The sequence below is a fragment of the Anarhichas minor genome, unplaced genomic scaffold, assembly GCF_050575085.1.
Source record: "Anarhichas minor isolate MPS153535 unplaced genomic scaffold, ASM5057508v1 ptg000003l, whole genome shotgun sequence".
NCBI classification, from domain to species: domain Eukaryota; kingdom Metazoa; phylum Chordata; class Actinopteri; order Perciformes; family Anarhichadidae; genus Anarhichas; species Anarhichas minor.
This window is the reverse complement of record NW_027466449.1, coordinates 2792288-2853235: the sequence shown is the minus strand read 5'-3', so window position 1 is coordinate 2853235 and position 60948 is coordinate 2792288. Positions and strand designations below refer to the sequence as shown.

At 42.6% G+C, this 60948-nt stretch overlaps 5 protein-coding genes and 1 long non-coding RNA gene across 7 annotated transcripts in view; 2 read left to right on the top strand and 4 right to left on the bottom strand.

Annotated features, from left to right (window-relative positions):
* Positions 1-1033: 1033 nt before the first annotated feature.
* slc26a6.2 (solute carrier family 26 member 6, tandem duplicate 2) lies at positions 1034-19534 on the bottom strand. Its single transcript, XM_076093485.1, has 22 exons — positions 19347-19534; positions 18496-18908; positions 17645-18206; positions 17192-17331; positions 16535-16674; positions 15750-15860; positions 14298-14473; positions 13840-14004; positions 13284-13436; positions 13085-13167; positions 12829-12976; positions 12620-12733; positions 11633-11710; positions 11089-11184; positions 9892-9998; positions 9645-9714; positions 9244-9336; positions 5963-6076; positions 5553-5699; positions 4927-4981; positions 4140-4262; positions 1034-1526 (listed from the first exon to the last, which is right to left on the bottom strand). The coding sequence occupies exons 4-22, from the start codon at positions 17317-17319 to the stop codon at positions 1429-1431; spliced, it is 2199 nt and encodes a 732-aa protein (XP_075949600.1). The 5' UTR covers positions 17320-17331; positions 17645-18206; positions 18496-18908; positions 19347-19534; the 3' UTR covers positions 1034-1428.
* A 1198-nt stretch (positions 19535-20732) lies between these two features.
* Positions 20733-35076, bottom strand: slc26a6.1 (solute carrier family 26 member 6, tandem duplicate 1). Its single transcript, XM_076093497.1, has 19 exons — positions 34637-35076; positions 32530-32675; positions 32206-32345; positions 31702-31812; positions 31450-31598; positions 30686-30850; positions 29596-29748; positions 28364-28446; positions 27591-27738; positions 27078-27191; positions 26801-26878; positions 26451-26546; positions 26236-26342; positions 25681-25750; positions 23721-23810; positions 23338-23535; positions 22285-22339; positions 21796-21920; positions 20733-21437 (listed from the first exon to the last, which is right to left on the bottom strand). Exons 2-19 carry the CDS (start codon positions 32673-32675, stop codon positions 21408-21410), a joined length of 2058 nt encoding a protein of 685 aa, XP_075949612.1. The 5' UTR covers positions 34637-35076; the 3' UTR covers positions 20733-21407.
* Positions 26844-27744, top strand: LOC142951746 (uncharacterized). Its single transcript, XR_012954603.1, has 3 exons — positions 26844-26961; positions 27095-27329; positions 27483-27744. It is a non-coding gene; the product is annotated as an uncharacterized LOC142951746 (long non-coding RNA).
* A 7270-nt stretch (positions 35077-42346) lies between the features above and the next one.
* wdr6 (WD repeat domain 6) lies at positions 42347-48476 on the bottom strand. 2 transcript variants are annotated; one of them, XM_076093471.1, is made up of 7 exons: positions 48339-48476; positions 48038-48154; positions 47596-47760; positions 44565-47361; positions 44240-44317; positions 43845-43961; positions 42347-43534 (listed from the first exon to the last, which is right to left on the bottom strand). In XM_076093471.1, the coding sequence occupies exons 2-7, from the start codon at positions 48105-48107 to the stop codon at positions 42520-42522; spliced, it is 4242 nt and encodes a 1413-aa protein (XP_075949586.1). In that variant the 5' UTR covers positions 48108-48154; positions 48339-48476; the 3' UTR covers positions 42347-42519. The 2 variants fall into 2 exon arrangements, with proteins under 2 accessions (XP_075949586.1, XP_075949577.1); XM_076093462.1 differs by having other exon boundaries at positions 48416-48448.
* Positions 48477-48932: 456 nt separating this feature from the next.
* On the top strand, positions 48933-53402 carry fsbp (fibrinogen silencer binding protein). Its single transcript, XM_076093511.1, has 4 exons — positions 48933-49210; positions 51345-51400; positions 51808-51976; positions 52484-53402. Exons 1-4 carry the CDS (start codon positions 49006-49008, stop codon positions 52846-52848), a joined length of 795 nt encoding a protein of 264 aa, XP_075949626.1. The 5' UTR covers positions 48933-49005; the 3' UTR covers positions 52849-53402.
* Positions 53403-57616: 4214 nt separating this feature from the next.
* celsr3 (cadherin, EGF LAG seven-pass G-type receptor 3) overlaps positions 57617-60948 on the bottom strand; it is a 94208-nt gene continuing 90876 nt past the window's right edge. The window contains exons 35-37 of the mRNA XM_076093448.1: positions 60575-60769; positions 58107-59157; positions 57617-57644 (exon numbers count right to left, since the gene is read on the bottom strand). Coding sequence (XP_075949563.1) covers positions 57617-57644; positions 58107-59157; positions 60575-60769 — 1274 coding nt within the window. The remainder of the gene's footprint in view (positions 57645-58106; positions 59158-60574; positions 60770-60948) is intronic.

The window sequence follows — 60948 nt, the reverse complement described above, 5'->3', positions numbered from 1 at the left end:
TTCACTCTCTTAACTCCGTTGAGCTCTGGTCCATCAGAGCTTCTACAGTCGATCACAGCTGTGAATGAGGCTGATCAGAGCAATGAACTGAAACAGTAAAGTAGGCTAACGATCCAAAGACTCTAAAATGCACCTTAGAGCCGAGGGGAACTGCAGAGCTGGTTATAATTCTCTGTGGGTTTGTCATTTGATATGCAATATGTTATGATTATAAACATATTAGTGCAGCTTTAAGTTTAATCATTTTTTTCTTTTTGTCTCACTTTTTGGACTAAGTAAGTCAATCCCTGGCATTTAAAATAATAGCCATTACTGTGAAATGGATGTTTTATTACGACTATATATGATTCACAGTGTTCCTGTTCCAATAAGCAATGAGTCATCGAACCTGTGTTTAGTTGACAGAGGACTGATGTGGTGGAAATAATCTCTTCACTGCTTACAGAAAAAAATGAAGCAAACAGTGAACATGAAAGTTAGATTTTAGTTCCCTTTTTCATGCATGACTTTAAACTTCCTGATCAAAACATGGTGAGTTGTATCTGTAAATGTGCAGTTTCATGAGTGACTCAGGGTCTAGACAGCTGATAAAAATGATTGTATATACGCTACAATATGACAACATCTGGGGTGGTAATGGTTAGGGTTGGTTTCCATTGCCCTTACTGCTATTCTCTGTGCTTGAGCTACTTTACTGAGCATCTGCAACATCTGGCAGAAGAACTTGAAAATGTCTCAGAACAACTCCTTGTACAATATAAACAAACTCCCTGAACAAGTCCGTAGATAAACAAGGTGTAGACTGGAGTCTGAGTGTGAAGGAAGCAGCCGGTCCCAGCGAGACAGGAAAGGAGAACACCCTGCATCTATTTTTGAGGCATCAGTGTCATCAGTCCAGATCTTTTCAGAGGTATTTTGAGATTTCCTGTCGTTGCGTCACCAAATCAAAATGTCTTCATTTGGAATATTCAAATCAACACTGTCTGTGTTTGGAGAGGAAATGAACATTCCCATTCAATGAGACACTTTTGACTCAGTAAAATAATATTTATTTTCCTTTCTTAGTACATTCACATTGGCAGATTTTTAGATTTTCATAAATAAACCAACCATAGTATTGATTATGTGTTTTTTACTGATTAAAGGCAATCTAATAACTTCAATTTTTTTGAAAATACATTGCAGAAAAATACAAGTCTGTATTAATGTGCTTTAACTGCACGTGCGTTTGTGTCATTTTTCCATGGCTTTGATCTGTGCACTCCTCCAGCGAGGCATATCATTGTATGACTCCGGGTGTGTACTCTGTTCTCATTTACATGCATCCTATTTATTTTGTCTTCTTGTATTGTATGTGCTACAAAGAGCGTGTGTCTGGAGGTTTGAGTGTCTGCGATCGTGACACAGGCAGTCCCAGAAATCCGAAGCTCACAGGATACACTCCTCATACAGAAAAGTGTCTGGCACTTCTTCATAATATCCTCCGTCACTGTTCTCGGAACTCACAAATGTGTCGCTGTGATCACCTGTGAAACAGAAGTACAAAAAATGAGATCAAAACAGAGAACAGTGAGAAGAAGGGAGACACCAAGTGGAGGGAAGATTTTCAAAACATGTTCCAGATTTTTCCTTTCTCTCTCCAGCGGCGTGAAAGTCTCAGCGGCGGTTAATGAGGAGGAACAGAACGGGAATGTAAACACGCCGCCTCAAACTTTGGCTCAGCACGCCGTAATCTCAGAAACTATTTTCAATCGGACGTCTTCACTTTGCACCGTGTGGATTCTTGCATTCACTCAATTATGTTAAATGTTATATATTGTAGTTCTGAATGGGCATCGGGGGCGAATGTAAGGCTCTACTTGCTTGCTGATATGCTGAAATGATTCTGTGAAATTCAGTGAGCTGGAGATAAACTATGGGCCAGATGGATTTCCAAACTAACCGCTTGCTTACCTCATGTACAAACCATGTCCTTGTGAAATACATTCATACATTCGGGCTGCATATGCATGTGCACGTATGCAAGTCTTCATTAATTTGCATGCATGTTACTGTGTGTTCTTGTTTTTTGCACAGCTCTCTTAAACCAACATCATGCTCATCTTACCATCCACTCGCTTACATCCTCAGTATTTTTGTATCCCTTTGTGTGTGTGCCAGTGACTGTGTGTGTGTGTGTGTGTGTGTGTGCTCCCTAACTCTTCCATGAAGAGCGGTAGCTCCTGTAAACTGTATTTCATGGATCAGTGCCACGTCTTTGTTCTCTGTTAGATTTGTCTTATGGAGGCAGAAACATAAAGTCACGCACCCAACTAAACACTAAAACAGAACAGGTAGAAGCAAAACCACACGCGCAAAACAATATGCAGACATCCATGCAAGCACAGGTGTATAAATGAGATTAAGACAGACACACATACACACACATCGCCCACCCATGTGTTAAGGAGATTGAGGGTGTGTGCTGGAATCTGCAGTATTTCTGATGCATATAAGAAAAAAAAAACGCTGTTTAGGTATTTGTGTCTAACTGTTTAGGAAAAAAATCACGAGGGATTTGTATCAAAACGCATTAAAACACATCAAAATATAATATCATTTTGTACTTTACTGTAATTCCATTTCCACCCGACCCCCAAACATCTCACTGTGCAATCAATTTGCAGTCCAGGTCACGCTGCAGAGTAAGGATCAATGAACCAATCCAGAATGAACATTTTAATCATTGCCCATTAAGATATTAAGAGCTGAACACATTCCCACACTCCAGGCTGCTGAGTGAAGTTGACCTTTTTACCAGGTTCTTATCAGTGATGAGGCGGAATAATTAGAAATGTGATGTTTATGAACGTGATGAATTGAAGCCTGGCTGAATCATTGTTACATTAAGCACCTCAAACAATCGAATGATCACGACTGTGAACATAAATACTCTAAGCTGCTCTGATCAATATTTGTATATTACTGTAATAGTAGATCAAATGACAATAAAATAAATAAATGCATTAACAGCATATTAAATAGCCTAATATTGTGTGACCCTTAAGATACTGTATGTTGCAGAGACAACTTCAATTTAAACCTATTCTATACAAATTTTTGTCGTCATATTTTATGACATTTTTTTTGACAACTGTGCAAATGTTGTTTTTGAAAGGCTCAGCGCCAACAAATAGATTGAAGCAGAATATTTTGTTTCGTAAATGATGACATTTATCTTCTTTCAATAAATTACTTTTGGACTGAAGACTGAGCCACTTACAGAGACCAGGAGCACCGCGGCACTGGTGTGTGTGTGTGTGTGTGTGTGTGTGTGTGTGTGTATAAGAGAGACAGAGAGAGGGGAAGAGGAGGACTATTGCACCCAAGTGTGTGAATAAAGACACCAGATTATAACTACTATTGGGTCCCTGAATGCAGCGCAAATTCCAGTTACATTTTTTTAATCTCTAATTTTCTTAAATTAGTCATTGATTATGTTCTGGCATAACATCTAATGGCTGAGGAAAGAATTGTCCACAGGCCAAACTTACTTGCCGACCCCTGCTTTACTGTTTTGCATCAGTTTTACTGCTCTCCTTTCTTCAGCAGGCAGCGGTTTTCATTGAAAAAGCTCTAAAAAAAAACAACTGGACGCTTCCTGTCAGCACCAAACAGCATTCATTCCACCTCTATATGAACAACAGACCCAATATGTATAAAGGCAACTGTTTGCTAACACATTCGTCATATCAACTGAGTAAGATGATGTCACGTCAGCGTTGTGTGTCCATCTTGTTACGCTGCCCACAGAGGAAAACATTTAATGAATGCAGTTTTAAGAGTGGTTTTAACAATTAAAGTCAACTATGAGTTTCAAGGAGCACAGCAGTAAGAAAAACAAAAATAACTGAGTTCAAGGGTCCTTTCACACCTACCTTGTTTGGTCTGGACTCTCTAACTTTTCAGTTTGTTCCAAACCAAAAATGACAAGTAAAAATATCCCTGGTGTGACGCTATGCAATGTGAAACCCAAACTAACCGCATCAAATGTACAAATGTACAAATGTACAAATGCACACTTCAGTACTCTGTGTCGTGGTGTGTGATGACGTGTCTGTTTGAGGGCATGTGTGTATGCTCACAGTACATCACCTTACGTTGGCTGTGTGTTCTGGCAGACTGACAGTGCAGAACAGCGTCATGGACGGTGGAGAAGAGACAGGACTTTGTCACTTTTTCGCTAAAGAAACCTCCAGTCTGCAGGTTGTCCACCACACCAGCTAGAAAGAGAGAGAGAGAAGGGCGAGTGGTAGTCCTGGTGTTAATTAAACCGTGTTATAATTCCCGGCTGTGTACATATTCTTTGCAGTTTCCTTTGCTTATCGACTTAGTACAGCCTAATAAGAGCTGCTGATCCTCTGAAATAAACTTGACGCCTCTTAGCACGGTGGATGTGAGATGAATGTGTGGGCTTCTATGTAATAATAACCAAAAAGAGAAGGAGCTTTATTACAGTAAAAACAAGACCCTCCCTGCCAGATATCAGTATTTTCTCTGTTAGCTTTCCTTAGGACTCACTATATTCTTCTCATGACCCAATATTGCATATCATACCACACATAGCAAACCTGGAATAGTGTTTTCTGGAAAACATTTTGTTATTTTTCTGACAAACTGTCAGTCTACCACAGAAGATCTCAACGTTTCCTACTGCTTAAGGCAAGTTATATTTAAAATTGTTTTAATGCCACTCAGAAACAACCAAAATTGAATGTTTTAAGCACTTCCTGTACAAACTACACCTCGCCAGTCATACAGACAGCTGTAAACAGTAGCATAGCCGCTCTGGCGTTGGTCTCCAAGAGATTTTCAACTTTTCTTATTAATTTCATTAAAAAAAGAAAAATCTATTGAATTATTTTCTAGTGATGTAGAGGGACTTACTCAAGCAGCCAGCGAGAACCACCTCTATACAAATTTCCCCATAGTCCCTCTGGATCTGAAACAGAACACAGAAGCACCGAGCAAAGGTCAGACGGGGATCATTTCATTAGTCCGACAATTCAATTTACAGAAATTGAATGTCAGAGGAGCTAAATGACAACAAAAGTGATAGATGTATGGAGGAAAGCTCTAGTTGTTGCACCAAGAGATGAGAAAGGCAAAGTTAAACAAGAAGAAATGTAGACAACAAAAATAAAAGGATCAGAATCAATAATCTTGTATTTAATCTTATTCTCCTAAAGCCATCTATTTAAATCTAATTCTGGGGATTGGTTTCATTAATAGCTAATCAACTGTCTGCCAGCTTTTTCCTCTAAAAGAACAATTTATATCAAATTTAGATGACAAAAATGTAGAAATTCTTTATCGTAACCTGTTAATGTTGTCGAAATATTGAGATACACAACATTTAGATTTGTAGAACAACAAACTTGCATGTACTAATGCACATATACAAGAGGTAGAATTCCTAATGTGTGCAAGTTACTTTGACTTTGATTGAATGTGTCCCCTCCTCTCTTTGTACATGTGTATGTACAGGTGTAAATGTGATGTCATATACGTACGCTGCGTAGCGCCTTCACTCCCACAGTATCCAGGAAGTTGACTGGGCTGAGGTCGAGGATGATGGCTCTGGGGAGTGAGGGGTCGGGCTCAGCGTCCATCTCAATGATGGCAATCTCCCTCTGCTCTTCCTTCTCTGGCCCCCCCTCCTGTACAGGAGGAGACATGACATTAAAATGTTACGCGTTTAGATGATAAACTGCAATCAAAGGTAATCGCACTACCAGGAATGAACGTCACGGTTTAGGGTCAGAAATGTTTGAATATTTATTTTCTTATATTTCTGTTTGACTAACAAAAATACTTTTGAATAAAAAGACGATTCAAATCAAGCTCTGCTGGTGGTCTGTACGTTTTCAAAGAAAACTCCTTTTGCATCATTTACAGTGACTATGTCTCTGGTCGTCCTCACCATGTCCACTGCGTTCCTCTTGGCAGCTTCCTTGGCATTTTTCTTCTCGTGGCTCTTCCTTTTGGCCTCTAGTTTCTTCTTTGCTGACAGGAGTTTGGTAATGTCAATGCCAGACTGAAAGAAACAAAAAGACAATCACAGATGGTAATAGTGAAGCTCACGTCAAATCTTTCTTCCTCCTGAGGAATCCACTTTGACTGCAATGCACTTGACATTACTTCTTCTATTCTTTTATGACTCTATTTTATCTTAAGCAGAAAACACTATTCCAAATTTATACTTCACAAGTTCTTTAGAACACATGAGTAGAATATATGTATCGAAGTGTATTAAAAACAATGTGAACCGACCTACCGCAAGAGGATTACATGTCAAATGTTATCATGCTATGAGTAATATTGGGAGGTAAAGCTCATTACAGGAACACAAATGTTTATCTTTAATAGTTAAGCCAGTTCAGTCAGTCCAAGTGATCTAATTCCTCAAAACAAAAACAAAAAACATAAACCAGCGTAGAAGGTCTTGCTTGTCTGTATGAGACACAAAGTCTTACTTGCTCAGGAAGCTTGGTTCTTTCGCTTGAGGGTGTTTTTATAAAGTTAACATGAAATGAACTATTAAAGTTTGTGTTCCTGCGTTCCACAACTAAAGAACACGAGTGAATCAAACCTTTTCAGACTCTAAGTTTTCCTAAAGCATGAAACAAAATTGTCGGCCCCAAATCTGTTTGTTTTTTAACTTAAATGCTGATAATTAATATTTCTAATAGTTTGAAATCCTAATTTAGACCAAATAATACAAATTGGCATTTTTACAATGCTGTTAGGCATGGAAACTTGGTCAGGCTTATTCTGTATATTTTGGGTTAAATTGGCATGTAATCCACACTGTGACCCATCCACAAAAATGCAATCACAACGATGTATAGCTCTAACAAAAATACTGCACTGTATGCACAACAGGCCAAGAACAATTCAGTCAATAGCACAGCTGCATATCGTGTTAGCTGCCAGAGTAAAATCAGTCAATGTGAATTTAAGTTCACAATTTTTCAAGTCTGTCTTTAAATAATCTTGATGTGACTTAAGATACACACTTCCACTAGATTTGTCTTACTCCCACAGCTGAAGCCTCATATCAACTGTAATCTTAATGAAGAGAGGGCTGTGGAGTTTGTCCCCAATCGCCTGCATTGAACACTCTTCACAAGGGTTCTATTAATGTGTGAACTGGAGTACAGTAAGTAAAACCTGTTTCAGTGTACATTTGGGAAGCTGGGTATTGTTTTAAGACAGACTTGAACAATTGTGGACCTACATTACATTACATTACAGTCATTTAGCAGACGCTTTTATCCAAAGCGACTTACAATTCAGATGCTATTACACCGTAGGCACAGCTACGGGAGCAATTTGAGCTGTTTACCTATATCCTGTACGACAAGAGAAAACCTGTTTCCACATTGGGAAATACCAAGGGCATCACTCAGCATCAGCATCACTGTGTTACAGGGTTGCGCTTGCTAATATAGTTAACAGATGGGCATACCTGTGAGTAAATAAATTTAAAAAATACCAAGTGAAATACAATAGAATAAATAAAATAAGAGGGGTGCGTTAAAGATACAGTTAATGCACATGTACACACCGTTCCATTGTTTACATGCAAATCATTCAAGAATTGAAATGTAGAAGGACCTCTGGAGCTTTCCAGTCGTTGAATTAAGTCACTTAGATCATTGGGTAAGTGATTTATCACTGGCTTCCATACATTTATGAAGCAGTTTTCATTTCCTTTTATTTTGGCGCTAAGTCTTTCCATGTGTAGTACTCTGAATATGTCTTTATACCATTGTGTTACCGATGGGAGTTTTTCTTGAATCCAATTAGATATTATGCATTTTCTTGCTAGAAAAAGAAGTTTATCAAGAAATTTAAATCTTTGAGAGTCTAAGTCTTCTGCTCTGGACGGCAGTGTTTTTGTGATTTTCATGCCATGAATACAATGTCTCCCTGGCAATCGCAAAGTGGATCAGAATTCGATAACAGCCATTCGTGCCTTCCTACTTCTCCAAAACAAAATTGATAGCTATTAGCATCTCTAAAACACAGCCTAGGAGTTTGTAGGACATTTGAACTCATCAAGACAATATAATAGGATGATAGGAACGATAACTCATGCAAAAACAATATATACGAGTTACTTCTAAAAACCTTTCTTGCTGCGTGACATTACTGGTTCGTGCAATTACAGCATTAGTCTCCCCTTACACAAGTGCAACCCATCAGCTTAATCGCTACCGGTGAGGACAGCCAGTAAGTGATCCCATATTTCCCCAGCAACTTGCACTATTTCTTGGAAAGTGATCCCCAAATTTGAGTTGTCTGCACGCCACAGCGACTGGTCGAGTAAAAGCTCTTATCATCCAGATGGAAAATTACCATAATTCATCTGGTGGCAATTTCTCACCTTGTAAACAGACACGCAGCCTCTGCCAGTCAACAACAGCTCTATGAAAGATCACTTGTGCGTCAAAGATAAGCAAGAAAAGAGCGACCCATGGCTTTGACATGCTGACATTTCAATGAATGAGCCGCTCCATTATCTCCCTCCCTTATTCAAGCTCTGCCTCTCACCCTCCCTCCATCTTTTGTCATCTTTTTTCATACCTTCCCTCAATCCGTCTTCCCATTTCCCCCAAAGAGACGTGACAGAGGAGGAGGAGGAGGGACTGGGGGGGGGGGGGGGGGGGGGGGGGGGGTGTTCAAACAAAAGTTTAGCGGAAGAAAGGAGAGGAGAAAATGGAGGGATGACATTTCGAACAATGACTGTCACGGTCGTGATGTGTGAATTGGTGAAATGGCGGGTCAGTTATTAGTGTGTCAGAAATAATGTTTGCAAGAGAGGAGTTAATTGCACGTAAATTGTGACAAAAAGGATTGTTGCTGGAGGTGGTTGTTTCTTTTTCTCTTTATGTGTGTGTGTGTGTGTGTAGCTGTGGTGTGTTTATCTGTATGTTCATATAAATTGGGGCTTGTGTTTCCATTATGGTGTTTGTATGTCTGATACTGTTTCTTGGGGGTCCACATTAATATATCAATGTGCATTAATATTCTTGTGTTTGTTTTCTGATCTTTGTGAGGACTCATTTTACTTTTAGACCTTTAGTGTGAGGACATTTCATCAGTCTGCACTTCTTTAAAGAGCTGTTAAGGATTAAGACCTGGTTTTAGGGGCCGGATAAGGTTAAAGGTAGGTTAAGGGTGTGTGTTTGTCCTCACCTTCTCTCCGAGTGCTTCTTGGTACATCTCAGCATTGGCGAAGTAGAGGGTGGCAGAGGAACGGAAGATCAGAATCCCTGGCACCTGCTTCAGCTGAAACCAATCGCTCAGTTTGTGAGTTCATCAATTAAACAGGCTTTGAGCTAAATGCTAACATCAGCATGCTGGCATGGTCACGATGTCAGTGCTAACATACTGATGTTTAGCAGGTATTATGTTTAATGCGCTCACCATCTTAGTGTAGCGTGTTACGTTCACAAAGTTATTACAGTTCATCTTGAGAGGGACATGAATGGGTGTACCAAATGTAGAGCAAACCATCCAATAGTTTATATTTATTATTCCATTCATCTCTAGATCAGTACCCGATTTAAAAGTTATTTAAATTGAATGTGCCATACCTGTTCGTAGTCCTCCAGTGGCCTGTAAATGTCAGTGTCTGGGACCTGCCCTAATATGGAGTATTTAGGTCTGGAATACACACAAAACAAAGAACGGTATGAACAATTTGTCATACTTTGTGTTTGGATATGGTCTGCAAGAGAAGGACTGAATTCATTGTTTGGTGTGGTGATTGATGGTTTAATTTTCACACTGTGTGTGTATATTAGTGTATAATTGAGGGGGTGTGTGGCACTGTATTCCTACAGCTGTGTCCTGAAGATGACGGTGAGCATGGAGAAACCGATGGCAGCAGCCAGTCCCAGGTCAGGGTTTAATAGCAAGGTGAGGATGAAGGTGACCACCCAGATCACCTGGAGATAGAGAAAGAGAGTGATGGTGATTGACAACGGGTGGTAAAGCAAGACAATAAGTCTAGGGACCATTAAATGAAGCAGGGGAAAAAGTGTTGCAACTCTGCTATTGTTAGATGCTGGAAATGTGAAGTTTGACTTGATGGTGGCACCGCAGGGAAGGCAGTCACTTAAATCCTCGAAGTGGCCTAATTAGTTTAAGCATACGAGTCAGCCTCAGGTTTATTTCATCAGCTATATGGATTTATACTGCATTCACACGGTCGGCAGAATGGGAAAACATCCCATTTTGTGTTCACGCATTTTTTCCGTGGGTTTGAAGGTCTATCCCTGTTGCTAGCTTTGTTCTCACGCTAGCCTAAATTTGCTATTTTTATCGTGTTACATATTTCTGCACAAGTGAAACATGACAAACCAAACAAACAGTGTATAGCGCCTTTTTAATTAGTTTGTGTTAACATTCAACATGTAAAGTTTAAGCATGTTAGCAGTAGCATGTTAACATAGCAATAGCCTGTTGACTTGTTCAGAATGATATTTTACCTTAATGACAAAGATAGTAATTTGGTCATTTTAATCTGTCGTGCTTATTTATTTTCTTTCATTTATTGTGTCACTTTTGGGCACCCTTAAGAGGTAGCTGTGTTGCTTTTCAGTCATTAAATGAAAATTTCAGTTCAAAATTGAACCAGCAGCTTTAGTATAGTGAGTTATGTAAGTGTTAACATGCTAATGCTAAACATGCAAAGTTTAGCTTTTTAGCAGTTTACATGCACACAGTTAGGCTAGAGTAGAGTCACATCACATGCTAGTGTAACATGCTAATATTTAGCTATCATGCTAACATTATTGAATCCCAAATAGGCTGACAGGAAATGATCATCAGTTTTAGGAGTTTCTTGTGCTGGAGAAGTTTTCATGAAGAATTCACTGTTTATCTGTTTATCTTTAGGTCACAAATAGCTTGTGAAGATCTGGGATTTAAAATAATATTTAATCTGTATCGAAAAATGTATGGATATGTCAGTGTAGTACATCCTGTTTCCAAAACATTAACCATTTCCTTACCTATAGTTGTTAGTACACTCACCATGTCTATTTTGTTGCTCCTCCACAGTACAGGGATATCCATGAATTGCTTCATCATGCCATTGAGGTTGACAAAGATGATGGCGGCCAGCACTGCCTGCAAAGTGAGTCAAGTATAATATAGTTTATATGGAGAGCTCCAGTTTTGAGGCCTAAAACATGAAGATGAGTTAGTTTGCTTGAGATAAACCTCTCATGCAGGATGTGGAAGTGTTATGTGCTCTAGTTAAATAGGCTGCAAACAAATGACTAAGAGTGGGCAGACCTGAATTCATATCATTACTTTGCTTTACAGCCTCTGATTTAATCATTGCTTTCAATGTTTTAATCATTTGTTTAAAAAAAAAAGTAGCCAGATGCTTTAGTACGAAGCTGAAGTAGTATCTGGTGTTGGCCTTACAGCAACACAATCTCAGCTGTTGTCTATATTTTGGGAAGGGTGGTTCACAATTTAGCAAAAACATTCACTCTGAGACTTGGACACATGTGTATGCTCGTGCTTGTGCACAGATGTGAAGGCATTCAAACACCCACACACACAATACCTTCGGCGAATCTTCAAAGAGAGTTCCAATCCAGAGCGTGATGAAAAGGATAACTATTGCTGATAGAGCGCCAGCAACCTGCAGTGAAGAGAGAGAGAGAGAGAAGATAGAGGCATGATGAATGGAAATCAGGAGAGAGAGAGAGAGAGAGAGAGATCAGAGCAAGAGAGTGAAAGAAAAAGAAGAGGAAAAGATGAATGATGAAGTGATTATTAAAGAGAATTGGTACATGATTATGAGAGGAGTCAAGGCACCGTCAGTTAAAGCCTCCCCTCCCCTCTCCTCTCCTCTGTAATGGGCCTTAGCTGACTGATGGTGTTGTCAGACTAAATCAGTTTAGCCTCTCAGCCAATCTGTGTTTGTGTAGGTGGACTTCAACGATGTGAGCGAAAATCGATTGCCTAAGTGTTTTTTAATGACGCCACTTCAGAGTGACGTTAATTATGACCGTTTTTTCCACATCGTTTAACCTTTGAGATGGCCCAAGTTTAGTCGCTATGGGCTGAGTGAAGCGTTGGGATGAAAATACTGATCTGAATAACTATCTCATGAAACGGCCTGGTTAAGTTAAAACAAGGCATGAAAACCAATAAGCATTTTTCTAAATATTGCTGAAATGGTGTTCAGCTATTTGGAATAATCTCAGGAGAAGCAACAAATATCATGTAAACTAAATAAGAAAAACAGTTAAGTACAGAAGTATAAAGTATAAATAAGTGGTTTAGCCATGTAGATCATTTTGATTTGGGTTTTTTCTGTATCGATACTAGGAAGGGTAAGTGTGAAAATATAGGACTTACTTTGTGAAATGACCCTTTAAAATCCAACTACCCCGTTCATTTTGTAAAATGTAGTAGTCTCAAACTAAACCTTCTTTGCTCACTGATTTCTAAAATCATACTAAATGCTCTCTGCACAGAGATAAAGGCACCCTAACGATGTATCACTCAAGGCCAGTTCAGCAGGATAATGTCCACTCATACCAACCTGAGTCTTCCCGCCTGTGCTCTCCTGAACCATGGTGCGAGACATGGAGCAGCTGATGGCGAAACACTGGAAGATTCCTCCGACGGAGTTACTCAGACCCAGCGCGATCAGCTCCTGAAACAAGGAAACTCAGACTATTGTATATATATTTATTTATATCAACTTTAAAAGAGAAGTTCATCCTGGATTCCCTCCATCACCCCCCCCACCTGGTTGCTGTCCACCTTGTATCCATATTTTAAGGCAAAGATTCGTCCCAGTGAGATGGTGATGCCGTAGCCAACCACCGCTATAGCGAAGGCATCCCCGATCACCTGACCAAACAGAGAGGCAGTTGGGAGAACGGGCGGCTGGAGGCTGGTAGACATGGACAAAGTGGAATACATCGGCCATTACAAACACTTTCACTTTTCACATGTGTAAACGCAGATTCCTGTATGATTGGTGTGTGTGTGTGTTTCTCACCCCGAGGGAATCAGTCCCACCACATCCACTCCATATCTCCCCGCCAAGTTAACTTGCCAGGAGATGACTGTAGCAATTACAATCTGGAGACACAGATAATAAGAGATGTATTAGTGGGTTTAAGTGTTATGGTGTGTGTGTCTTAGGAACTAACCTTCCATAGAGTATATTACAAGCCCATATACCACTGTATACTCACACCAAGCAGCTCCACGGGTATAGGAACAGGTAGTTTTTTACTCAAGTATGAGTTGAGCTCCTTAACGAGGATGAGGCCGATTATAGCGACGATACTGACCACAAGAGTACCAATGTTTGTCTTTGGAAGGAGATAGCATATCTCCAACACAGTCTGCAATGAAAGAAATAATATCATTGTTGCTTAAATGCTTGTAGGAGGAAGCATGAGTGAGAGAAGTAGCACAACATTTTATTCAAGAATAGACAATGCTCATGTCAGATTCTTGTCCATCACGGAGAAGACTGTCAGTGGGCCGAAGCAAACGTCTCAGTCATGGCTGTTATGTTGTGCGGAGATAAAGACATGCTTAGAAGAAGGATACAGATCTATATTATACATTTTGTAGCAAACTATGCTGGATGAGGTTTAATTCTCTGACTTGTAGAAATCACTCAAGACTGTCCAAAATTATCATATGCTTTGGAAATAATTATGACTTTCAGCATTACTCTTTAAAATAATAAAACAAAACATGTAGAAGCCAGCAGGTGTTGACGACTGGGTTTGTCCTCACGTATATCAATGACAAGGGTCCACTGTGTCTCACAGGGCTGATGCCAAAGGTGTATTTGAGCTGGGACACGATGACGTGGATGGCAGCGCCTGTGGTGTAACCTCGGACCAGCGGCTCAGACAGGTAGGTCACAATGAAACCAAACTGGACTAGACCGAGCAGAATCTGCATACATGTGGAAAAACACATGAAGCTTCACATTAACAAGAGGGGGGAACAAACAGGGACACAGCAGCCATGCTGTCATAGCTAATAATATCCAGGTTATCCAGTGTGTAGCTTTACAGATACACAAAGAAATACACCTGCCTAAGCCATCATAACGAATAAATTACAATTTTACAGGGGATTATTTCTTGCTAGCAGCATGTGCCTACTGACAGTGATGACAGCATTCTGTCCCATACCCAATGGGAGGATTACTCCCAAATATTTGACTTCCAGTAACTCTAATTCACCTGAAATAATCCAGACAAGAAGGTGACGGCTGCAGCCACTCTGACCCTCTCTGCATCCCGGAGGATGATGTCGACTACACTGGCGTTGGTCACATTGTCCCATGTTATAAAGTCGGAGTCTGGAGCTAATCGCTCTGTCACCCCTCCGACCATCACACTCAACACGGCAAATGTTCCTAAAGAAGGGAGACGGAGACATCAACACATATTTGTGTTGGACATTAAACATCATATTGGATATTTTGAGAGACATCTTTCTCAACGCCACCTTAGTACTAAAGCCCAAAGTGGTAACATTTGTAACCATTTGGGTTATTTTGCTCTTCACTATTTCACTGGTTTGACATCTGTTGGCAGGTAATGTATTTACACCTACCAAGCAAAAATGAGCAATAAAAAAAGGCAGTAGTAAAGTTGGATGAGCTTTTTCGGGAGGTTTCTGGTTCCAGAAGTAAACATCGCTTTCATTTTCCTTTAGAAAATGTTGCATTACTCACAGTTGGAGCACTTCTATGGCTTGGATCGGCATCTTCCAGATTAACCATCAGTACAAAAGATTGACAACCGTGTTGGAAAATATTTGCTTCTTTCATAAAAACCGAAAGGTAAAAGCCTGTGTTCATAAAAACTTTGGGGAGGAAGTTAATTATTCTCAAGGTACATTTCAACAAAGACACCTCCAATAAGGAAGTTTAAAAATGCTGTTACATGCGGCGGTAACAGTGTGTGGAAGCTAAAGATTGAGATGTTGAAATGTTAAATCTGTTTACTTTTGTGAAAATTGATGAATTTGAAGAAGATGAATATAAGTTTGGCGCTGTTTTGTTCACAAATTCAACTTCAAATTGTTTTGAATTTGCTGCCGCTCTGATCCCTTTAACTGGCTTCTTCTCAATGGCATTGGTGGCAGAGGCTCAGGAATATTGTCGTATTCAGACAGGTTTTCCACGCAAAACAACAAAACATGATGTCTCAGGATAAAATGTTGAAATAATTAAAACTGGTGGCCATGGCATGAACGTATATGAACGTTTTTGGGACTGCAGAATGGGTAAAGCACTTCCAGAACCAGTTCACATCGCTGTTAGATTCAGAATCTGATTGAAGTCGTCAGGTTTTTAGCTCTGATTTACTCATGCACATTAACAATTATAGCTAAATACTTAAAGTTATGAGAACTGTTTTTCAAGTGCTTTAAAAACAAACATGTCAAAAGTTTTCTCATGACTTATAGTCAATCAATCAATTGAAGGGCTTCAGCTAAAAAGATTATTGACTGAATGTCTTAAAACCTAAACCTGGTCGATTAGAGGCAATGAAAGAAAAATCTCTCAGTATGTTAGTAATCCTGCTATATCACGTTTTCATACTATCCACACAACTTTATGGTGGATTAATCCCCCCTTCTCAAAATGACTCGTGTGCAGACACAGCAAGTGTTGAAGTACAAACCGATTGAGATGTGCTTGGAAGTGCCAAAGATGAAGTAGAGGAGGACGGGATAGAAGGAGGAGTAAAGTCCAAAAACTGCAGGAACAGAGGCTAGCAGGGCATAGGCCATACCTGTAGTGATAGCAGAGGATATGATTTCCAACAATACAGTAACAATTAGAAAACAGCTAAAAGCAGGGAAGATATTGAGTAATGCAAAACCTGCAGATTACCATTTAAAATAAACATATTATAACAACATCTCTTACTTTATATAACTTCTACAATTAAAGTTACATGAATAAACATTGTGAACATTATATTTCAAATATTTTAACATTAAAAAGAAATATCTATTTAATAGCAATGTCTCCTCTATTTAAACAGCGGCTCCCTTTTTAAAGTCTGTGTGTTGATGTTACTACCTTATCTTTAAAATCACAATCATATCCATAACATGAACTCCTCTCATGGAGCGCAGAACAAAGTTTTGTTGAGCTGACACGTGGAGAACAGAGATGAAGGGTGTCAGTTCAACAGAAAAGAGACGGCAAACTGGTTTGTAATTAAGGATTTAGAAAGTCACTCGTGCTGATTAACGGGGCTCAGCGGGCGAACATACCGCTCCACCAGAAACATCTCTATATGCACTCATAACAACATTCTGATGACATCTTAGCTCTGATGGTGGTCGGTTAAAATCGTTTTTGATATTGCCGTGGGTAAAAAACAACCGTCAATCATCCATTCAGTTGTCGATACACGATCTGATGGCCTGAACTGATCTTCTGAACCTCCATCCTCACCCTGCGGAAGGTGCATGATCCCCACACTGATTCCAGAAATCAGGTCACCCAGGGCGTTTTCTCTGATGGAGTAACGAGGCAGCCATGACACGACAGGAACACTACCCAGCAGGCAGCTCTTCAACCTGGGACCAGAGCACCTGAGTTTGTGTGTCAGAGAGACAGACAAGAGAAAGAGAAGGTCCTGTCATGTGATCATTAGGGGACTCACTAAACAGTATTCTTACATTTGGATCGACGTGACTTGCTGATTTTTTTCTCAGGCGTTTGTGTAGCTCTGTTTTATCTCTCTATATATTACATACATTTGTTGACTTTATGTACTTTGGCCAAACGTTTTGACACGCACACGCCTGTGCGGCTGTTCTAAGAAGATAATAAGTAGATAAAGCAGGAGTTATTGTCGTATGAAAAACTGAGCGGAAATTGTTCTTTTGATTTAGTTTGTGTAATCGTGAGCCAGATGTTCTAACTTGAACTAAAATATTCAAGTAGACCACAGTAAGTTTATTGAAGAACTCTGGAGTACGACGACTAATTTATTCAGAGAGTAATTGCTGTCTGCTTTGTGCCTGAATAAACAAGACAGGAAATGTCTGATTATGTAGAGAAAAAATCAGTTGAGATGCACCGTAGATCAGACGTGGGGAACTTTACCTCATTGACTTTTTGACCTTCTCAGACAGAGATGGCTTCGAGTCTGACTTTTTTGCCAACTCATCCACTGCTTCTTCGTCCAGGATCTCCCTGTGCACGCTGTAGCCCATCCGTCTCCTCTCGGCCATGGCTTCAACAGGCTGCAACATCAACAGGAAGCTAACTTCTCTTCTTACAAGTATGTATTTTGGCAGAAAATCTATTCCTTGTATTTTTCAAACATTATTGCCCAAATGCTGCCGTTGTAATTTCAACAATGTTTCCATTTTAAAATCATTTCCATTTTTAGAAAAGACCTAAAAATAAATCTTAAAGAAGTACAACATATTACTACATCTATAAGATCTTAATCTAATTATTGTTTTTGCACATCAACAGCTGTTAGTTTCATGTTCATTCAAGTCTTGATCACGATACCTCTGGGACTAAACTGAAACATTGGATAATAATTACCTTGTGTTCTGGCTGTATTAGAAAAATCTTTTTATTATATTGAAAAGATGTCTTTTACAAAAAAGCCCAGAACCTTCTGCAGCCCTGAGATGAACCAAGTTCAGTGTCGGTTTACAGAGGAGTGATGTACTGTTGAGTCTTCTATGCTGATGTCTTTTATCCGTTTTTCCAGTTCAGAGGAAACAGATCCAAGTCAAAGTCTATTGCTGCTCAAGGTTGGAATGAAAATCTTCCATCTAAATTTAAAAAAAAAGTTCCTTCAATCACAAGACGGCACATCGCTCTTCATGAAGAATTAATCCTCTCTGTGTGAAGTGGTCCCCGGGCTTCAAATTGAATCTGGTGTAGAGTTTTCCACCAGATAGAAGTGGAACCAAACGACAAGTCGTGATTGCTTTTTGTTGCAGCCAACAGATGACGATAAGATTTTGTTTCGCTGAAATCCACGACGGTGAGGATTCTCTGACACAGTAGGTAGATATATAATTTCCTCTTTGTCTCCTCCCTCAGTTGTCTGGGGGTGAGACAGTTATGTCGTGGCTCCTCTGCTGTTCCTTGAGACCTTGAAGGGAAATTTAGATATTTGATATTGTTGTCGAGGGAGAGGGCAAAGTTCTAACGTGCAGCTGTACTGTCGGGGTGGTAACAAAAGTGGCAGAAATTAGAGATGAGCCGCATGTTTGAATATTTACAGAGTGAGGTCACTGTTTTTGTAATGATTGTCATAGATTGTTTATGTATTGTGTGAATTGACCTTACAGGAACACAGCATGCTATAAATACATTCAGGAAACTAAACAAATGAGAGGTCAGATGAATGCAGACAAAAGTGTAGAAAATACAATGCTCACTTTAAATCAGACAGTCTTCGACATGTGCGTTTTATGTCTTATCTGAGTGTGATTAGATTAGTCAGCCATTTCAGCTCAGTCAGGGTTGTTCCTGTATAATTATGATCGCACCAGAGTGAATAAGAGGGCTTAATCATTGGACAGACAGATACCGGTTAACTGAGCGGGACAAACAATATGCTTTTGTAAAGACAAATGTGTTTATAGGTCGATCAACAGGCATTCGTGTTTTCATTGCTTAGTCACGCCTTTGTGAAAACCCCAAGATACATCACCTTGGACTTCCTTTTGTATGCCTTTGATTGGGCTCCTACCACCCTCTTGTCAGATGTCAGCGTTTGAGACAAGATGAGGCCACAAGCAGCTATCCAGATGGCAAAGCAGCTCCACAATGTCAACAGAGAGAATGCTCCCTAAAAAACAAGTGTGCAGAACAGTTATCATGTAGTCTGAGTTTACAATAACTATATCAAACAATTCTGAAATGTGTTGTCTCTTTTTTTACATTTTCTTAGCACACACCTATTAGCTTGAAGCACAGTTCAAACACACACACACACACACACACACACACACACACACACACACTTCTTCATGTCCTTTAGCTACTAGAGCTCGATCAACATTACATGTTGCATGTCACTTAGCTTAGTCCGGCTAGCTAAACCGACAGAGATGAGCCAAACAGTTCATTACAACAACCGCATGTAACGTGAGGCTTAACTTACTACACACCACAACCAATGTTACATCCTGACTGAAAATACAATAACACGCAATTCAACTCTATTGCAACGTAATATCAATGTTAACCAGCCAACTTTAAGTAACGTTTACATTAGCTAACTCACCACAATAATTGGAAAGAAAACACCCTGAGCACATGTTCCCTCTCAACAGCCAGTTTAGTAGTTTTCTCTCCCTGACCTCCCTGCCAGCACCGCTCAGTTTCACCTCTTTGAAAGCAAACATTAGAAACATGTTTTTGCACTCTCAAACCTCACGTTAACCTTAAATGAGCCTCTGTAACACACACACACTCACACTCACACTCTCTCACACTCTCTCTCGCTCTCTCTCTCTCTCTCCCTCTCTCTCTGGAGATAGCTCCAGCAGCCTGCTCGGCTTGCGATGCGTTAGGGGACATTTGTAAATTTACGCTACAGAATATATATACCTGGCTCATTTCCACAGTAGACCTAGGGATACACCACTTGTGCTCAGGTATTTATATGTTTGAATCTATGCATTTGCTCGCCAGCAGAGTGGCGCAGCGGAAGCGTGCTGGGCCCATAACCCAGAGGTCGATGGATCGAAACCATCCTCTGCTAAGTGTTTTTCCTGGCAGTTGAGCGGTGCTTTCCTTTGACTTACACATTAACATGGACTGATGTTTTCCTATTAATGAAAAACAACCCTTCACTGCGGTTTTCATTGCATGTCTTGATTCACTTTTGAGGGTCGAGCGCTACACTTAGCCTGAACGTGTGAAACCAGCAATTATAGATAATAAAAATGACATAACAGACTTTACGAAAATGATAAGAGTGGGGAGGGGCGGCGGCAGGAATGGGGGAGGCTGTGTGTTTTTCTTCTCGCTCAATGAACGGTTCACAACTGTCTGTACAAGAAAATGTTTCAATGCCGTAATCATGTTTGTCCGTCGTTAAAGAGTAATTTCTTCACATCTTGATTTTGCTGACATCACAGTCTACTGTCTACAGTGCAACAACAGAGTTCACTTCTGATGACTGTGCTGTTCTTGTTCACATCTCCAATACTTCATGTTTAGATCTGATCTTACACAGTCTAACGCAACATGTTTTTATTTATTTCTTTTGCCAGTACAAATTTTTAAATATATTTTTTAAGGCCAGATGATCACTCGTTTTTCGGCATATTCACTCTCATACACCTGCCTGAGAATGACTGGCACATTTTGTTATGAAGTGCAGCCTAAAAAGCCTAAAACATAGTTCATAGATATTCGTCTGCAAACTGCTGTCTTGAGCTCATGATGTGTCTTATATATGAAGACTGTACATTGTTATGTTCTGATTACAAATAGTTAGAAATACAGTTTGTATTTTTAAGATACAGAGGGAAGGGACATATTTTCATTCACATGTCTGTCTGTGTCACCTACAGTACACGTAACAACGTCATTGTCACTTAATCCAACACACAGAGTTCAGCAGAGAAACAGGACAGACGGAGACTATGACTCAATTATGAAAACAAAAGTCAACTCCCGTCTTCGGTATGTAACCACAGGAGTGGATATTTATTTTTCTTATTGTGTAACTGTCTGCCATTCTGGAGGCTGAGCAACACATTAACTGTTTCAGATGCAAGGTTATTATATCTCTACAAAGTAACTGCACAACACAGATTTAACAGTTTAATATTTGTCTTGTAATATCTAGTGCTGTTCTGATTTGGTGGGCCGGGGCCCTGGTGTAAAGCATGTTGAATAGAATACTAAATAGAATGTGACCGTAATTAATTCTATCAATTACATACGCGTTTAAATTGCTGCGACAAAATGGCTGCTGGGGCCTTTGGACAGCAGCGTGGTGCAGTGGAAGAAAGCTGCACCTATAGCCCAGAGGGTGATGGACTGAAACCTAGCTAATGATGCTTTATTGGAAGCTGGGCAATCTTAATCAAATCTCAAATACTCCATGACAGAGAGGTCAAAAATGGTGCAAATTGTGGAACAGTTACATTTATTGTCTGGGAATGTGTGAGAAGTGTATGCCTATACACAGTGGAAAGGTGTTAATGTCTTTCTTTCAAAACAAAATGTTGCGGTGATTGTTCCGTCGGCCATCTTAAAGCCTTAACTGTCACCCCAGGATTTCTTTTCGGGCCCTGTTGATGCACTGAGATGACTGAACTGTCCTGTAGGTTCAACATTCACTTGCATCTGGGTTGATTTCCTGAGAAGAGATATGAACAGAGAAACAATTAATATTTCTTGAAACGCTATTGTACACTTTATATTCAGTGAGATGTCGTGTAAAAGCATTAAGGGAGTACTCCACGGATTTTTGCATGGCACTCTAATAACAGTTTAAAAGTAAAATCAAAATCAATGCAGCAGAACCGCAGATTCTTCGTCCTAGAAAAACACAACGCCACTCAACTTATTTTCATTTTCTATCTTAACTTCTTAAATCTTCAGCTGCAAGCTGACCCCGACTCAAGTGATATCATTTGAAACTCTAAAAACTCTCGGTTGAAATATGTCTATCTCATTATGTCTACAGATGAACTTGGAAGCGAGACAACGTGTACCTCCAGAGGCCTTGGTAAGGTGCTGAGGCAGCGCTGGACAGCATGATGGACCGACGGGAAGAGACAGGAAGTGGACAGGCTGTCTGTTCTACAACTCTGAGTCTGGAGCTGAGATAAAATTCTCTCTGTTGACATAGAGAGGGCATCAAGATCGCACACTTAATGCTTTGATTTGAAAGTTTCATGGTATTTATTTCATGCACACCGCGCAGACCGTTTGGGTGCGTTCAACCTGTCTGATCGCATGTGTTTGCTGTGACATAAAAGGAATAAACAGCTTCAAGAAGAGGTGCAGTATGGGAGGCGTGGTGGGAAACGGACAGCAACAGCCCAACGCTAGACAAAGTGTGTGTGTGTGTGTGTGTGTGTGTGTGTGTGTGTGTGTGTGTGTGTGTGTGTGTGTGTGTGTGTGAATGAATGAATGTGTGAGAGAGACAGATGAGTCACGCTATCCGAGATTTATACATGAGTATGAAACATGAAGCTGACCTGGGCACGCTGCCAGAAACACGCCGACACCTTGAACTTCCAAGTCTTCTGCAACCTAGTGAATAAAACACACACACACACATGCACACACACGTCATGAAAATCTTCTTTTTTTTTTACACTTGTAGTTATATTCAAGCACGTGTTGACTCCATGAGTCTAATGAATGAATTTACTTCTTCTTCTATCATTAAGGTCAAAGAGGAGGACGAGCTCTATTAGTATGACTGGTCTATGAGTCAAAAGCTGTTAGTGTGTGTGTGTGTGTGTGTGTGTGTGTGTGTGTGTGTGTGTGTGTGTGTGTGTGTGTGTGTGTGTGTGTGTGTGTGCAACCAAGAGGGCGTGTCTCATATTTTCATTATCTCACGTGCACTTACCGGACCTCTAGTCCGGCCTTAAATAATACTTGTGAATGTCTTTGATGAGCAGAAAACCAAAGCTGATGTTTCCATCAGATCAAATCAAACTGCAAAATGTAGTCAAGGCTAAAAATAACAACTAGCATGTTTCATTGTTTTGTTTTTCAGGCTTTATATAAAGGCCTATTATATTCAACATTACCGAAGGATATGTAAAATGTACATATAGAACTTCTGCATCTGCACATGTACTTCATCTAGCATACAAAGCAATAAACTACCATATAAAACAGTATTATTAACATCTGCTTTGCTATTTCTTAGTGTCAAATAAGACATTATCATCGGTATTTGATGAAATTTGTGACACTTTTAAAAATCTTTATCATACATAACCTTTCATCTTTTTCACGAGTAGAAAGGGCTTCTATAGTAGGTCTGTTCTAGGAAAGATCATTTGTTGAATAAGAGATTATGTGCGTTAAACTCCCGGTGTGAAAAAGCAAACTGAAGTGAAGTGAAGCTCGACAAGTGACAGACGTCTCAGACAAAGAAAAGAGCACCGCCTGCAGAAATCAAAGTAAAGATTCCAGGTACAGCTGCATCAGTAGCATCACCCACACTGTTTGATTGACAGAGCTCAAATGAAACTGAATACGAGTTTAAACACGTCACTCCAGTTCTCTTCTCTCACCTTGCAAAGTGACGACATGGCCACAGAGTCCATGAAAGTGACTGAGCTGAGATCCAGAACCAAGCAATGAGTGTGTGTCGATGTCCGGCCTGAGGAGGAGGAGGAGGAGGAGGAGGGGGAGGAGGGGGAGGAGGGGGAGGAGGGGGAAGAAGAGGTGTGGACTCCAGCTGGGTTCTCCTTCTGACCACGACTCACTGTCTGGATGTGGTGAGGAAAAGTTACACAAGGTTAGTCAGAAACACACAGCAGTACATTTCCTAGCGTAGGTGCTGGCATTGAACATATATATTGATTGATTCTGTCACTCAAAATCGGCTCTTGTCATAATTATTCCATATTGTGTGTGTGTGTGTGTGTGTGTGTGTGTGTGTGTGTGTTGGCACCTGTTTGATCTGTGTGAAGACCAGTTCAGAGTTGGCAAAGTAAATAGGACTGGAATAGGAGAGTATAGTCACCCCGGGAACTAGCTTTGCCTGTTAAAAAAAACCCACACACAACAAAGACACACATGCAGTTAATGCATTTAACATTGTGCAGAAACTCCATTTTATAACTTGGCACAATAGTGACGTCCTGGAAAGAAGGCCAAGGACTTACAACAACCAGTACGGTACATTAATTAGTGCAAAAAGTTCTCGGACCAAACAACAAACAAGTTTAATGAATATCTAGTTCGGAGATACAACAGATCTTCTGTTTTCGTTAACTTGTCTGGCTTTAAAGTGCCAGATGAAAGACAATAATAAATTAAGAATATATGCATAATTCTACAAAGAAAGCCACTGCACATACACCATCACTAATGCATGACAGATACTTGACGAAGTACACAGAGGGAAGTGCTGCAGCAGCCAGCAGTGAAACAGATTGAGGAGAGAATCAAGCGGAGGGAACAGAGAGCGAGGAGTTGACAGGAATTCACTGACGCTCGGAGCACAAACAGATTGCCTTTGGTGACAGTTTGGTGTTTTTGATGTGTGGCAGATGGTGGTTTTCAGCCAGGGATGTATTTTTACTGTGTTTTGGCTGCGTGACAGTCGTACCGTTCAGAGTGGTTCATTAAGTCGATAAAAGACTGACATTCACTGAAGAATTTGTTTGGCTTGGCTCTTCGTTTACATGTTGGGGGGACACCGCAGTTTAATGGCCTGCTACATAAATACCAACTCAAATCATTTCCAAACCTATTTTTAGTATAAACTTTAGGATAAATGTATTTTTTTCAATTGCTTATTTATTCAGATTGGCATTGATCTACATCCTGCACATTAGTACCCATCAAACGCTTGCTGTGTTGATGTGCATTTGCATTGCGGATGCTGTGATCCATTTGGAATAGGGCTGCGTTTCATGAGCAGATATGGGACAGACTGTGGAGAATTCATTAGTGACTGTGTTTCACACTGATGGCATTTTAGATATGCTAGTCCACAGCCTGCAATCAGCTAAGATCATCGGGTGTCATGTAAGGTTAGTGTGATTCATCTTCCGATCTGGAAAGCGCCACGAGTCAGGCCTTGGCATACTGAAGGTGTGTAATGACCTGCTGCCCAATAATCAACGATTACATTATTAAATTATTGTTAAATTAGACACACCTACAGACATTGGTCTTTTTCGCTGCATTACTTTTCCTTAGTGTCAAAAGTGTCTGCCTCTAATTGACCTATAAAAAAGGCACCAGCTGGTGCTATGGAAGAAGGTTTGGGGCAAGTTTGGCAAAAGGTTTCTGTGACTGGGCTGCAGAGAAAAGGCGGAGGAAGAAAACATTAGAAGTTCATAGTGTGGTAGCAGGTTGAAATAGAACCGACTAACTGCTTTTATCTGAGAATATGTATTAAAGACCATCTATGACAGATGGATTTAAGTAGAGAATCGGATGTTTTGGATTTGTGACAACTCATTATGACACCAAAAGTTTGAATAAGCGAACAACAACTTAATAGAAATACTGCTACATTTTTTGGAAATAGGCTTTTTCGCTTTCTTGTCAAGAGGTGATGATCAATAACACCGCTCTCATATCGCTAAGAGAAGAGCATTAAGCTGCAGTTCCTCTCATGGCCACTAGACGCTGGCTTCAAGAAAACTCCCACTTTGTTTAGTTCAGTACAAATGACACCAGAGCTACACATCACTTAGTAGTTTGTCTCTTCCCTGCTGAAATAGAAGTACGTTTTTTGGACGCGTATTCCTTGATTAAAAGGTGTGTTAGTCAGCTCAGCGCCATCTACTTCTACCTAGTTTACCTTGAACAACACCAAACTTTAACCAAACTGTTTTTAAACCAAGTTATTTTTGAAAACGTATTCTCGTGAGACCTGTGAGACGGATTGATCTTACCTCAGTGTAGAGTCCCACATCTCTGTAACAGTCTGTATGAGGAATATGACCCAAAACAACAGTGGAGGAGCTGAAAGATGTGGACAAGATGAAAGTAATAGACGGGGGAATATTAATGACACATCTGCCTGGGAGAGGAGGGAAGGAAATACAACACTTTTAAGATGAAAACACTATTCTCATTCTTTGTCTATTCCCCGCTTCCCTCTAACACAGGCGCCCATCTACACCCATCTTCAAACTCGGCCTTCAGTTTTGTGACTGCATCTTGTACGGCTGTGACGCTATCGCGGTGAGAAAATCCGTCCGCAGACAGACAGACACCTACTGCTGTGGGTAGTTCCCGCCACAGTAGGTGTCTCCAGGACCACATTTGGCCATGATGACTCACACACAGACTCCCCTGTTGAAAACAATAACCAGCATCGCTGTCACGGCTGGTGAAAACCCCCGTCCTCCTATGCTACCCTGATAATCTCTGAGTAAATGTACAGTAATGATGTTACATTGATGTAAAATGCCCCATGTAGCGCCTGTAAAATGATATGAACTGACTGTTGTGTCCTGTAGATGAGCGTGAGTAGAGAGAAGATGACCGCCACAGCCAGACCCAGGTCCAGGTTACAGACCAGCGTGGAAATCAGCGTGGCGACCCACACCAGCTGAAGGAGAGGAGGGAGGAGAGAGGACCAGGATCAGATCTGTAACTATGGGTCTATGCTTTGAGCTTGGATAATGTGTGTGTGTGTGTGTGTGTGTGTGTAGCCCACCAGGTCTAATCTGTCAGACTTCCAGAGCACACACAAATCTTTGAACTGAGCCATTAACCCTTGCAGGTTCACCACGATGATCACTGCCAACACCGCCTGGAACACACAGCAAGGCATTACTGAACTAAGACGAGTGAATCATACCGACAGTGAGTCTCGTCCAGATGGAGTATGACTTGGCATTTCTTAAAACATCTTCGCTGGTATTCTCTATCATTCCGTCATCATTCTGTGGTGGTTTATGGTGAGCCAAGCTGGCCGGAGAACTGTCAGCACGAACTTCTGGTGCACTCGCTTAACAACATATATGATGAACATAAATAACGTTTGTGATCTCATATGCATTTTACCTTTGGCAGCTGTTCAAAGAGATGACCGATCTTCAACAGGATGGTTAGAATCAACAGAGCTGATACCAATCCGGCCATCTAACACATGAGATTAAGACACAACAGAAGGACAGTAAGGAAAGCAAAGCAGTCAATAACAAAGAGGACAAAAGACCAATTAAGTAAGTTATATAATGCACTGTATGAAAAGATTAGCTAATGTTACTTCCCTAGACAGTCTTTGACACAGTGCAAAGACAGAGGTGGGTTTTTATGTCTTTTGGAATAGATTACATACCTGTGTTTTGACACCAGTGCTATCCTGGACCATACTGCGAGAGAAGGAGCAGCTGACAGCGAAGCAGTGGAACATTCCCCCTATGGTGTTACACAGACCCAGAGCCAGCAGGTCCTGAGGCCGAGACAGACAGCAGCAATTTGAAAAGTACGCAGCGAGGCTGCAGCCCAGCTCAGGGATCCTGCTGGCGTTTACTCAGGGGGAACTGGTTGGCCTGCTGGACATCTCCAAGACCTCAAATACCATCTTGGGGTAAGGGTGATAATATTTAACTAACAGATACCATGAAACTCCCCCAGTTGATAACTTACATTAAGGTAATTACATGCTTTTGGAAATGTTTGATTTAAATATGCAAATGAGGCTCTATCTTATTAAATATGTGATAATTTGAATACATTTCAGATCAGAAATCTGAACATTGGATAAAGCATGCAGACCCGACGACAAAAGCTTGATCTCTCTGTGGTCCCTGGCTGAAATGCGTGAGAGTTGCAACTGCCATGAATGTACCTGACTGCTGTCCACTTGGTAGCCATGCTTGTGTGCAAACACTGAGCCCATGGCTGAGAGGAAACTGAAGCTGACCAGAGCCACTGACAGAGCTGGAATGAACAGCTCTCTGGCCTGAGAGAGAGAGGGAAGTACTGGGTAAGACAGGCTAGAGGAGAAGAGGAGGAGGAGGAGGAGGAGGAGAAGGAGAAGGAGGAGGACGAGGAGGAGGAAAAGAGATGGCAGCTTGATCAATTGAATGACTAACTGATTCCTCAAAGAAAATAAATGAAATATATAGTAATATAAAGAATTATGACCACCAGTTAAAGGTAAATCACCCCATGAATTCTCTTTAATTCTCTCAAAGCTATCAGGGATAACGCAATAAAGCTAACTTGCATATTATGTGTGATGAGAACAGAAGTGTGAAGGATGGGAGGTTAGAGGAAGGTGAAAGTGTCAGAGAGATGAAGAGGCACTGAGCCGTAAATTGTATGGAAACAAGCAAATACATTGGTGTGCCAATATACATACAGCATATTAAAGACAGTATGTGCACGTAGAAGTCAAATAAAACTCACCATGTTACTGATCAATGCTTTGTAAAAGACTTTGAATTGAATCTTTAAAAGCAGTACTATATCACAGTCTATTATGAATACATTTACAATCAAACATCTCCTGAAAGTTCACAACAAAATGAAAATCAACACAATAGTCTTGGACAATATATTTAAAAGATAGCAAATTGAATGACAGGGAAAAACAGACAATGAGACAGTTCTACTGACCCACTGGGTATGTCTCCCACCACCTGGACGGTGTGCTGTCCAACCAGATCCATCTGCACCGACAGGATGGTGCCCAGGACAATCTGCGGGAGAAAAACAATGAACGTGACGTTTCCTGCACAGAATGTCCAGTTTGGAAAACAACAACATACAATATTTTACATCTAAATGTCAAATCAATCAGTGCGTATTATGCGCATGGAGGTACACAAACACAATCAGATAGTGTTCGTCCACTGATGTAGAAGGTTTGTCAGATGCCAGTGGCGGTGCAGTGATGGAGATAGTGCTCTCTCATTGGGCAGCTTCTCCCCTGTCCAGATCCAAGTTCTGTATTTGCTGAGCTTTGTCTTCATAAGCGATGGATGCCAGTACAGACTATTACTAACCCCTTTGCCGTTCTCCAGTTTTAGCGCTTGTCATGTGCGTACTGTCGTTTTAGAAGGTTCTCAAAGTGAACAATTGAGATTTGGTTCACTAAGGCCCCAGGACGTTCATCATCCAAAGCAGGGGAACCATTAACCGCCCATCCCAACAGTGTTTTCACTGTATAGGGGCCGTTTCCTTGGCTTCCGTAGCCTTTGGAGTATTCACTCCGGTAAGAGGTTCCACATCAGCATTCATCTCCTTTGCCTGGATTGAAGCCATTTTCCCATAACAGACTATAACTCAACAGATCATGACGTGAAGCCTTCGGGAAAATGTTTTATGCAAGTCTTTGTTTACAATAGCTCAACATACCATTAAAAACCTCACTACGGCACCCGATTTTGAACAAATTTGTTTTATAGTTCATGGTTTAAACTTTAACCATCAGGTTAATATTAAAAACACAATTTCTGACAAAGTCAAAGTTATGGAATTTAGAGTTATTTTTAAATAACATGCCAAAAGTTTGCACAATTATATTCATATTATGTTTTTAGCTACAGTAATCTACACTGAATCACTCACTTACCTATCAGCTTATGTAAACATACACACACATATATGATATTAAATGAAACAAAACACCATCAGAACACAGAACGATGATTCATCACAGGACAGGTGCAGATATTTATTATATGAGGGGATTTGTGGTTTTGGTGATATAAACGGATTATTATGTAACTGTGAGTCATTCATCAGTTCATCACTGTGGCATCTGTCCATCTGGGTGCGTCTTATAGACATGACTCTACTGTGTGTGTGTGTGTGTGTGTGTGTGTGTGTGTGTTTGTATCTCTCACCAGTATAAGTTCCCATGGTATGACGACGGGCAACTTGTTCTTAAAGCGCTCATTCAGCATTTTGCCTCCGATGAGTATCACCATGGAAACCCCGGAGACTGACAGCGCTCCTGGTACAGCGCTGGTCACTCCGTGGAAAACATCATTTAATGTCTGAAAGAAAACACACACACTAAAACCTTTAAAAAACAGAAACACACTTTATTTTTAGCGAAGACGGTGTGATTTTTTCCGGTGTAAACTGCTCCAGTGCAGACTGGAAGTTATGGACCAGTGAAGCTGGAGGAAAACCTGGCACCCGCAAATAGCTGAGAAGCCAAACCAAACCAATTTGAAATACTGCCTGTGTAGAGGTGACAAGGTGCATCCTGATGCCAACCTTGAATTTGGCCTCCGTCGTGCCAAGAATAAATACAAAGCTATCGCTGACTCACAGCAGGAGAAAGGCACTTTTATTGCCAAGACAATTAATTAAATCATTAAAAAGTGTGAGGAGACACGGTTAGGGTCTGCCAGTATTGGTCCAGGTGATGGGCTATGACCTCCAGTCTAATGAAACAACCACAAGTCATCATCATAGTCATCCTTCTGGCCTGCACTGTGCATAAAGCTTGTAACTGTGAGGCTAACGCTCCAGTTCATGCTTCTTGCTCCGTCCATCCATCATTTTTTTCTGCTTATTTTTTAGCAGGGTATTGCAGACATCCCTCTCCCCAGCAACTTTTACCAGCTGGACCTAAGAGCAGTGGACCAGCTCTTTACCCTGCCAGGGCTGTTGGAGGGGTCATGGGAGTTTGCTCATCCAGTCAACATGTGTTCCGCAGACTCAAAGAAGGCTTACGAGCGGGTTGTTGCCACGAGTCACCCGGTCCTTGTATAACCAAAGCGAGAGCTGCGTCCATAAACACGCACTACTTTTCATTTAGCTGATATAATGACAGAAATCCTCAGGACCATGTTTCAGCTTTACAGGCATATACTGACTAAACCCATATGAGAAAATCCAGAGAGGACTTCAGAGGTCAGGGGTCAGCCACATAACAGGAGCTCATGTGGCTTAAAAGTTGAAGCTTGGGACGTTTCAACTGACCCAAGCTGAAGGCAGCAGTCCAGTGTGTCTCTGTGCAGGTATTCCAGTCATCAGTGGCAGCTGCAGGATCATCACATGCAGACCAGCTGCTGTGGTGTAGCCTCTGATTACAGGTGCAGACAGCCAGCGACCCGCACCACCTCCACGCAGCAGGTACATTAGGAGCTGAGGGGAAACACACACGCACGTACACGAACACCTCTTTGATTCTGAGAGACTAATACAACATGATCATTTATGTTTTACATCACTGAAAATGTTCCGCTATAAATCTCCACTTTAGCTACAGAAAACATATTGATCGATTTGAAGTGCATGGGTGGCACCGGGACTAAATCTTTGCCCACCTCCACAGAGAGGATTTAAATCCACGGCAGCGTGGGAACCCAGCGTGGAGAGGAAAGAATACCAAAAAACAAAACAGACTCAGCAAGACCTTTTTTTTTTTCCTCTTTCCAGTTTTCAAGCTTTGGGGCAGATTGTTTATTTTAATACCTCAAGTTGACCTGTGATGAAGAAGAGTGAGAGTTTGGGAAACTCAGCAGGTTGTGTATGCTCAACTGTAGATGAACTAATAAAAAAACAAATGTGATACTTTAGTGGATGTCTGCAGGGAAGATCTCTTTTCTCCTGCTGGTCTCCATAAAGGGGCCGGGGCAGCTGAACATCAGTGATGCGTGTGAGCCTGTGCAGTCTGTTTGTCCATGTATTGTCTACTGTGTGTGTGTGTGTGTGTGTGTGTGTGTGTGTGTGTGTGTATATACCTGTATGAGGCCACAGAGGAAGGTGAGTTGTACAGCCACGTTCACTTTGGCCGCTTCCACATCAATCTGACTCTCTTCAACACCATTGTTGAGCAACTCCACTTTGGCCGTCTCAGACCCAATCATGATGGCCAGGATGGCAAAAGTACCTGTCACACATAAACAGACACACAAACCGTTACACAACTACTCAGCTCCCCTAACACTAGAGTGTGAGATGCATATTTCAGAAAAGTAAAGGTTGACAGTCACCAATGGAGAGGTGTCTGGAGGTGCCGAAGATGAAGTAGATGATCAGAGGGTAGAAAGAGCTGTAGAGACCAAACGCTGGAGGAACTCCCACCAACATGGCGTTGGCCATACCTGGGGAAGAAGAAGAGAGGCCGAGGTGAAAAGTGTGGCTTGAATGAGCAGCTAGAGCGTGTTACTAAACGCTAAGAAAATCCCTTTATCATTAAAAAACTCAACTTTCTTGTCAGAGAGGTTTTTAGGAGTTTTAGGGGGTCTCTGCACTCATGAAACATTCCTACCAAGGTACACGGGCAAATAAAGGAAGTGGGAAAAGATGAATAAAAACTAGGCTACAACGCGGCAGTTTAAATACATGATTTAACATTCATTTAAGTATCATCTTTGCAGCTGGAGTTTCATGTATGACTGCATTCTCAACTTGCACCCTTTCAACCTGCAGTTACAGTTGAAGTTGTCGCGGCAGCATGTGGTTGTTAAGGCTCTTAATGTGATTATCATCCTCACCCTGTGGCAGCTGTATGATCCCAACACTGATGCCAGACACCAGGTCCCCGACAACGTTTTCTCTGATGGAGTAGCGAGGCAGCCATGACAGGACAGGAAAAAAACCAAGCAGCAAGCTCTTCAACCTGGGACCGGAACAACTGGAGGAGCACACACAGTCACACACACACACACACACACACACACACACACACACACACACACACACACACACACACACAGCTTCAGATCAAGTGCCTTAGACATCTGTTAGCCCTTAAAAATGGCTGAGGGCACAAACTGACTCACAGAAGGGCAAAATACTAAACCCATCCTTTGACTTACCAACATTGTGTCTTCACCCTCTCCAACAAGGACAGGGACTGCTGTTCTACCCGTTGCCCAAGGACATCCAGCTGCGCTTCGTCCAGGGCAACAGTCAGATAAGGTTGCCTGTAGTGAGGAAGGCCATTTTGCTCAACGCTGTCCATCTGAAATCAATGTCAAAGATTACTGGCAGTACAGTCTAGTTTCACTTTGTTATTGTCACAATGCTGTGTGTGTCTTGAATGTGTCTCATGCACTTTTCTTTTTGTGTGTATGAAGTTACATGACAAAGACAACGGGCAGCAGTAACTAACGTAGATACAAAACAAACCACGGCAGTGAGAGAGAGAGAACGGCTGACCTATTCTGTATCACCACGAAGCGGCACACAAGTACAAAGAGTTGACATGTGCGGCAGTGTGCATGTATGAGGATAACACACACACACACACACACACAGCTCCACACACTCTCACACGTGAGTCAGGGAAGGTTGAGAACAGCCTTGAACTCTGCACATTACAGCGAGTTACAACCCCTTTTCTCCTCCCATTCACCCCCCATTCAGTACGTCTGAATGCCTCTATTATCACAGCTCAGCTTTCAGAGACTCATGGTCTGACTGTGTGTGTGTGTGTGTGTAGGTGTGTGTGTGTGTGTGTGTGTGTTTGTGAAAGAGCGAGCGAGAGAGAAAGAGACCAAATGAAAGAGATGTTCTCTGTTTTAATCTACTTTAATGTATTTTGCACAGTTGCTAATTTATGAAAGCTATTCCAAATGTTCCAAAAATTATTTGAAAAATAGACACGGGGGAAATAAAGAGTGACCGGCACATGTATAAAAAAAAAGAAAAGCCAAATGGAATGAAAAGAGAGAGAAAACTTAATTTCCACAGTTGTTTCTATTGTCCTTTTAATCTCACCACAATAAGAAATTGGAACAGCAAACTTTAAAAAAACAAATTGTACAAAGAGAGGTCATTAAAGTAAATAAAGCCTTCAAAATAAACTTTATAAACAGAAACTCCAAGAGACAGAAGTTTAACATCTGCCCACAGTATTGAACTACAAGCGTACAAATACAAATGTAATGTTTGCAATGATTAACCAGAACATATAACACCATTATTTTACCATTGAATAGTCAAATTAAAGATGATGTATTGTGTAATAATCATCATAACATCAAAATCGGTTGTAAAAGTGTCATTACACGTATTGACATGATAAACATTGAATGTATGGTAAAGTTATTGATTACATATGGTACATTTTACATACATAAATGTGAAATAACAAAAGGGACCTCGATGTGATATTTATGTGAATTTAAAGGATATATCAAGACTCTCAAACTTACACAAAGAAAAGTGATACAACTTCAGGCTATATTGTTGCCTGATGTGAGGCCTGAAGGTACGATCGTTGTTATAGTTGCCAGATATAATTAAGACACAATAGATACAATTAAGACTGTATTAATAACTCCGGGTGCATTTTAGGCCGACTTCGTCTGTGTAGCCCACGCTAACATAAACTAAGGTTGTAAAGACAATAACCAGGTCACATGTGAGCAGATCTTATTTCATTCTCTTCACTTTTCAAACAACATACAGCACAAAATAAATCAATCTAACTTTTATCGAAATTCTTCTTTGTCAAAATCACTTCGATACAAACTTAAGTTCATTCACATTTTCAAAAGAAAAACGTTCATCAAAACAAAGAATTGCAACGTCCCGTTACTCCTCCTGAGTTATATCGGAGTCTCTTAAACCGGTGTCCCAAAAAGGAGTTACAGATGTAGTTCCTGGTTTGTGTGTGAGGGAACTCAGTCTCATTAGAGGAGTCTGCCGGGTGTATTGAAGAGAGGAGAGAGTCAAGGCTGGGAGAAAAAACTAACGTCCAACAGAGGTGTAAATATGAGACTGCATGTGTTCTCATACTATTTTTGAAGTGGGGAGAGCAAAGACGGGTACATTTCGAAATCACGAAGCCACGACAGTGTCAGCAACTTCGTAAGAGGATCCAATAATATGAATCTCCATGTATCAAGCAGCTCCAATCAAACATCACAAGAGTCACGAGGAAAGAAAAAAACAATCAAACCCGCTCACGATGTTTACCGGAGTTCTGATGCAGCTTCAGGGATTCTGCACTCCACCAAAAGCTTGCTTCTAAGTCACGTCACTCTGTACCGGAAATGTGTACGTCTCTTCTCTCTCTCTCTCTCCAGCTGTCAGCGACGTAGGAATAGATAAGATCCAAAGGCTATTAATACCCTAACCCCAGCCACAGCCTGTTCACCATGCTGCTGACTGGGATACAGTGTCAGTTTCCGTACCAAGACTACAGAGCAGCTTCTTTCCTCGGGCTGAGAGACTCCTTAATTCCTCCTTCACCCTCCACCATGTAATGTAGTTTTTTTTGTTTTGTATTTTCTTATGTTGCGTAACCCTGTTGTACAAGGACAATACGTGAACCTTGTACCTTGAATGAGAGTAGAGCAGACATTGAATTGTTTGCTGTGGTCATGTGATTAAAGGAACACGCGATAGTTGCTACACAACAGACATCAGTGGGACCGTAATGTGTGTCACACATACCAGTTTCAAGGCTTGATAGGCCTACATACTGCTCTAACGATACAGCATAGATCTATCTCGCTGCATCAGTGTTTTGACAGTCAGATTTCACGATGGTTTCAAATGCAGCACTAATAAAACAGAGTCTTCAGTAGTGTATCTGTCTCAGAAGCAGCAGAAGGTTTCGGACGCGCTCGGCACGGCAGCGAGGCGACTGATGCAGCGGCAGCTCGAAGAAGGAAAAGGTGAAGCTCCGAGAGAAACTCAGGTTGGTGACGGGACGCAGCGGCGGGAGACGGGGGGGATGAGGCACTCGGCGCTGAGCATGCTGGGGCATCAACCTCCGCCTCGCCCGCAACCCTCTCCCCCCTCCACCTGCAGAGACAGAGAGGGACATGGACGGATAGAAAACTATGAAGAAGGACAGGACCCATAATCCTCAACAGGCTTACTGTTTTCATTTGGCTGATTAGACATGTGTGTGTGTGTGTGTGTGTGGACATGTGAGTGCATATGGTTTTTGTATTCGATCCTTTATTCTCTTCATGTCTGCCTTGTAAAGTACTTTGTAATTGCTCTCCCTTTGATAAGTGCTACATAAATAACCTTCATAATTATTGTTATTATCAACAACCCTCCTTGCAGAAAATTCAGATTTTCTGCAAGGTGTTTGTGCTCTTTGATCAGGGGACAGCCAGGTGTTTCCAATCATGACCCGGGTCTTGCAGTCGGTGGAGAGCAACTGTGGCCCTTTGGCTCTAAAAAAGAACTTCAGCGGCCTCTATCTCATGAGGCTATCATTACCTGTGTGTACATGACGCCAGAGCAAGTCAGGATCAAGCCCCCGGGAAGGATGCCAGGCTTTGAAGAAAGTTTTACAAAGTGGTCAAACGGTGGGCCCGTCACATGATGCCATGGGGCCCAAAAACACGTTTTTATATCGTCTTACATTGGGAAAGAGACGTCTGTTTTCAACGGATTCTTTTTTTGAGGCAGATCAACTTCCCAATACTTGAATAGCCCTTGTCTAAATTATTAAGTCCTGAAAAGATGCACTAATCGACCAAAGCAGATTTATTTTCCTAATAAGTATGAACCTGAGACTGGGCCAAGGGCTGGGGGGGGGGGGGGGGGGGGGGGGGGTTAAAATAAAGGCGAGTGCGCTTGCTCTATGGGCCCATGGATGCGGACGATTGAAAGGTAATTTCATCTGAATTCATACACTCTGAAGTCAAACTTTTTTGCTTCATGTGCCACTAAGCAACTGTCATAGGAATGAAGGGGGCACCGCCTCCAACGCTGTATCCTGTTCTCTTTATACATACATCAAGTCGGACACAAATCTAAATGACATGCATTGTGAGGCGTTTGCCAGGGATCAAATCAGTGCAGGCCTGGCTCATATTGAACAAGCCTATTTTGTCATGTCAACGCAGCACAGCTGTTAATGATAACATACATTAACTGTGGCTTATTTCTATGAAAGTGTCCTGGTAAGTCTTGACAGTGTGCCAGCATGCAGAGCAACAGGACACTGACACTGAAGCAGCTAAATGGAATTCAGCCACCATTAATTTCATTATTAACACCTGTGCCTTCACTACTGTTACATGCCCAATGTCTTCAGTGAAACAAATCCAGCTAAATTAGCTTGTGCTAATGTTATCGTAGCTTTGTTTATCTTGGAAAGTCCATTTAAAAGTTGCTTTGTATATTAGCACACAGTAATACTGGGTTTGTCAGCTGACATTAGAGCAGCCAGCTAGCTAAAGTGAGTTAGCTATAGCTAATGGTTAGCTTAACGTTAGCTTGAGTGCAGCTCACGTTGTGGACAAAGTGCCTTTCGTGTTATTTCAGATCCAATAAGTTACATTGTTTTGATAGTTTGGAGTATCTTCATGTGGACCTGAACACACTAATCGTTCCAGACATACCTGAGGTGTCCTGAGGGACAGCACCAGGTGGAGATGGAGCCTCAGAGCTTAAACTTGAACTTGAAACCTCCTCGTCTTCGTTCTGTCTCCCACGATAAGGAGTGGACAGCGTGGGCTGAGGAGCAGGAGGGGGTGGAGGTGGAGGGGCTCGTGGAGGGGGAGGCGGGGGGATTGAGGCAAAGGAGGATTCGCAGAGGGCCAAGCCTCCCCACGGTGTCATGGTGGTGTCCGAGACGAGGATGGAGGAAGGCCCCGGATAAGGGTGAGAGGTGGACGAGGCGGCGGATGAGGACGTCTGCTGCTGGCTGCGTTTTCGTTGATTAACCTGATGGGGGCGCTGGAGAGCCGGGGAGGAGAGCGATGGCTTGGCTGTTGAGAGAAGGGGGAGATTAACTAAAGTGGCCTGGTTTAAAACCCTCTTTGTGGTGGTTGATTTTTAATGAGCAGCTTCGTTGATTATAATCGAGTCTTAATACCTTACTGCTAATTGAATAACTTTAGATATCTGACTATAGTGGTGAGACACCACAGGATCCCACTGTCTGGAACGAACACCCACAGATTGTTTTCCTTTCACTTAGATTTGTTTGCATCCCACAGAGTACAAGCAAACCTAGTTGTCCCAGGATCACTTTACCTTCACTTTGGCCTGGGTCTGGGTGACCTAACTGTCTCTAGCCCATAAGAACCCAAACCCATGTTTGGAAAATTATAGGGGATATGAAATAGATGGAACACAATCCTGTAACTATTTTCTAAATACTACCCCCTAGAGCCAAAGATCTGAAATGTTACATAATATATGTCACAATGGGCATTTAGGTATAAATGTACTTCTCATTTGAAAATCAATCAACTTGGCCTTTTTTTTTTGCTTACTAACACAAATATGCCTTTTTATTTGCATTTCCACACACATATCAAAATTATAACTTTTCTGGTTAGATTTAACCAAAATATATTTTCCAGATTTGTTTTGTCTTCTTGGATGATCTTCAGTGCATCCTGAACACTGTATCATTCATTGTTATCCATAATGCACAAAATATAATGAAAATACTTCAATAGGATCGTTAAATCTTGTTTGTTTGTGTGTTTTATTTACTGATATGCAAAGATTCTTTCATAATACATTTTACTCATAATTTAATCATTTGACATTATTTTAAGTTTACATTTGTTTAAATGTGTTTTGAATTCAACAACAGAACATATTTTAATTAAAACTAATTGAATCAGCTAAATCAGTTGAGCAGCTCATAACTATTTTTCTTATTGTGACAAATACGTCACATTGGTTTTTCTGAGACAATTATAAGGTTAAAAGATGCCTGATACAATATTTTCATGAATTTCGAACTAGAGTAGAACTCGGGGTTCCTGCATCCCTGCCTCTAGCCTCCTGTATTGATTCATTACCAGTTGCCTGGCCAGCCCTCTTCCTTTGATTCCTGCTGTAGGTCATAGTGATCTGTATGCATTCTTTACCCGCTAGAAATCTTACACATCTGCTCCTGCCTCTACCTATTCCCTTCAGTGTCCCCTCCGCTGCTATCGCCCAGCCCACTGTGCACCCTTTGCTGACCGACAGTCTTAGTTCACATTTCGGGATGCGTTGTGCATGAGAACAGGCTGCTAACCTCCGGTCTTCTAAACGATCCCCTTTTAGTCCCCTTCAAACCCTCCTTTATACTATATTTCCTCGTCCCCTTGGATAACACTTTCAAACACTGAAGATGTATATCAGATTATGGATATATGAATACATGAAGTTACAATTAATACACCCATACATTTTCCAACCACACCATGTATTTGGCCAATATAATGCAGCTAGTAGAGCTTCTCTGCTGCAAACATACCTTATAATTAGGTTTATGTTTACATAATATTTTACAGAAAACAGCAGCATCAGTTTTGGAAAATATGATGAAATATTAATGTTTATTTCTGTCAAATAAACAGATTGCTCGACCAGAAAGTAATATACTGGCCTGGAGCTTTTCAAGTAATTCAAGAAACTGCTGCACAGGCAATTCCCTTCTGTAAAAAGGTGCTCAGTGATATTAAAGACCAGCAACAGCAAATAAGACACAAATAAACTACTATAATAATAAACTATTAAAGATGTTTGCCTGAAGCTCCATTATGGTTACATATTACCATATTACACAGACATCATTTAGAACAAATAAATTCATTAAGATAATTAGGAATTATATATATTTGAAAAGTAAATGGATTCAAAAGCAATTAGATGTATGTAACATTAACACCTCAATTGCAGCATTATTTGGATTGACACCCGATACCTTTGCACTTTGAGATATGACCTGAACAATTAAATTAAATGAACAAAAATATCATTGAAAATATTATCATTATAGAATAATACGTAGCCCCAAAATATACTTCTGCATAATAACCTAAATGGAGAGTTTAGTGCTTCTTGACTGGATCACCTGTTGTTTTACTTCCAGATGAGCCAATGAGAGGCAGCCGGTCACGTGACATCACCAATCCGGGAGCCTGAGCAGAAATAAGTGTTTCACATGTTTACAGTTTACAGTCTTTCATCATGAGAACAGCTCATACACACTGCAAAACACATATGCATTCATTCTGGTTGACAGTGCCAGCATGACTCTAAGGTAATGTAGGTAAGTAGCATTCAAGTTTGTTTGCCACAGAGCTGAGTTTCTGCAATAATCCAAATTTCACCGGAAAAATTCCAATTGGCTTTTTGTCGAGGGAACCAGTGCGATGCTAACTTCCCTGTTGGCCTGCGGAATACGTCATCCCTGCAGTACTCTATATGTCGACATCCACTAGATAGCTTGACACAAACAAAACCTACAGATTGTCGCAGAGCGTGTTAGCATGCTGACGAAAGCCTTTAGATATATTTGCCTATAAGTACAGCCTCACAGGGCCGCTAGCACGGCTGTAGACTCTTAGCCTTGTTTCTTTATTCGCTACTCTAAAAGTAATTTTTCAAAACACCTCACCCTAATCGCTTGTTCCTTGAACTATCCGCCAAATATTGCATCTGTAACTGTTATAAGAGATACCCTGATGACAAAGATGTAGGACTGAAAATCTTCTTGACACTGAGTTCAGAAGAAGCTAACATTTGCACGAGTCAAATAAATACAGTGAATGGCACATGGTCAGGAGTAGTGATGGAGAGCTGTGAGAGAGTGTGTGTCTATACCTCTTTGATGGTTGTAAACCGTCGGTCCTTCTGCACTTTGACAGGCCAACACTTATTCCTTGTTCTCCTGGGTCAAGCAGAGCGCGCCTCACAGATACACACTCGCACGCACAAGGGTCGCCAAGGGACAGTTTCCCGCCCGGCCCTTCATCGGCACGGACGCTGATGACTTCTTCTCAAGCTGGCTTCCATAACTCACTTCCTCTCTCTGCGCATGTTGTTTGAAGGCTGAAGATGACTAATTAAAAACACATTCTCCTCTTAAAACATCAAATGCATCCCAGAGAACACATCCTGTTTCGTTGAGAGCATCTCCCTGTGTCTCATCTTACACTCCCCCACTCATCAATCAGTCCTCTACTTCACTTTTCTGCCTCGTCTTTCTTCCCCCTGCTTTCTCTTCCGTGACCAAACTAACATCGGCAATAACGCCCAGTGCATCAGGTGCCCTCTCCATTTCTCCCCCCTCGCTGCCCTCACCTTTACCGTGTCAGCACTGGTGCTGTCACTCTCTCTCCACCTTTTTCCTCTCGGCCTTCCTTCCACCTGTAAGTGATCGTGGTGGTTACACACTTTGGCTCTTGCCTTTTCTCCCGGAATGAACTTGTGCACTTTCATCCCCTATCCCCTCTTTTTTTCTCTCCATATTTTTTCCTCCTTCACTGTTCATTTTCAGGATGACATTAGCATTTCCTTTGCTCTCTTTTTCTCCTTCTTTCTCTCCATTGTGAGTGGCAGGTGATGAGATGGGTGCTGGACAAAAGGCAATGTGAGACAAGACTAAAATATTAAAATATTCATGGCTACCTGCAGTCGGCCCCTTCATGGGCTCTGACCCCCACCTGGCCCTCCACACAGACACCGACACACACACAGATTGACAAAAGGGTTTGCAGGCCAGCATACACACATCTCATTTAGCAGACGTCTTCAGTAACACCAGCATTTCAGACCAACACACACACACACACACACACACACACACACACACACACACAGGGACAAAGGTGCACACTTCATCTGATTTTTACATTTAAATTCCAGGCAGGTGATTGTGAATCAACACACTCTGTATGACATTTAACGTGGCACAAGGTAACACGCCGCTCGTCGACTCACACTTCATCTGACACGGCTACATTTGCATAGCAGGCAGACACATGCACACACAAAATATGTATGCAAAAAAGAAAAAACTGTGCACAGTCCCATGTCACCCTGCTAAATAAGCAGTATTAGCAATTCATATCACAACACATCTTTGCTTCAACGGTGCTAAATTAGCATATCAGAACACATGCACACGCATAGAGTGCATGGAAACACCAAAGTGTGCATGCACATCACACACACAGCTGTCTATAGTTATGCTCTTTACAATTAATGCAGAGCGTGACTAGAAAAGCAGATACACTGTCACTGGCTGATGTATTATTACCTACACACCAACTTTAAGCCCAACTATAATCTAAACTTAGTTATTATTAAGTCTAAACTCTGAGAAAGCCTTTGAAGAGGTAAGGACCGGACAAAAGGGTGACATTTTATCTCCCAAATGCTTTTTTTTTCAGATTTTGGAGACATTTGGTAAAGGCAGTCTTTTGGTTTGGCCTTGTTCTGACCTGAAATAGAGTCCCAAGGCTCTCCTCAAGTACGCAGCTTTATTTCCTGGCTGGTTGAGATGCACAACATGCTGTAATAAAAATAACTCCAGTCATTTCAGCCATCTTGGTAGCGCTGGCCCCTGGAGGAGGCCACAGATGGCCTAAACACATCAGAGACGGTTTTAATGTTCTCCTGAAATAGCGATGAAGATGTTTTACTTGATGAGCACCGAATGCTTTTAGAGCTTTGTTACAAGCAGAGATGTAGCCGGATTCCAGACACGCGTTTTCAGGCCGGAACTAATTAATGACTTTAGTTGTCAGAGACTTTCATCAGTCACCGGTTTATTTCTCTTCACGGGTTTGTTGGTGATATTCCTGCTGAAAATATTGTCTGTTTCAGGAATATAATTTATATTTTTGTATTAAATCTTCATCACGCTCATAAGTAATACATGCCTTACATAATTACAATGTATCCAGTAAATAATGAGAAAGCTTGAGAATAAATAGTCTTTATTTAAAATCCATTTGATATCAATTCATGTACCTGCAATCAAGGGATTTTACAGGTACTTTATAAACCATTGATTAAAATATGTCCTTTCAGAAAGTCATTGTTTGGACCCCATCTTTCTTATGATTCCACTTATGTTGACTTTTCTCATGAAGTCACTTTAACTCTGTGAGTCGCTCCTTTTCTCTCCCTGTGGTCCACATCTCTGCATCCGTCTCTGTATCGCGGACTCGTAGTAGCTGGAAGCCCTGACCGCAGACCAGCACCCATCCCGTCTTTTCTCTCTCCTCCTTGGTCTCACGGGACGCCTTGACACCCGTCCCAGTGTTTACCTCACCCTCTGTCTCAGCCACGCTGTCAGCCTCTGTTTGATGTCTACATTCACCAGCTGTCTCACCTCCCTCCTCATTACTGGTTTGACAAACTGGGTCACCTGTCTCGCCCACGGCTGCAACAGGTTCTCCGTCTTTGGCCTCGTCATGTGTTTTCTTGTCCTTATTGAACTGTGCCGCTGTCTGACACGTCGCTTTTAATCCTGTCTGACTCCCTCTCCAAATTGCAATCTCCTGCTCAGACTCAAACCTTGTTTTCTTATTTTTATCCTCCTCCTCCTCTGTCATCTTCCCCTCCCACACAGCGAGTCCTGCAGCATCGGCAACATGGCAGCACAGCGCCCCAATGTGGCAGATGTCGGTACTGCTGACCCTCCACAGGCAAACCCTCTGATCTGAAGAGGTAGACACCACAAGGTCTGGGCTCAGGAGCTTCAGGGCGGTCAGAGGGGCAGCATGAGCCAGCGGCATGTGGGACTGGGAGTAGAGGTGAAGATGAAGCTGGTTTGGGGATTGGAACTGGGTTTGTGGAGAAAGCCGGGGCTCAGAAATCTGAGAAATCCCTCTGCTGCCCCCAATCTTTCCGTCCTCCGGGTACTGCACTTTAATCACGGACACTGTCAGCTGCCCATCATCCCCTCCGCTAGCAACAGTAACCAGGCAACCGCCCTCTTGATGGCCAAGTTCCTCTGCCCAAACAGCCAATGAGTTGACGCCGCTCTGGTGTGCGTGAATATCGAGGCAGGGGATTGGTGGAGTTGGACCATGGCTCGAAGCATCAGTTAAATCCCACACTGCAATTTTGCCATCTGTTGCAGCACTGAACAGCAGCTTATACCTGAGACGGACACAAACATGTACATGAGAGACGGCTTTCTTCATATCATCCCACAACAAGAAGTCAAAGGTCATCAAAAAGTCAACGTGAACCTAAATTCACTGAACTCTTAATATTGTATTCCTATATTAAATCTGTCAGTCACTACTCTTTTCTTAAATGGCAGGATGAATATTATATATATATAATAAAAAACAATCAAAGGTCTGGTTCTGATGGGTTCCTAGGAAGCCAGACTACCAATGACTTGTTAATAAGGTGCCAACTTTCAGAAAATGAAAAAACCAGAAGCAAACATCGGCTCACTGACCTGTTGCCTTTTCTGTCCTCCAGACTGCAGGCGGCGACACTGAGAACACAGCGCTGGTGGTAAAACGTCTCCCACAACAAATCAATTTGATGTTTGACTTCACTGACTGAGAACAACCTGGAAAAGAAAGTAATAGAGACGAGAAGAAAGAAAAAAGGAGAGAGAGAGCGAGAGAGCGAGAGACGGCAGCAGTATCAGACAAATAGTGGATTTTAAAATCAAATTAAGTGACCCAACGAGAGCTTTTAATGTTGAGCAAACACAAATACATTTTCTCTTACATTCAGTTACTACCACTTTACTGAGGAAAATACTTATTTGAGAGTAGCAGTTTGTTTTTCTCCAGCTCCTTAGAAAGAATAATTATTATTAATTATTCTGTGATGAACACCAACCTGAGAGCTCCATCGCTGCCGGCCAGAGCCAGAAGACAACCGTCTGTCTTCTCATCCAGCGCCACGACAGACATGTACCTGAAAACACACAGACACAACTGGTAAGAACAGATCAGAAGTAGGTTTCAAGGACAACAGTATGTACAGTTGCTGATTGTTAATAGACAGAGTTCAAAACGTAAACTTTTCTTGATGAAGAAGGGAGTGAAGACAAAAGACAGGAAGGTGACAGAAAAAAAAGCACTTTAAAGTGCCTGGAAAATTTTTTTTCTCTTTACGGCTGAAATTCCCTTCCCATGTGTGCAGAAAACAACCACCAACTTGCCTTGTTTCTGGGTCCATTTTCACCGTCTTGTGCCGGTTCCGCCTCCTCTCCCACTGTTCGTCCAATCGGTGACTGGCCACCTGGATCACCTGGCAGGAGGGAACCAGTCTCTGCCTGTCCCAGCCGACCAGCAGCCGGTAACACTGCATCTGAGCTCGCCCGCCGGCCGACACGAGCAGGGCGGAGAGAGTCTGCTTCTCCCTCCCTGCCTCTGGACGCGTCACTGCCGTCACCGTCCGAACGCTGGAGATGTGGTCGGTAATGACTGAGAGAACTTTGATGCGGCCAGAGTTGGGACGTACCGCCAGGACGGTTAAGCTAGTGTCCTCTCCTCCCGTCGCCACTATCTCCCAATGCTCTTCCTCTCTCTCCACCTCCTTTACGTCATCTCCTCCCTCAGTTTTCGTCCAATCTCCAGTACTGTTTGTTTGCATCTTATTCCCAAACCCCCTTATCGTCCCCAGCCTGCACACACACCCGATCCCCCTCCCGTGGACGCCCTCTCTCAGGCCCCATCCTCCAGTCCTTCCTACCTTCCCTGCCCAGCTCGAGACCTCTCCAGGGGGTTGCGAAGCCATGACGGCCCCCTGCTTGATGAAGACCAGAGCTCCATATCCGGGCCAAACTCCTCCGTGGGACGGCCAGAGACGCCAAGAGCGATGCCCCCCGCCGCAGGGCACCGCTAACAGCCTCTCCTGCCTCACCGGGTCCCAAACCACAAAGTGGACAGCATGGAAGCCGATAATGGCGAACCTGGCTTCTCTTCCCTTGTTCTCTGTCTTTTCTTCTCCTCCTCTCAAGCTCCCCTTCTCTTCTCTCCCCTCTGTAACCTCCAGCTTTCCTGTCACATTCCGTGTCTTTGTCGTCGAGTGGTTCTCACATTCCTCTCCGAGCTCTTCGTCGCCCTCCTCCTCCTCCTCTGCTGGATTGTCAAATTCAAGAATCAAAACCCTCTCCAGCCACTCCATACCCTTGCAGGCCCGCTGGACTCGGAGAACCTCCAGCTGAAGCCCCCCTTTGTTCTCTGCAGCCTTTCCTTCAAGCTTTTCTGGCGCCACTAGATGCACTCTGAAGACCCTCACGCAGCCGTCCCTGCCAGTGCTGTAGAGCAGTCCCTGGTATTCACACACTGAGGTTACACCCTGTTTTCCGTGCACCCCGAACAGGCAGCTCAACGGGTGCAGCACTAGGTCACCCACTTCTTTTCTTTCTCTCTCCTCACCCCCTTCACCACCCGTTTGTTTCCTGCCCGTCAGCCAGCCTTCATCCATTCTTTTGTCATCTCCCATCTTTCGCTCCTGCGTTCCTCCCTCCTGAAACAGAAGCAGGGAGCCTCTCCTGTCCCCACACGCCCACAGCAAGCCCTGAGTCGTGGAGTGGAGGCGCACTGCGGCTGTCAGCCAGCGTTTGGCGCAGGGGGGAAGAAGGAAAGAAGGAAGGGGATTTACACTGAGAGCCAAGGAGGAGTTTTCATCCGATTCTACCTCTATAAACCAGCGATGGACCAGTCCTCCAGAGCCTGATGCTAGCAAATAAATGCGGTTGTTTGCCTCTTGCCAAATGAGACTGTGGATCTTCCCTGATCCACCTGTGAGAAGAAACCCACGCTGAGGATGAGAGATGAGGAAGACCTGTATGGATCCGCTGAGGTTTCCCACAGCACACAAATTTACTTTTGCTGTTGAGTCCTTCACACGGACAGTTATTGTTTCCATCACACAATAGGATTGAAACTCAGGAGTCCCTTGCCACACCATCTCCCACTGCCCGGCGCTGTACTGGTAAACTGTTCCCTGGTCAGTGCAGACAACAAACTTACTCTGACTCCAACTTGCATTTTTATCCTCTTCCCCCGCCATACAAACAGCTTTCGGCAAGCCGTGGCCGGGAAACTTCAGGTCAGTTAGCTTCTCTGTCACTGCGTCCTCCATTTTTTTCTCTTCCCCTTCCTCACTCCCTTTCACCCTCCACAACCTCACCCCTCCATCTGCCCCCCCTGTAGCCACCCATCTCTCTTCATCTCCTGTTCCCTCACTGACTGCGAGTGCACGAACCCCCCCTGCTCGGTGTCCTTTTAACGTCCGTATCACCTTGCCACCTCCAGCCCAGTCCCAGACTAAACAGGCGCCGTCTTCACCAGCGCTGAACACATTCCCCGCGGAGAGACGCACTGAGAAAACCCTCGCCTGGTGTCCGTATAGGACCCTTAAACAAGCCGGGTTCAAGTCTCCACATTTCCCCTCAGGGCCCCCTAAAGCACCAACACCCCAGACCCTTACACTGCGGTCATCGGAGGCTGAAGCCAGCCATCCTTTCTCCTGGAGGTAGGAGATGCTGAAGATGACACCGCTGTGGCCCAGCAGACGTCTCTCAACTGGAGCTTTGTGCTCGGAATCAACACTTTTGTCTCCACCTCCCCCGGGCTTCCAGAGAACCAGTTGGTTGAAAACAGTCCCTCCTACTAAGATGGTATCCGCCCAGGATTCGTGTACCAGAAGGAGGGCAGAGTACAGCAGACATCCCTCCAGACAGGAGCGCTGAAACAGGACATTTCCTGTAACGATGTCCAGGAGAAGAGCACTATTGTGACTTACAGCCACACAGAGCAGTGAGCGGTTGTCTCCAGAGAGCCAACGGACATCCAGGGCCCAGTCCTGTAGCTCCATGAGGGGGCCCAGAATCTCCAAGCGCAGATGCTCCCCAGCCCGGAGATCCACATGGAGCCTCACCAGCCTCACAGCTTTGCCTCCAAACACCGCTAGATCGTAGAACTTGGGCTCCGACGTGGAGCTCAGTTCTGGGGATTGACAAATCAGAAAAAACATCAGTAAAAAAATAACTAGAGGGCTGTCAGTGAGTGCAAACTCTTTACCAACACTGGACAGTTATTCAATCCTGCAGATCACCACCAAATTAAGACTTACCCGGTCATCTGATTTCACCCATATCATCTGTTTTTATATATCTCCCAGAACACAACAGAAGGAATTATCATAGAGAAGAGTGAAAACAAACATCTGCGTGTGCTAACCGTCTCTCTTCCTCCCATGTGCTCCTGTAGCAGTTGTCTGTGCTGGGACAGCCTCTACACTTGTAGGCCGTATCCCATGGATTCTGTAGTGTTGGAGCACACTCAGTGAGGCGCAGGCTTTAGGGCGAGGATGGAGACTGAACACCGTCAAGACTGGACCCTCACCTATCAGGACAGGGTAAGAGAAGATTGTGTTATGTGTGTTGTGTGATCCTTCACAGTGTTCAGTCCTCTTTCAAAATAAGCAAACATATATATTATCAAATATAGTATGACCACATTTAAACCTGTTCTCCCCATGCATTTGTAGTAAAAGTAGGTAAAAAATGCATAGTTATAATAATGCATCATCAATCTGTGATTTTTGTTTGTCATTTCAAATCCCTATTTCTGCATAACTAGAAACATCACGTCAATATTGACTCTAGAAACTGCTTCTTACCCGTCAGTAGAAAAGCATCCAGAAGGAACTCCAGAGCTGTGACTGGAGCCACAAGGGCTGCTGTCTCCATACTTTTATGATGAATAGCTTTTATTGGAGACACATTATCAATGGTGTCTGAAACATATAAAGTGACAACGCATACTTGTTAAAAAAAAAAGAAGTCTACATTGAGTCACCATTAGCCTTCCAGTTAGCAAAACAAGCTAACAGCAAGAGCCCTCCCTATGTTATTTGATGTGTACGAATCAAGAAATGCAGCTTTTCTCCCCCTCCCTATGCCACTATATAGTTCACTTACAAAAAGCCTCAAACGCAAGATAAATGTGCCTCAAATCTGCATTAAAACATCTGTATTAGCGTCCACGGTCCTAGTACCCATATGTTCCTCTGCTGTCTTCCGTGCCGCGTCTAAACCAATCAGGGTGCACTGCCGGCTTCCTGAGCGCTGATTGGTTAGAAAAAAGGTTAGCCGTATTTGTATTGGAGAAAGCGACCCATGTGACCGACCACCGTCGAGTTGTGCCGCCTTTAGGTGTTTTTTGGAAAACTATGTTGTCAAAGGTATTTTTCAGCTTTAAAAAAATGACTGATAGGCTATTTATTCAAGCTTTATTTGTTCCTTTCTTTAACTTTCATTGACACTTATAGACACAAATAAATACTTAAGATTTTTATTTTTTGCTTCACTAAACCAACAGACACAATTGTGCTATTTCTGCACTTTCTTTGTGATACTTTCAGTCATCTTAGAAAGTCATGGGAATATCATATGCAGTCATATATAGTATAAATACAGATTTGGGCTATCTTTGTGTCAATACATAGAGACGTTTCAATTAATATGCGCAATGATGCAAACATTCTTGACTATTCCGAGTAGCCCGTGAACGCACCAGGAGACAGTAGAAGAGGCTTCGCCCTCCAGCAGCCGGAAGGTAGCGGTGCAGCTAACTCCACTGCTAGCCATGCCTGGGAAATGTAAATTCCAGGACTCCTGGCTCTCAAAGGTGATTTACAAGGACTGGCTGGTGAAGGAACTCCAGGACATTCACTTCGCCCGATGCAGGGCGTGTTGTAAATCCATCAAACTTCAGACGATGGGCGAGGCTGCTCTCACCAGCCACGCAGGGGGAGCTGGCCACAAAGCGGCGGTCCGCAAGCTGAGGGAAGGTATCTGAGCTTTAATTAAGGAAACGGGGAAACCGTTTGCGATAGTTACCGATCACTGTTTGTTCACGTGGTTCAATGGCGGGTTGTGGTGTTGCAGTAGTATTGTTGTTGTTGTTGTTGTTGTTGTTGTTGTTGTTGTTGTTGTTGTTGTTGATGGTGGGAGTGTGTATTTGACAGTGTCCACGTCCTGTGTAGAACCATCTGTACCAGGTCATCAACCACAGCTTTACCCTCGGGTCATGGATTATTTTAAATGTGTATAAAGCAGAGAGACATAGATTAGTTCCAGGAGTTGTAATCCGTCATAATCTTACATGGTTTTCATAAACTTCCTCATACATTTTAGGCTGGACCATTAAGAGCTTTACAAACACAATAGTCAACACTGGTCTGCAGGGAGATGAGGAGCTGCTGTAGTTGAACATCTGCAGGCTGCTGAAGTGTCCTTGAGCAAGTGCTCCATCGTGGAGAACAACAGGTTCATCAGCAGCAGAGCACTGCTTTATAACAGTAGTAATTATAGTAGTTGTGATTGGGGCTGCGACGAACGATTATTTTTATTGTTGAGTATTGTTAATTGTTTTCTCTGTTAATTAATTAATTAGTTGTTTAGTCTATAAAATGTTGAAAGTGTCGATCAGTGTTTCCCAAAGCCCAAGATGACATCCTTTAGTTATTCAGTTTAGTGTCACAGAGGAGGAAAGACACATTGAAGTAGCTGGGATCACAGAATGTTTGACTTAACTCAAACCAATTATGAAAATAGTTAGCTATTCATTTAATAGTTGACAACTAGTCAGTTCATCTTTGCAGCTCTAGTTGTGATGTAATTAAAGTATTTTTATTCAGTGAAATTTATCATAGACCTATTAAATATCGTTATTGTGGAAAGAAAAGGATGTATGAATTCAATTCTGGTGTAACATTTACTTACGTTTTCTTTCCAGTTGTACAGTTCAGGTATTGAGGCATACAATAAAACCCAGTACAGTAGGTTATAGGTTCAACGCCCAATTTGGGGCATATAAAGTTTTCCAAACTGCAAAAACACATTTTCTCACACCTCGACCATTTAAGACCCAAACTTCATAGCTAGATGTACTATGTGCTATGAAGTTTGGGTCTTAAGACTGCCAGCACTTTTTGTAGTTTTTTAAAAATAAATACAAATCTGCCTTTCCATTATCCTAAATTAACAAATGTGTTGCTCCTCCTTTTTGTTTCTAATTCCAAAAGTATTTTTGGGCTATTTCATGTTCATTTGTGAAATAAATCCAGACTTTTCCATCTTTTACAAACTGTAGTTTAGGTCTTCTTTGTGTACTTTCTGGACCTCTCACAGAAAATGTAGCGTTCCTAATTGTGTCTCTAACCATCTAGTGTGAGTCTCTAGACTCTAAAGTAACAATAATGTCAGGAAGTAAAGTGACATTTCTCCTCACTCCTCACTTTTCGTGCGTTTTTCCTGCAAAAGTCCAGCAACATGAGTCAGTTTTCGCTTGTTACATGCATACTGTCTTTTCAAAATAAACTTCCATCTTCACAGGAAACAACTAAGGTTTAGGGCTAGAGTGAGATCAGAATGCAAAACCGCCGCACTGATTTAGTTTTGTTGTTTTTGTAGAGATTTAATAATTCTGTTTAAGGAGACGTCAGTGAGGTGGATCCTCGCTGCTTTGAGAGTTGGAACACTCAAGTTTAATTCTTGGATTATTAAATCAGTTGTAATTTACAACTGATTTAATAATCCATGTTCAAATGTTATCGCGTTAGAAATTGGCATTACAGCACTCACCCTGAAACTGACAGTAAATTTGAGGCTGACTTTGTTGACTTTTTTTTATTAAGTGAAGATTCAAATCCCAAAATAGATTCATGTCTGTCCATTTCCCATCATGCTTCATTACTTACTATCCATACTAAAAAAACAACATGAGCAGTCATGATGCTGCAACGTAAAGTGCTTTGGATTTTATGTGTGAAGGTGATGTTTGTTGTACCTGCCTTCACCAGAGGGAGGCGCTCTCTGCCTATTTTCCTGAAGTACATTAACCTGCAGCTCCTGTCTGTCTGTCTGTCTGTCTGTCTGTCTGTCTGTCTGTCTGTCTGTCTTTCTGTCCTTTTCTCATATTAGCAGACAACGTGATGCTGATTAATGCTGCTGGGCAGACGAACGGCAGCGTGAAGCGGGTAAATATTATTTAAATGGTCGTTTTGGTTAACATTTATTTTAGAGAATTTAAAACAAAGAACACTCAAATAAACCTGGAGCAGTAACTACAATAACATTCATGCTAGAAATGAAAATGTGGGGGTCCTTGAGGGGGTTCAAGGGGGTTCCCAGGAAAAAGGGTAATCATTTATTTTCACTATATTACATTCATAAGTAACACAATGACAGAATCTCAAACTGTTTTGGTCATGGGTTTTATATGCTTTCTGTGACAAAACATCGAGAAGCTAAATTCCTATGGAGATCCTGGGACAAAATCGTATCCAATGGGGGTCCGTGGACTTGTTTAATTCAAGGGGTCCTGGACCTTAAAGAGTTTGGGAACCACCGACTAAAAGCACACTTTGTTCTCTCCCCGCCTCAGACCGAGGACAGCAAGGAGCAAGTGGCCCTCTGCCTCCAGCGGGACACCTTGGACAGAATAACGGGCAGCGACTGGTCCAATCTGCCCCACAGCCCCACTGCGAACTCCACCTCCCACAATGCAGAGCTCCAGGATTTGACATTTCCTGCTGCCTACTCGACGGCCCCAGGTCGATAAAGCTCTGCGAGCTGCCACACTATTAGTTGCCTGGAGACAGTTGCTCAGTGAACTTTCTGTTGGAAAATGCTGGTGACCTTTGAATGAATATGTGTATGTGAGATATTCCAGTGTTAACCTGAGTTACTCTTAATTAAGGAACTGTCATATAAACAGCACTGAATGATGACCTTTAGCTGGAATGGTGTTATAGGTTACTATTACTGAGGATGAGGAGGAAGGAGATCTTTTTTTTTTTCTTCTTTTTTTTCTGGCATTTGATGAGCTAAAGTTAGTCCCCGGTTCCTCCTGTGGAAACACCGCTTTAGATTCTGTGCTCATCAAAAGGTTCTTGGTCCCCTGAGGAAGTTCCCCGTGGTTTAAAACACCCTATGTGATGCCAGCGGTGTATTGTTTGGAAACAGCTAACTGCATTTAGTAATAGGTATCGGACCGATGGCTCTCAGGAAAACAGGGTTCACCTCACTGACTTTTTTTTTTTTTTTTTTTTTTTTCGCAGGCACCTCCCAGGTCATCAGCCAGCGTCTGCACCCGACGGGCGGCGAGGCGGAGGGAGCGACCCGCCGCTCGCCTCAGCACCAGGACCACGCGGACCTGTCGCAACAGGAGCACCAGCAGAGGGCAGACGCTCTGGAGCAGCAGCAGCAGATGAAGATCCTGGAGTGGGAGAACAGGATGAAGGTGCTGGCGTGGGAGCAGGAGCTGGTGAGGGAGAAAAGGAGAGCGGCGCGGCAGAAGGAGAAGGCCTTCAGGATGAAGAAGTCCTACTACAAAGCCAAGCTAAAGAGGATGGGCGAGGACGTGCCGCCGTCGTCCTCCAGCAGCAGCGACGAAGAGGCGAAAACGTACGGACCGTCGGGATGAACTGCTCCCATTGTCGCATTTTTATCAGTTCTTGTATTCTCTTGTCGATACGCCATGATATTTTTATACATCGTCTTGTATTTTAATGCAAAAGGAGGATTGTAAGTCGCTTTAAATCAGCTGTTCTCACACAAAGAGGGAAGTTTACTTCTCTGGTTTGGTTGTTGCTGAAAGCACAAGTGACATTACTTGGGTTGCAGACTAGAAGAAGAGTTACATTATTTAAAATGGTCAAACTACCAAACGATCCCTCTGCAACGCAACCATCACCTTCTCTGTCCAAGTAAGGTTTAATTAAACCAAACGAGTTAAGGACAACACTTCATTTCAGATGTGGTACTAATAGACCTATAAAATCACAATATACCTGTATTGTTTTATCTGTCATTCATCAGTGTCTTCAGTATTCAAAATGAGATGTTCATTGGTTTTTAAGGTTGACAGTGTCTGTAAAGCCTTATTCTAGGGAGGACATACTTCATTTTAAAGAATGTATTGAGATTACATCTAATCACTGCAGATGTAGAAATTAAATGAAATTCCTAAATGGACAATCTTTTATCATGATTTTACCTGCATAGCTTCTTTTTGCATGTTAACATGAGTATGTACGCTTAAACTTTAGTCTTTGCTTTATAAGTAAATTTGTATTCGGCTCAAAGTAGGAGTCGACTACAGACGGGTGACAAATTAAAGAGGGAAGAAAAAAAGACTACATGAGTGGAGAAACATACGCTGCATTGCCAAGAGTACAGTTTGTGGACCACGTGCATTATTACGCTGCTATTACAGCCTCTGCTGATTTTGGGACTTGGCAGCAGATCCCATTGAGCCACAAGAGCATTAACTGCTATGTGTGTATAGTAATGTGCTGGAGCAGTTTCTGAGCGTTAAAGGTTGCCAGTGGGCATATTTTTTAAACTTTGGGCAGAGGCAGGCTAGCTGTTTCCCCCTGCCTCCAGTCGTTATGCTAAGCTAAGCTAATTGCCTCCTGGCTTCAACGCAGAGACGAGTGGTTTAGATATTGTCGTCTAACTCTCTGCATAAAAGTGAATAAACAAAATATCCCCTCGTCACCCATCTATGTGTTAAAGCAAGCATTTATTTTGTATTTTACAAATTGTTATAAGTTACGGTAATTTAACAGGAGCACTGATTTATTGTTCAGCCCCTGCAGGTCTAAATGAAAGTAAATTTCGGGGGCTGTTTATATTCAGTCTCAGCTGAGTGATTCTGTTTTTTGCTGGGAATCAAAGTGTCAGCTGAACTTCTCCAACGCCTCTGAATGTGAAACTTTGAGAGTCAAAACAAGTCGGAGAGAGGACACACACACACACACACACACACACACAATAAATATAAACACAGTCGAGTTGGAATAAGTTCTTTTTTTTAATGTCCAACATTTCTCTTGTTTCCGCGATAACAGGGGAACAGCTGTTTCCATGCCCGACGGCGGGATGGAAGGCATCCCATAATGAACAAACAAGCTAACAAAGACAATCTCCCATCCCTCCTCTTCCTCCACCTGACTATATCTCACTCTGTTTCTTTCCTTCTGTCACTTCGCCAATTTTTTGTTTTTTTAGAGCACATCACAATGTAGTCTCAACTCAGTCTTTTTGTCTCCTCCTGTTGGTCCGGACCAGATTAACCTGAAGCTGGAGTTTCACTGACGTCTGACTGCGTTTAGACGTCACCAGTTAATGATCTGATTTAGTGCCCGTGAAGCTTCAGCCTTGGATCTACTAACGATGAACAGGGAAGAAAAGGGTTTGATTTGGGACATATCTGCACTATTTACACCCAGTATTGAACCTTTAGTTTAGATATGTTGACATTCTGTCTGGGGAGGAAAAAAAAAAAAGCACCTAAATAGGATTGAAATTCACGTTTTGTCAAATTGTTCCAGATTTTAACCCTATGATTGAATAAAGAAACCAAATGAAAAGCATCCTGCGTCACATTTCCATCTTCACATTCTCGTCTCCTCTTGTCCTTCATCTGTGAATCTGTTGCAGTGAGAGACTCAGATCATAAGAAACAGACAAAAGGGAACATTCTGACCCAACAAAAGAAATCATACAAAATGGCAAAATAAATAATCAATACAATGTCAATAAATTATCGATAAATAAAATAAATCTCATGTCTGTACAAGTTAAAGGTACTGTCAGGTGAAGATAACGAATGGATCCGTGAAGAGCAAATGGAGAAAAAAAGTAAATGGAGCAGCTGAACGAAAAGAGTGAGGAGAAATAGTGGGCAGTGTTCCCCTGCAGGGGCATTTTTTGGCAAAACTACTGTAATAATAGGTTGACTTGTCACTTCCCAAGAGACATGGGGATGACGGAGCAGCAGTCACAACAGGGAGATGTGCATTTGCGAGGTGTGTGTGTGTGTGTTTTTATTCCTACTTTCTGCATTTCTATGTTTCAACGCCCTCCTCCCTGTAGGTACATCTTGCACACAGTCACAGTTTCTGACTCAATTTGTTCCAATCTTGTCTAAGTTTGTACCTAATGATTTATTCTTATGCCCATTGTGCTCTTTCAGCCTTCTCGCTGTTTTATCCTCTTCCCGTCTTGCTGTTCCAGTGTTGTTTGAACGTCACAGTGCTCTCTGCTCGAGGGCATGCAGACAAACTCATTTTGGCATTACAGAAACCTCATTTTACCTTCAGTTATTTATGAACCGCTTCCCTTTTTTTTCATTACAAAAACACAGTCAAGTTAGCCACAATCCCCTACTCCCTCTGCAGGCTGCTGGGGACTGCCTTCCTGTCTCCATTGCTTACAAATGCCTGTGTGTTGTTACCTCAAGGCCTGACATCAGCGCTCGTTCCAACAGCTGTGAGGAGGGAGACGTCGCTGATAGAAAGAGCTGCATCTTAAAACCCACTTAGAGGCTTTTAGCGCTGACACAACTGACATCTCTCCACAGCAAACTGGTGCGGTGCCACAGAAGCTATACGCCCGGATCTGGCAAGAGACCTGATCTTCCTACAGCAATCTGTATTAATGTGTTCTGGTGTGAACCTCTTCATCAATGACAGCTCGTGCTGGATGTTTTGGAGCCCATCAGCAAAGTCAGGACATTTCTCACGTATAGAAGATATTCTGAAGTCATTCCCCAGCATCTGTGTTCAGCCAAGCAATTTAAAAGAAAATATCTGGCATGGGCTTCATGTGCTACAGACGTGAGCTGATTTATTCTGGTAGATACACCAGGCTGGATGTGTACGGCAGGTCTGCTTTCAGGTCTTCGAATAAATATCTGAGCGCACACCGGGACGTGACTCATACCGTCCTCGCTCTGATCCGCTCTCCTTCTACGTGCCAAACTAAATTCCCCCTCGCCGATACAGTACGCAGCCAAACAGACCGAGAACCACAGTGGGTTATGTTGTAGCGATGATCTCTCGGGCCTCATTAATAACCGTTTCCATGGCACAATCATGAATACAAATAATACTAATCACGATTAAAACAAAAGTGTGAATTACATCTAGAGCGTTCAAGTCATTTTCATCACACACAAAAAAAAACAAAAAAACTGGAGCACAACGACGTATGGTACTGATTTTTAGGCAGTCGTCCCTTTGGCTTGGATTTTGCACAGAACTTCTGCATGAGAAGCTTTTATACTTGAGTCTCCTGGATGCTCCCCGTGGCGTATCTTGAGGCAGGTCGAGTCGTGATGCATCAAAGAGCAAAAACACCTTGAGGGTCTTTAAATGGTTGTTACACGATAAAGCCTCATACAGAGAAGCAGATATCTACCTTCACCCGCCGGATCTCCGGAATATCAGTCGACTGATATATGGTCTGGTTCAGACAGCACCAGGCACAAAGATACACGGACGGAGGACAAGGTCACATTCACATACAGTGGATCACAAAACAGCACAATCTCCTGAAAGAGCTGATACTTTAATGGTGGAACCACCGACTCTGAGCCTTCATGTGGTGCTTTAGCTTAATGTCGGCCCATCTTTCTCTTCACAATCATCTTCCTATCATATCTCCTCTCCTATAATAACCGCTCCCTATATTTACAATCACTTCTCGCTACTTTGATATTTTTTCCCTTTTTAAACCACATGTTTTAATAATCTCATCAGATACTATTGCCGGACCCCTGTCGTCGCTATACACAGAGTTGATGAGTGTGAGGAAAAGTTTCTGAGGAAAACTTGCTTTCGAGGAGAATTTTGGGGATTTTTTTTTCTTTGTAGGAGGAAATGTCTCCCTCGCCGACGAACAAGACTCCACTCGCACCAACCTCACTCACAACCTCACACGGACACAATCGTTTAAAAAAACAAACAAAAAAGAAAACGTCACAAAAGATTTCTTCTTCATCTCCAATGAAAAAGATACAAAATGTATAAAAATGTTATTTACAGTCTTTTCTTCTTTTTTTCCTTCTTCTTTTAGACTGAATCAAGTTGCCTTGACTTTGAAATCTGAGGAGTTTGTGTTTGTCTTGAACAGTTTTTAGGTAGTAGAGGTGGTTGAACCATCGTTCAAAGAAAAGTCAAAGATCATTGTAGGCAGCGGGACTTGAACAAAATGTCATTTATACAGTACAAACTGACCACGAGCCCTCTTTTATCCGCATGGACGCTCCAACTCTGTGTCTCCTCTCACCCAAGTTCGTTTCTAGGCTTCAGAAGTCCCAGTGTGCCCCAGTGGTTCAGGACCATCCATGACCTTTGAACTTGTCCCTGGTTTTTTCAATGCATAAAGGGATATGGAGGCTGTCATCAAGACTGTCCTTCACTTCTGTTGGCTCTGAGGTGAAGGAAAGGAAAATGAGTCATCGATAGGTTTCAATACTGATTGTAATTTTACTTACACATAATGATGACAACATACAGGAGCAGAATGGAAATGAACTGTTAGAGGCAAAAGGGCAAAGAGAGACAGAACAGAACAGACATGTAAAGTAGGAAATGGAGCAGAGGGAGCTGAGTAAAGTCGAGCTAAAAGAGATGGGAAAGACAGGAAAGGAACAATATGAGAGGTGAAAAGAAGAGTTGAAGAGTGGACATGATCCCTATGGAGCTGCTGAGGAAGAAGAAATCAGTCGGGGGGAGACAAAAGGGAGGAGGTGCAGGAAAGTAAAAGCCAAGAAGTGTGTTTACACAGGATCAAAGACAATGGAGAGTTGAAGACGAAGCACAAGATATAAAATAGAAAAAGGGGACAGGAGAGGGTGAGTGGAAGCCGATGTATGAACACAGAAGGACTTACTCGGAGTCGGGGGAGACTTCAGATATGCTGTGGGAGGTGGCTGACTGGGGCGGGGAGGGGGAGGTTCCATGGGCGGAGCCATTAGGCCCAGGGTTCGAGGCGGCGGCGGGAGGAGTGAGGACGGAGGAACTGAAGGATGCCAGGATGGAGGACAGAATGTCCAGGTGTTCACTGGACGGCTGTCGACCCAGAGAGTTTGGATTTGAACCTGCGACCTGGGGGACAGTCTGACCGGGGTACCTACACGGAGGTGCAGAGTCCAGTCGTCCTCTGCCGTGAGCTGGGAGGTGCTCCTGCTGGGGCTCCTCGGAGATAGGGGGAGGAGGGGAGGAGGAGGGAGGCTGGTCGGGGTGCGAGGGCTGGCGGGGAGGCAGAGTCCGGAGCCACTCCCGACAAGGCTGAGTCTGGGCTCCGCCCCCGTTGGTCTCCAGCTGCTCCCTCGACCTGCTGCTCATCAGCGCCCCCCCTAGGTGCTCCCGGGATGACGCCTGCCGCCGGGTCAGCGAGTTCAGCTGCGACCTCGATCCGCTGAGGTATCCCTCAATTACCGCTCCCCCGTTTCCACTCAAGTCCTCCCTCGAGGCGTGGACGCTACCTGCGTGGTGGTTGTCCAGTCTGTCCCTGGATCCTGTCAAGTTCTCCCTGGACGATGAGACTCGCTGGTGATCCAGCCCCAGTCCCCCTAGCCCTGCCCCCTGCCCCAGCTCTCTCCTTCTGGGCAGGAGATCAAGGTTGTCCCTGGAGCCCCGGGAGTCCAGTCGGTCCCTCGACCCCCCAACTGTCTGCCTCCCCAGTGGATCCCTGGACAACTGCCTCCGGGACAGCGAGTCCAGGTGTTCCCTGGAGGAGTAGCGGGAAGCAGGTTGAGAGAGAGAGCCGGAGCCTCCACTGGCACCAGCCGTGGCAGAGTACATGCGACCATACGAGGCTGCAGGAACTCCCCGGTGGCCCAGAGTAGAGGTTCGATACCAGTTGAGCTCACTGGGGACGCGGCCCATGGTGGAAAGACCCTGGAGTGCCGGGGGACAGCCGATACGATTCTTCAGGATACCTGAGACAGGAAAATAGGTGTTCATGTGCTTTGTCTATTAATAGGTTGTCTATTAATATGTCACCCATGCTTTCAGGCAGCATGAGTGGTTTATATTCGCCTGTATTTCTCCTCCTCACTTACTCTCAGTGTGTGTCTTTGCATGTGTGGTGCACCTTTGTGTGTATGCGAGCATAAGCCAATTTTATATGTATGTATTCTGAGTATACAGTACACACTGTCCTGTACATATTATAGTGCCATTCATGCTTTTAGGGGCAGATTTACACTGACGCTACAGGCTGACTCCAGCTGACTCCAGCTCTTTAGTGTGTGGTGGGGGTAAATAATTTCGGAGGGAATAACATGTACTGGAATCATTTAAAATGCTTAACAAACTGCACATACAGCAGATCATGTGTCAGTGAATGAGCTTTGTTTTAAGTTATGCTTTGCTGACTCAGCTCACACAGCTGACATCTCCTCCATCTTCCTCTTGGCAAAATGCCCTTTTTTTGTAGTATAAAGGCTAGACACTAATACATAGATGCCCGGCAAAAAAAGAAAAATATCAACAAAGACGCAAAGTAACAATCATATGACTTGTTGCACAAGTCGATATTTAAAGCAACAAGAAGAAAGAGATAGAAACAAAAGCACAATTTGTTATAGGTACAAGTCTGCTCATCAATATTAGACTGGAATATTAAAAATATATAATATACACGTCCATTGATCCGCCTCGGTTTAAGCTTTATGAATCTATAGAAAATCAACAACATGATTGTACAATATTATACAGAGATACATGTTACTCTGTACTCTAGCCGTTGTTTCAGAAAAATGGACAGCACGGTAGTGGTTAGGGTGTGTGTGTGTGTGTGTGTGTGTGTGTGTGTGTGTGTGTGTCTCGTTAAGACGCTGTCCATAGTACTGACACGGAGAGAACATCGGTAGACACGGTCTTTTATCTTGCCTGCTTTTTGTGCTTGTAAATGATCTTTTGGTCCTAATTCCGTTTCCCGTATTGTAGCAATACACAGACAGAAAGGAAACAACAGGAAAGCAAAGGGACAGTCAGCGGGGGACAGAGACGGAATCCACAAACACCTGTTATATGTGTCGCAAACAGCTGTGTCAGAAACAGCTGTGTCTACGCGCCTCCACCAGCTGAATTTAGAGACATATCATTATATACAACATATCTAGGGCTCTGACAGAGTTTCATTCTTATGTGAGTGCTCTGATAAATAAATATAGACCTTTAAATGATGAAGAATCCTCTGTTTCATTACATTACATCTACTCACACTGCGACTATTGGCAATCGAATCAGGCTCCTGAGTGAAATAGTCGACTATATGGGGTCAGGCCTAGTTGAAAGCAAATCCAAAATGTCAGTGTGCCCTTATCTTGTATGTGTTTGTGTTTCTCTCACCCTTGCGGTGCCTGTTTGGCTGGGTGAGGCCGTTCTCGTCCCCACTGGTCAGCGCTGCGTCCTGCTGGTTGTTGTTGGCAGCGTCTTTGCTGTAATCGCCCCCCAGGGGGCGCTCTGAGCCCCACTTCTGAAGGCTGTGCGTCTCGCACTCCTCCAAAGCCGGCCAGTAGGACAGAAGGTCGTTGCCATCCAGATCTGTAACACACAGAAAGAACAAACGCTTTCAGGTTACTGTTCAGAAAACGGACTACTTATTACACAAATACGTGTTCTCACGGCAGGTCACGACTTTATTGATCACGTTTGATCAAAACAAAAAGGCTCACTCGTGTCTCAGTAGTGATTAAGAAAAGAAAAAGGGAACGTGTACAAAA

Bases quoted from the DNA above. Each gene is read 5' to 3' on its own strand.
- wdr6 (XM_076093462.1), bottom strand. The intron at 44,318-44,564 runs GCAAGTTGGTGG...GTGTGTTTTCAG, and splicing joins AAAATGGACCCAGAAACAAG to GTACATGTCTGTCGTGGCGC. The intron at 43,962-44,239 runs GTTGGTGTTCAT...TTTCTTTTCCAG, and splicing joins GGCAGCGATGGAGCTCTCAG to GTTGTTCTCAGTCAGTGAAG.
- fsbp (XM_076093511.1), top strand. From the start codon at position 49,006: ATGCCTGGGAAATGTAAATTCCAGGACTCCTGGCTCTCAAAGGTGATT. The intron at 51,401-51,807 runs GTAAATATTATT...TCCCCGCCTCAG, and splicing joins CGAACGGCAGCGTGAAGCGG to ACCGAGGACAGCAAGGAGCA. The intron at 51,977-52,483 runs GTCGATAAAGCT...TTTTTTTCGCAG, and splicing joins TGCCTACTCGACGGCCCCAG to GCACCTCCCAGGTCATCAGC.
- slc26a6.1 (XM_076093497.1), bottom strand. From the start codon at position 32,675: ATGGACAGCGTTGAGCAAAATGGCCTTCCTCACTACAGGCAACCTTAT. The intron at 32,346-32,529 runs GTAAGTCAAAGG...GTGCTCCTCCAG, and splicing joins AGGGTGAAGACACAATGTTG to TTGTTCCGGTCCCAGGTTGA. The intron at 27,739-28,363 runs GTCAGTAGAACT...CTTCTCCTCTAG, and splicing joins GTGGGAGACATACCCAGTGG to CCTGTCTTACCCAGTACTTC.
- slc26a6.2 (XM_076093485.1), bottom strand. From the start codon at position 17,319: ATGGCCGAGAGGAGACGGATGGGCTACAGCGTGCACAGGGAGATCCTG. The intron at 14,005-14,297 runs GTGAATTAGAGT...ACATGTATGCAG, and splicing joins TCTTGTCTGGATTATTTCAG to ATTCTGCTCGGTCTAGTCCA. The intron at 6,077-9,243 runs GTGAGGACAAAC...TGTTTCTTTCAG, and splicing joins AAGAAGCACTCGGAGAGAAG to TCTGGCATTGACATTACCAA.